The sequence below is a fragment of the Eumetopias jubatus genome, unplaced genomic scaffold (genome assembly GCF_037043125.1).
Source record: "Eumetopias jubatus isolate StellerSeaLion01/CBP00866 unplaced genomic scaffold, mEumJub1_p1.0 scaffold_3, whole genome shotgun sequence".
Taxonomy (NCBI): domain Eukaryota; kingdom Metazoa; phylum Chordata; class Mammalia; order Carnivora; family Otariidae; genus Eumetopias; species Eumetopias jubatus.
This window is the reverse complement of record NW_028274809.1, coordinates 18,832-89,264: the sequence shown is the minus strand read 5'-3', so window position 1 is coordinate 89,264 and position 70,433 is coordinate 18,832. Positions and strand designations below refer to the sequence as shown.

The window sequence follows — 70,433 nt, the reverse complement described above, 5'->3', positions numbered from 1 at the left end:
TCCTGGAAAATGTGCAGCAAAGCCTGGTTTGTGATGATATCACAGGAAAGAGGGACAGGTGCACCACTCTGCCTGACCGCAGGAGTATTCCGGACGTCAATCCCAGGTGGTTGGTGCAGGGAGGAGAGATGTCTGTTTCCCAGGACCTTGGCCAGAGGGAGAGTTGGATCCTGGGATGGGTCTCTGCTCAGCTTTCTCAGATGAGCACCTCAGGCAAGGAGAGGAAGTGTGAGTGCTCACCTGTAATTGAGGAAGGTGTCTGGCTTCAGGTCTCATGGGCAGGTGGATTCCTCATGTGGCTCATTTTCCTGATAGTGTTCAGGGTGCAGTCGATGGACCCCTGGTCCTTGGCATCCTGGCTGTGCAAGAGCCCTGGGGCACCTTTTCCCCTGGGGCTTTGGACCAGGAAATCGGAGGGAGTCAGTGGTGAAAGCGTCAGTGTAGGCCTTCGTTTCTGCCCTGCCGAGACGGACTGGTGACTGTGATAACTGCTACGGAAATACGGAGCAGGAGACGGGGCTGGGGTGCTGTAGGGGAGGTAAGGGTGGTGCTTGCTATTCACATAGAGCCAGGTGGGACTTCACTAGGAAGGTGATCCTTGAGTCAAGATCTAAAGAAGGTGAGTGATATCACATCAAGAGCATTCTAAACGGAAGGAAAGCATGTGCAAAAGTCCTGAGGCAGGAGCATACCAGGTATGTCCAGAAGTAGCAGGAAGGCCCTGTGGCCATGGGAGACAGCCTAGGACATGACCTCAGGGAGGTGACAAAGGGAGACAGAAAGCCATTGCAGTGCTGTGACCCCATGGGACCCTGTTTCACTGGGCCATCCTGGCTACAGTGTTGAGAATAGATGACAGAGGATTGAGGATGGGTAGGGGAGGTCCATGATGAAGCTTTTCCAGGAACTCAGGCAAGAGATGGCCTTTAGTGTGGACCAGACAGGTGGCCTTGGAAGCAGTGGTCAGTCCTATTCTGAGTACGTTTAAGATGGAGCTTACCAGATTTGCTGATGGGTTAGATACTGGGAATGGGAGAAAGGAGGAATTGGGGTAACTCCCAGCTGTGGCTGGTTGTCCTGAGCGAGGGGAAGGAGGAGGTTTCTGGGGGTAGGAGGTCGTCTGTGTTCCGCATGCTCAGGAAGGTGCCTTTCACGGTGGATCTGCTGATGTGCGTGTCCAGGAGAACATTTAACATCTACTCCCTCAGCAACTTTCAAGTACAAGTATCCCCCAATTTTTAAAAGTTCACGGTACACATGGCTTTTTTTTTTTTTTTTAAAGACCTATGTCATTACCCGGCTTCATTACCCAGAATCCTGAAGAGGATTTTGCTCTTATGAAAAAAGTCGAAAAGTGAGCATTGCGTTCATCATCTGTTTTGCGGGGAGCCACTGCAGGGGCAGCGTGCACCTCAACCAGGTCTTTCCTGGGAACCGCTCTCCGCGTCCAGCCCCCAGCACTTTGAAATGTGTCTGTGAGCATCTGCTCTGCTTCATCTCTATTTATTTTGGGCATCTGTTAGGAAGTTGTGTCCCGAGGCCTAGGAAAAGCCAAAGAGAAGTCGTTTTTGGAGTCTGAGTACGCTATTTTTTTCTGTATAAATGAGTGGTAATTCTTCCTTTGGTCTACACCATTCTTGCTGTGAAAGGTTTCCTTCCTAGGAAGGAAGGAAACTACTTTCAAATAGCGGGGGAATCTGTACCCTGTCCTGCAGGGTTAGCTTTAGTCTCCATGCTGCACAGAACGTTCCATGACTTATGCATTTTATCACTCAAACATTGTGCCTTTTTTTTTAAAGATTTTATTTATTTATTTGAGAGAGTGAGAGAATGAGAGATAGAGAGCATGAGAGGGAAGAGGGTCAGAGGGAGAAGCAGACTCCCCGCTGAGCAGGGAGCCCAATGTGGGACTCGATCCTGGGACTCCAGGATCATGACCTGAGCCGAAGGCAGTCGCTTAACCAACTCAGCCACCCAGGCGCCCAAACATTGTGCCTTTACCACCTTCCCCCATTCCTCCCCCATCCCTGGATCTGGCAACCAGCAATCTTTTCTCAGTATCTGTGCATTCAGTATTTTTTTTTTTCCATGTGGAACGTCCATGAACATCTGGTATTTGTCTTTCTGTGTCTGAGTTACTTAGCATAATGCTCCCAAGGTCTCTGTTTCTATGTCTGGCTACTGTGAAGAATGCTGCAGTGAACATGGGAGTGCATCTATCTTTTTGAGGTAGTGTTTTTGTGTTCTCCAAATAAATCCACCCAGAGCAATCACTGGGTCATGTGGTAGTTGTATTCATTTTTCCAGGAACCTCCATACTCTTTGTCACAGGTGCTGCACCAATGTACATTCCCACCAACAGTGCACAGGGTCCCCTTTTCTGCATACCCTTGACCACACCTGGCACCTGGTGTCTGTCTCTGGGACAAATGCCATCCCAACAGTTGTGAGGAGATAGCAGATTACGGGTTTGACTTATGTTTCCCTGACGATGATTAGTGATGTTGAACAACTTTTTCTGTGTCTTTTGGCCACCTGGGTGCCATCTTTGGAAAGTATCTATTCACATATTCTCCCTATTTTTTATACAGATTTTTTTGTCTGTTTTGATTTGTATGAGTGTTTTGTATATTTTGGATATTTGCCTCTTCTCACACATATGATTTGCAGATTTTTTTTTCTCATTGGGTAGGTCTCCTTTTAAGTTTTGATGGTTTCTTTTGCCATGTAGAAATTTCAGTTTGATGTTGTTCCACTTGTTTATTTTTGCATTTGTTGCCTTTGCCTTTGGTGTCCGATCTAAAAGACTCTTTGCCAAAACCAATGTCGAGAAACTCACTACCTGTGTTTTGTTCTCGGAGGTTTATGGATTCCGGTCTTATATTCAAGTCATTCATCCATTTAAAATTTTTGTGTGTGCTGTAAGAAAGCGATCCAGCTCCATTCTTCTGCATGTAGTGTGCGGTTTTCCAGGACCGTTCACTGAAGAGGCAGTCCTTTCCCCGTTGCATATTTTCTGCTCCTGTGTCGTAAGTTAAGGCCATACATGTGTGGGTTAGTTTCTCAGGTTTCTTCTTCTTCTTCTTCTCCTCCTTCTTCATTTTTTTGTTTTACAGTTTATTTTTTGGGAAAGTATTTTTCCTGTTGGAATATATGCAGTGTGGACTTTATTGATTACATGTTCATACTATTTGTTAGGACATTTCTCTGACGTGTGTTTTGTAAATGACTTGCCGGATTTATAGCTTTCAACAGGTTTAACATTTGGGCAGAACTACTCAGAACTACTCTATATTCTTCCATCAGATCAGAGATTGTGTCTGATTGTCTTTTGTGATGCTGTCAGTTGTGATGATTGATATCTCTGTTTCTTTTCCCTGATAGGTTTATTAAAGTGATTTTAATATTTATTAAAAACGTGGATTCTAAATCACTCTTATTTAATAATATGTGTTTATATAAAACAAGTTTAAATAAATGCATTTATTGGAATCAGCTGTTGAAACAGGACATAAATATTAATTCCCGTTCAGAGTTAATAATAATTATATCAGAGCTAAGTCTAAATATACCTTTAATGTACTGACTCTAATGAGTAAACTTTGCCAAACGTGCTATGATTATCATTTCCTGAGCTTTCTATTCGGTTCCATTGACCTGTGTGTCTGTTTCTATGTCAGCACCATACAGTTTTGATGAGCACAGCTTTGTAATCTAGCTTGAAATCCGGGCGTGTGGTGACTCCTGCTCTCTTCTTTCTCCAGATTGCTCTGGGTATTTGGTGTCTTCTGTGATTCCATACGAATTTTAGGACTCTCTTCTATTTCTTTGAATAATGGCACTGGAATTCAGGTAGGGATTTCATCACATCTGTAGATTGTTTTGGTTGCTATGGACATGTTAACATGATTAACTCTTCCGGTTAATGAGCAGGACAAATGCTTCCATTTATTTGTGTCATCCTCTGTTTCTTTGACCCATATACGCCCCCTCAACGTACATGTGTTTTTCCTTACTTTTCCAACATGTGTGCAGTGTACCAGGTCTTTCTCATTCTTGGTTACTTTTCTCCTAGGTTTTTTTTTTCTTGATGCAATTGTAAATGGCATTGCTTTCTTATTTTCTCTTTGTGAAGGTTTGTCATTAGTACACAGAAATGCAACAAGTTGGGACACCTGTGTGGCTCAGTTGGTTAAGCATCTGTCTTTGGCTCAGGTCACCATCCCGGGGTGCTGTCATCGAGACCTGCATCGGACTTCCTGCTCAGTGGGGAGTCTGCATCTCCCTCTCCCTCTGCTGCTCACCCTGCTTGTGCTGTCTCTCTCTGTCAAATAAAGTCTTTAAAAAAAGAAATGCAACAGGTCTCTGTATGTTGACTTTGTATCCTGCAGCTTTACTGAATTTGTTTATTCTAACAGTTTTGTTGGAATCTTTATGGAATTCTATATATAGTATCATGTCATTTGCAAACACTGACAGTTTTCCTATTTGGATTTCATCTTTTCTTTCTTTCTTTTTTTCTTTTTGTCTGAATGCTTTGGCTAGGGCTTTCAATACTATGTTGAATGAAAGTGATGAGAGTGGGCATCTTTGTCTTGGTTTTTTGTTTTTTTGTCTTTTTTATTTTTTTTTATAATATGTTATATATTTATTCATGAGAGTCAGAGAGAGAGAGGCAGAGGCAGAGAGAGAAGCAGGCTCCCCGCCTAGCAGGAAGCCCGATGCAGGACTCGATCCCAGGACCCTGGGATTGTGACCCGAGCCGAAGGCAGACGCTTAACCATCTGAGCCACACAGGCGCCCTCTTTGTCTTGTTTTTGATCTTAGTGGAAATGTTTTCAGCTTTTCCCCCTTGGGTATGATGTCAGCTGTGAGCTTTTCATATATGGACTTTGTTATCTGGAGGTATGTTCCCTCTATACCCAGATGGTTTAGAGTTTTTATCATAAATGCATATTGAACTGTCAAGTGTTCTTGTTGAGGTACAGCGGAATGTGGGGGTTTGCTGGGATAGGCGTGCAGATTTCTCCAGGTCAGAGACCTTTCTGTAGTTCCAAATGACGCAGGATCCTTCTCGGTGGCAGCCTGAGTTCTCTCCTATTATTGAGGTGTCCCCAGTGCCCAGAGCTTTGTAGCCAGTACTCTGGGGAAAAACCCATCAGAACCCAAGCCAGGGTTAGGGTTTGGGACTACGGGCATGACAGGCCCGATCTGCTAGCACTGTGGCAGGCTTTCCAGGGGACTGAGTTGAGGGCGTGGATCAGGATGAATGTCATGTCAGGGATTTTGGCCAGGGGGCCGCTGAAAGTGGGGGTTCGCTAGGATGGGCATCCGGAGTTCCCAATGGCGAGGTTTCCTTCTGTGTGTCAGTCAGAGTCCTCTGGTATTGCTCAGTTGTCCTCAATCCCTGGAGTTTAGAGGAAGGCCTCTGAGGACAGACCCTTCAGAAGCCAAAATAGGGTTAAGGTTAGGGCTTATGTGCATGGCAGGCCCGATCTACCAACACAGTGGTGAGCTTCCCGGGGAGCTGAGTTGTGGGCATGGGTCAGGGTGAGTGCCAGGCCCAGGATTTTAGGCCCGACCACTGAATGTGGGAGACTGATGGGGTGGACATGCAGGTTTCTCTTGCCCTGAATGCTTTCTGGAGTCCAAACGGTGAGGTTTCCTTCTGGGTGTAGGCTGAGTCTTCTGGTACTTCTCAGGTGTCCCATTTCCTGGGACTTTGGAGCCAGGCCTCTGGGGACAGATCCCTTAGAAGCCAACCTAGGGTTAGGATAATGGCCTAGGGTTATTTCAGCCACATCTGCCAACACTGTGTCATGCTTCCCAGGGCTCTGAGTTGGGGGATGGGTCAGAGTGAGTGTCAGGCTCAGGGTATGCCACCAGGGGACCCCTGAATGTGGGGTTTTGCTGGGATGGGCAAGTAGGGTTCTCCTGCTCTGAATGCTTTCCAGGTTTCCAAATGGCACAGTTTCCTTCTGGGTGGCAGGCTGAGTTCTTTGGTATTTCCCATGTGTCATCAATCTCTGGGGCTTTATTGCCAGGCCTCTGGAGACAGAGCCCACAGAAGCAAACCCTGAGTAAGGGTTAGGGCCTGTGGGTGTGGCAGGCCCAATCAGCTTGCGCCATGGAATGCTTCCCAGGGGCATGAGTTGACCACATGGGTCACAGTGAGATTAAGGTGAGGGTTTGCAGCCACTGAAAGTAGGGGTATGCTGGGATGGGCGTGCAGAGTTTTCCTACTCTGAATGCTTTCTTGAGTTCCAAATAGTGTGTTTTCCATCTGGGTGGCAGGTTGAGTCCTCTCGTATTGCACTGGTGTCCCGAATCCCTGAGGCTTTGGAGCCAGGTCTCTGGGGAAAGAAACCTCAGAAGCCTACCTAGGATTAGGGTTAGGCCATAGGGGCATGGCTGTCGATGTGCCAGCACTGTGGCAAGCTGGGGTCTGAGTTGAAGGCGTGAATCAGGGTGAGTGTCAAGCTCAGGGTTGTTGGCCAGGTGTGCTCTGAATGTTGAGGTTCGCTGGAATTGGCGTGCAAACATCTCCTGCTGCGAATGCTTTCTGGGGTTCCAATTGGCATGGTTTCCTTCAGGGTGGCTGGCTGTGTCCTCTTGTATTGCTCAGATGTCCCCATCTATAGTGCTTAGGAGCCAGGCCTCTGGAGACACAACCCTAAGAAACCAACCTGTGTTTATAAGGCCTAGGGTCAGGGCGAACTGTACGTGTCCACACTGGGGAGAGCTTCCCAGAGGTCTGTGTTGATGGCATTGTTCAGGGTGAGTGGCAGGGTCAGGGTCTGCTGCCAGGGGGCCAATAGATGTGGGTTATGACTGGGATGAGCATGCTGAGGTCTCCTGCTCTGAATCCTTTCCATAGTTCCAAATGGTGGATTTTCCTTCTGGGTGGCAGTGTGACTCCATTGAAATGGTTCAGGTGTCCTGAATCCTTGGGGCTTTGGACCCAGGTTCTGGGGACAGACCACTCAGAAGCCAACCTAGGGTTAGTCTTTGGGCTTAGGGCCATAACAGGCCTGATCTGCCGGGGCTGTGATGAGCTTCCTGGGGACTGATCTGAGGCCATGTGTCGGGAAGCGTCAGGCTCAGGGATTGTGGCCTGGGCACATTGCACTTGGGGTTCGTTGGGATGGACCAGCACAGTTCTGCGCTGAATGGTTTCTGGAGTTCCCAATGGCACGTTTTCCGTTTTAGTGGCAGGCTGAGTCCACTTGTACGGGTCAGGTGTCCTAAATCCCTGGGAACTGAGCCAGGCCTCTGGGGACAGACCCCTCAGAAGTCTCCATAGGATCATGGTTAGGACATGGGGGCATGACAGGCCCGAAGTGCCGACGCTGTGGCAAGGTACGGGTGTTTTGACTTAAGGGCGTTCATCAGGATGAGTGTCAGGCTCATGGATTGCGGCCAAGGGGCCGATGAACCTGGGGCATCCCTGGGATGGGCATGCAGTGTACTCCTTCTCTGAACGCTGTCCTGAGTTCCACATGGCGTGTTTTCCTTCTGGGTGAGAGGCTGAGTCTTCTGGTCTTGCTGGAGCCAGCCTTCGTGGACAGATCCCTCAGATGCCTCCGTAGGCTGACGGTTAGGACCTGGGGGCACGGCAGACCTGACATGCAAGCTCTGTAGCCTGCTCAGTGGGGTTTGTCTAGAGGGTGTGGGTCAGGGTGAGTGTCAGGCTCAGGGTTGGCCGCCAGAGGGCGCCAAATTTGTACGTTGGCTGGGATGGGCATTCCGAGTTCTCGTGTTCTGAAAGCTCTCCGGAGTTGCAAGTAGTGTGTTTGAATTCTTTTCGGCAAGCTGAGTCCTCTGGTGTCGCTCAGGTATTGCCATTCCGGGGGCTTTGGAGCCAGGCTTCTGGGGACAGAAACTTAGAAGCCAACCTAGGGATAGACTTACGGCCTAGGGTCATTTCATCCCTGATCTGCCCACGCTGGGGCAAGCTTCGGGGGGCGGGCGATCTGAGTTGGGGGCATGGGATTAGGGTGAGTGTAAAGCTCAGGGTTTGCGGGCAAGGGCCTTTGAAAGTGGCATTTCGCTGGGATGGGCACGCAGAGTTCTCCTACTCGGAAAGCTTTGCCCTGAGTTCCCAATGGTGCGGTTCCTTTCTGGGAGACAGGCTGAATCCGCTGGTATTGCTCAGGTGCCCCGAATCCCTGTGGCTTTAGAGCCAGGCCTCTGGGGCCAGAGCCCTCAGAGGCCCGCAGGGGATAGGGTTAGGGCCTAGGGGCATGGCAGGCCGGACATGGCAGCATCGGGGGTTTGTCTTGAGGGCGTGGGTCAGGTTGAGTGTCAGGCTCGGGGTTTGCCGCCATAGGATGCAAAATTTGTGCATTCCTTAGGATGGGCATTCAGAGTTCTCCTGCTCTGAATGCTTTCCGGAGTTCCAAATGCTGCGTTTTCCTTTTGGGTGGCAGCCTGAGTCGCTCGATATTGCACTGGTATCCCGAATCTGTGGGGCTTTGGAGCCAGGCTCTGGGGACTGACCCCTCAGAAGCCAACCGAGGGTGACGGTTAGGACATAGGGGCACGGGAGACCTGACCTCCCAGCACTGCGTCGAGGTTCCCGGGGTGAGGGTTGAAGGCATGGGTCAGCGTGAGTGTCTTGCTCTTCTTTTCGGCCGGGGGACCGCTGAAAGGGTGGGTGCGCTGGGTGGGCATGCAGCGTTCTCCTGCTGTGAATCCTTTCCGGAGTTCCAGATGGTGGGGTTTCTCACTGGGTGGCAAGCTTAGTCCTCTGGTATTGCTCAGGTGTCCCTTGCCTTTGGGGCTCTGGAGCAAGATCTCTGGGAACAAAGCATTCAGGAGCCAATCTAGGCTTGGGGTTAGGGCCTAGGGGCACGGCATGCAGAGTTCTCCTGCTCCCGGTGCTTTCAGAAGTGCCAAATGGCGCATTTTGCTTTGTGGTGTCAGGCTGAGTCCTCTGGTATTGCTCAGGTGGCCCAAATCCCCGGGGCATGGAGCGAGGGACCTAGGGAGAGTGCTCTCCGAAGCCAAGTGAGGGTTAGGGTTAAGGCCCAGGTGCACGGCACTCCTGGTCTGCGGGAACTGTGGCGAGCTTGGGATGGGCTCTATGTCTTGAGGGTGGGGGTCAGGTTGAGTGTCAGGCTCAGGGTTTGCCGCGAGGGGGTGCAGAAAGTGTAGTTTCGCTGGGATGGGCATTCAGAGTTCTGCTCTGAGTGCTTTCCAGAGTCCCAGTGGCGGGGTTTCCGTCTGGGTGGCAACCTGAGTCCCTTGATACTGCTCGGGTGTCCTGAATCCTTGGGGCTTTGGAGCCAGTCTCTGGGGACAGATCACTCAGAAGCCAACCTAGGGTTAGTCTTTGGGCTTAGGGCCATGACACGCCTGATGTGCCGGCGCTGTGATGAGCTTCCCGAGGTCTGGGTTGAGGCTGTGGGTTGGGGGAGCATCAGGCTCAGGGATTGCAGACTGGGCACATTGAACTTGGGGTTCGTTGGGATGGACCGGCACGGTTCTCCTGCTCTGAATGCTTACCGGAGTTCCCAATGGCACGTTTTCCTTTTTAGTGGCAGGCAGAATCTTCTGGTCCTGGTCAGGTGTCCCAAAGCCCTGGGGCTTTGGAGCCAGGCTCTAGGGACAGAGTGCTTAGAAGCCAACCTAGGGTTAGGCTTAGGGGCATGAGAGGCCTGATGTGCCGGCTCTGTGATGAGATTCCTGGGGTCAGAGTTGAAGCCATGGGTCAGGGCGGAATGTCAGGCTCAGGAATTGCAGCCTGGGCATATTGAACTTGGGGTTCGTTGGGATGGATGGGCACAGTTCTCCTGCTCGGAATGCTTACTGGAGTTCCCAATGGCACGTTTTCCTTTTTAGTGGCAGGCTGAGTCCTCTGGCACTGGTCAGGTGTCCCAGATCCCTGGGGCTTTGGAGCCAGGCTCTGGGGACAGAGCGCTCAGAAGCCAACCTAGGGTTAGGCTTACGGCTTAGGGGCATGACAGGCGCTTCCCTGGGTCTGAGTTGAGGCCGTGGGTCAGGTTGAGTGTCAGGCTCAGGTTGGCCGCCAGAGGGCACCAAATTTGTGCGGTGGCTGGGATGGGCATTCAGAGTTCTCGAGTTCTGAATGCTCTCCGGAATTCCAAGTAGTGTTTTTGAATTCTTTTTGGCAAGCTGAGCCCTCTGGTGTCGCTTAGCTATTGCCATCCCGGGGGCTTTGGAGCCAGGCTTCTTGGGACAGACGCTCAGAAGCTAACCTAGGGATAGGGTTATGGCCTAGGGTCATTTCAGCCCTGATCTGCCCACTCTGGGGCAAGCTTTGGGGGGCAGGGGATATGAGTTGGGGCGTGGGTGAGGGTGAGAGTCAGGTCGGGGTTTGCAGGCAGGGGGCCGTTGAAAGTGGCATTTCGCTGGGATGGGCATGCAGAGTTCTACTCGGAAACCTTTGCCGCAGGTTCCCAATGGTGCAGTTTCCTTCTGGGATACAGGGTGAATCCTCTGGTATTGCTAAGGTGACCCCTATCCCCGTGGCTTTAGAGCCAGGCCTCTGGGGCCAGAGCCCTCAGAAGCCAGCGAGGGATAGGGTTAGGGCCTAGGGGCACGGCAGGCCCGACGTACCAGCACTGTGGCCTGCTTCCCCGGGATTTGTCTTGAGGGCCTGGGTGAGGTTGAATGTCAGGCTCAGGGTTTGCCGCTAGAGGGCGCAAAAATTGTGCATTCCTTGGGATGGGCATTCAGAGTCCTCCTGCTCTGATTGCTTTCAGGAGTGCAAATGGTGCCTTTACTTTCTGGGTGGCAGCCTGAGTCCCTCGATACTGCTCGGGTGTCCCGAATCTTTGGGGCTTTGTAGCCAGGTTCTGGGGACTGACCCCTCAGAAGCCAACCTAGGCTGAGTGTTAGGACATAGGGACACGAGAGGCCTGATGTGCCAGCGCTGCGTCGAGGTTCCTGGCGGTGGGGGTCAAGGGCGTGGGTCAGCGTGAGTGTCTTGCTCTTCTTTTTGGCCAGGGAACCGCTGAAAGTGTGGGTTCTCTGGAATGGGCATTCCTCATTCTCCTGCTGTGAATCCTTTCTGGAGTTCCAAACAGTGGGCTTTCTTTCTGGGTGGAAGGTGAGTCCTCTGGTATTGCTCTGGAGCGAGCCCTAGGGAACAAAGCACTCAGGAGCCAACCTAGGGTTGGGGTTAGGGCCTAGGGGTTAAGGCCTAGGGGTTAGAGCATGGGGGTTAGGGTGTAGGGGTTAGGGCCTAGGGGTTAGAGCGTAGCGGTTAGGGCATAGGGGTTAGGGTGTAGGGCCTAGGGTTAAGGTTAGGGTTAAGGCCTAGGGTTAGGGCCTAGGGTTAGGGTGTAGGGTTAGGGTTAGGGGTTAGGGGTAAGGGTATGGGTTAGGGTTAGGGTATGGGTTAGGGTTAGGGTTCGGGTTAGGGTTAGGGTACGGGTTAGGGTATGGGTTAGGGTTAGGGTATGCGTTAGGGTTAGGGTACAGGTTAGGGTATGGGTTAGGGTTAGGGTACGGGTTAGGGTTAGGGTATGGGTTAGGGTTAGGGTACGGGTTAGGGTACGGGTGCTCTGGGTTCTGCTGACACTCTTCACAGTGTCCACAGGAGAAGGGTGGCCCATGTGAGTGCTCACTGGCTCTTTGTAGCAGATCATGCTAGAGCAGAGGGGCAGCTTGGGCAGGGAGTCTCAAACTCTGCATTGTTTGTGTTCTAGTCTTCCAGCAAATACACCATACGCTCTTGCACCCACCAGGTAAGACATGGCTCTGCCTTCTAGGAGCGGGCAACCTGGAAAGTGGATGAGATTAAGACAAAGTACACAGCATAGTGATCTCCTGAAAATCGTTTTTGAGTGGCTGAAGGCCAGAGGGAGGATGGGTCTATTTGGTGTCTCCCTGTGCTACCCTTCTGGTCTCAGTTAAGGGTAGACAGAGGGATGTATGTATTCAGTGCCACATTAGATGACTGGGGACTTCCTTTGGGCCTAGGAGGACCACCGCTCAGAAGGTAGGGTCAATGCTGTGCCAGAAGCCCAGGACTTTTAAAGGCAGGTGAAGCTGGGTATGAACTGGTGAGCTGGGCCTGAGCAGGTGTGAGCCAGGAGTAAGCAGGGCAGGGCAGAACTCCTGGGCCTCCACCTGTCCTGGGGTTAGGACCTCCCGTCCCTGGAGACCTCCCCTTGATGGCCCTCCAACAGCCCTGAGAACAAGCCCTATAGGGAGGGTAGTCTACCTCAGGAGACTGCGGTCCTGGGGCCCGCAGTGTTGAGCATCCCCTTCCTCTTGCCATCTCTGGGCTCAGATATGCAAGCCTCACCTGTGATACAGGTCTTGACTTTCCCATGGCTCTTTCCTCAGGGGTCCCCCTGACAGTTGGTGTTTGCCCTTGGTGCAGGGTCCTGAAACACTCTGTGGACGCCACCTGTGAGGAGCAGGGCCCAAGCCCTGGGTACCGCATGGAGCTGTCCATCTTCTTTGTGGTCTACTTCATGGTCTTCCCCTTCTTCTTCATCAACAACTTTGTGGCCTTGATCATCATCACCTTCCAGGAGCAGGGGGACAAGGTGATGTCTGAATGCAGCCTGGAGAAGAACAAGGTGGGTGCCTCTCTCTTCTGCCCCATGTGCACGTGTGCATTGGATGCTCTGCTGGGCTCCCCTGATGGGCAGAACCACTGGACTTCCCTTCCACATGGGACTCGCTCATCACCGCATAGCTGGTGGCCAGCACAGGGGCAGGGAGGGACCAAGTGTGGCTGGTCAGGGCTGCCTGCGAGGATGGAATAGACAGGTGTGGGGTGCAGTGGGTGCTGCAGTGTGGGGTTCCCCCCAACCCCACCATGTTCTCAGTGCTCCTTTGTCCCTGGGCAGAGGGCTTGCATCGACTTCGCCATCAGCACCAAGCCCCTGACGCGGTACATGCCCCAGGACAAGCAGTCATTCCAGTACAAGACATGGACATTTGTGGTCTCGCCTCCCTTCAAGTACTTCATCATGGCCATGATCGCCCTCAACACAGTGGTGCTAATGATGAAGGTATGTTGGCCCAGCACGGGGGACAGTGGGTGCCAGCTGAGGTGAGAGAGAGAGAGAGAGAGAGAGCCATCGTTGCAGCTGATCACGTCCTGGTCAGCATGGGATGCCTATAGAAGCCCAGTGCCCTGGGTTCTCTGTGGGCTGAGATGGTGAGAGTGTCCTGGGAGGAAACAGGGAGAGCAGGGACAGGTATCCCTACCCTGGGCAGGCGTGCAGTTCTCTCTGCTCTGGCAGGAGGTCAAGGCTGGGGTGTCTTGGGGCAGCCGAACCTGCAGCCAATGGCACTTATTCCCCGTGCAGTTCTATGACGCACCATATAAATATGAGCTAATGTTGAAATGCCTGAACATTGTGTTCACATCCATGTTCTCCATGGAATGCGTGCTGAAGATCATCGCTTTTGGGGTGCTGGTAGGTGCCTTGGCTCCCTCTTGGCCTTTTGGTGGTCTGCATTCTGGCTCCCTCTCTGTAGGGGGGATCTTCAGGGACTTGTAGCTTAGAGCTGGGAATTCCCCAAGCCCCCAGAGCAAATGTGACATTGCGGGGGCTCCTCAGGAAGGGGCTGCTCCAATACCCTGAGCTGCCTGAGCTCTGCCCCGAGCCCAGTTCCTGGAGACAGGCGGGGCCAGGCTCCTCCTCTTTGGACACACAGCTCTCAGTTCTGCACCTGCCCAGACCCACAGGGGTTTGCTTACCCAGCTGTGGTGTCCCCCCTGGGTGGCCCATCTGTCCCTTTGCTCCTTTCTTGATCAGGGGTACTTCCTGCAACTCCTTGCCTGGCAGAACGCTTACCAGCCTCTAGCAGTAACTGCTCTTTTTTCTCTCCAGAACTATTTCAGAGATGCCTGGAATGTCTTTGACTTTGTCACTGTGTTGGGAAGTATTACTGATATTTTAGTAACAGAGATTGCGGTAAGTAGTGTTTCCTGTCCTTCCTGCAGGGCCCCAGAATGGTTTCCTTCTAGGCAGTGCTCCTCAGTGCGCCTCCAGGTCCTGAGTGTTAGCCCCTTCTCTCTTGCCAGAGTTCCCCAGGAGCCCCTGGAAAGAAGGAGGCTCCTCTCCAGAGGTGGAGTTGGGGATTGGGTATTGTCTTGGGAAATGCTTTCTCTTGGAGAAGAAAGTGGTTTCCAAAAGGTCTTCTAGGCTTGTGGTCTGAGAGTCACCTGGGAGCTTCATTGTAACAACTGACCAGGAAGACAAGAATCTTTTAAATCTGTGTGTGTCTGACAAATCTAACAACTTGGCTCCAAAGTACATGAACTAAAACCAACAAGAATTTAGAATATTTTAGAATATTAGGTTTGTTTTACGTGTGTGTGTGTGTAAATAAAATGAGATACTCATTCATATCAAACATACACAGATTATATGTAAAAACTGACCAAGTGCTAAAATATGAAATTGTCTCAACAAATTTCAAGGAATCTGAATCATAAAGCAGTGTTCTTTGAGTACAATGCACTATGTCAAAATTAAATGGCAAAAAATCTCATCTCAGTCCTAAATGACTTCTCTAGGAGCAGACACTTAAGGTGGGGTTCTTGTACAAGTCATTTCTTAGGAAGCACTCCCGGGCAAGACCATGAGAGGGAAGTTTGGGGAAATGGACGGCTAAGAGAAGGGGGATCAGAAATGGATCTGGAGCCAAGTGCCGGGGTGCATCTGGGTCATCCCCAACGGGGGCTTGGAGACAGGGTGGTCACCCCTCAGAGCTGCAGAGCTCATGCCTCTGTACGGATTAGTCCACCACTAAGGGCTGCACCTGGGGGCTGCAGTTGTCAGATACCTCCAGCCCTTCTGAGTGCACACCAAGTGCAGGCAAAGCAGGCTCTGGCACCACTGGGGAGGAAGGAATATCAGACTCCTTGGTAACAGGACTGCACTGGAGTGCACGAGTGTCTGCTGTTACCCTGGCCCCACTCAGCTCTGCCCACGTCTCACACTGGGTTCACTTCCCTCCTTCTTCAGGATGATGCTGGTCACAATGTGTGGGAGAAGAGGGTTGGTAACCAGCTAGAGCTAGTCTGGGTTAAGTTGATGTTCATTAACTTATTCTTCCTAACCCCTTTTGGGGTCCCCTTACTGGTGGCCAGCCTTCTGCCGCTCTAGTTGCTGGACGGGATGAGGCAGCCCACACTGTCACCCTATGAAGCCCAAGTCCCTGCTTGTCACACCCTTGTGTGGTTCTGGCTGCCATAGTAGTCCAGTCGTAATTAAGACTGGTCATAGAGCACTAGAAAGGCCCTAGTGAACCCCCTGATTTCCAGATAGACTTCTTCCTACCCTATGTAATGGTAGCTCTGCCCTTCTCCATTCCCAGCATCCAGTACCCTGGCCAGCCTAGAAACTCTGCTCTGCCTGCTGATCTTACGGCATGAGGAGCACAAGTGACAGGGGCCCACCATGACTTTGGTGATCCACAGTGGAAGCCTTCCCTACCCCTTGAGCCAGGACCTCTAGATTTGCCAAACCTAAACTTATGGAGATGATGAGAACAAAGTCTGACCTGGGTTGCTAGAGGATAGTGAGAGGGGCCACCCCTACTTCCACCACTTGCTTTCTGGATCTGTGTGACAGTTGGACACCCAGTACCATCTCTTGTTTGTCAGTTCATCTTGAAGGACAATATCCCAACCCTGTGAGGTACATCACCAAGCCAGCATTTAATCTGTGTCTTTAAGAGGCTTTTTCAGTGTTTTATGAGGTTTCCACCTCCTGAATGATGTTGAATATTATATGCCTGTGGATCCCGAGTCACCTGTTCCTTTTGTACCTGCTTCTGCTTGCTCAGTTTAGAGTCGATGTTATGTGGAATCCAATATAGGTAAATCCCTGGTACTGGTGTGGGCCAGGGTATTCCATGGGCAAAGACAAACCCACACCCAGAGTATGAGTGATCCCAGTAGAGACACATCACTGCCATTTCCAGGTGAAAGGATTCTCATGGAAGCAAATTACCACCAAGTGGCTGGCTGACAGCCTAAAGCATGGTGCATTGTAGAGGCCTCGTTGACTTCTCATAGTGGGCTGGGTGTTTAGTAGTGGTCATGGCTGGATCAGCCCAGCCATGGGCTCAGGCACGGCCTTCATCTCAGCCATCATGGTCACTCCATTCATGGATCTACTATGTGAACACTGGGGCTGGTGAGAATAGAGGCTGGCTGTCATCTGTTGGGTAAACCATCTCAAGGCCTGGTTTTTAGTGCCGCTACAGCTGTGGATGCTCTGTGGTGGACACTGATGTGTAATACAAGGACCTGCATGTCGCATCCATTCCCTAGGCCCATCTGGATGCCTTTCCCCAACCTTTGTTCCCTCTGGAGCCCTGGCCAAGCTTTAGCTCTTGCGTAAGGTCCTGTAATCCATACCACAGGCAACTTCTTTCTCCATCCGTGCCATGGCTGCTAGATTCACCACCTAGAACTCTGCCTCACCACTGTCTTCCAGCTCGTCTCTGTGTGGGGTTCTAGTGACACCAATGTATTGAGCCAACGGCTTCATGTAACAGGCTTGAGTTTTTCCTCCTGGCTTTAGTGATCATCCCATGATATGTTGGGGGTAGGAGTGAGCTAAGGAAGACAGATGCAGCAAAGGTGCAAGGCCTGGGGCACTGGGCCACCTGTCATGAGACTGCATCCTCTATTTTGAGTGAGGTAGGAAGAGGAGTGACATAATCTGGCTTTTCAGACCAAACCTCTGGCTGAGAATAGAGTGCAGGGCACAGGCAGAAGCAGCTAGGCAAGTTAGGGCTTAGTTGGGTTATCCCAGAAACAGACCCCAAGACAGGAGTTCAATGCAAGTCATTTATTTGGGAGGTGATCCCTGGAATACTAGGGGAACAAGGAAGTGGGCCAGGGAGGGGGGCAGCCAGTACATGGTCCTATGAAGCCGGGTACCACTGTGGGTCCTCACTGGGAGCCCTGAGCCTCCATTATCCCAGCAAGGGGCGGGATGACTGGGGTGTTTTTCAGCAAGTGCTGTTAGCTACTAGTTGAAGCCTGCTGGGGAGAGGGGGCCAGAGAATGTTAATTCTCATGTCCTGGCCTGGGAAAATTCTCAAGGAAAAGTGATGTGGATGCTGACAATTGAGTATTGGGCCTGTGAGGATGGGAGTGCCACCGAATGCCACAGCAGGGAGCCCGGCAGAGGGTCTAAGGTGAGAGACCATCATTCCGGATGTAGTTTCCAGTAGAGCTGCAGATGGACCACATGTCTCTGTGAAAGTTGAGCAAGAATGGCATCAAAGTCTGAGCACTTGGGAACGTGGATTATCATTAATTGAAATGGGAAAGACTGTGGGTGGAACAGGTTTGTTGTGGACTGTTTGTACATGTGGACTGGATGCAGTTTGTACATGTTAGATTTGAGTTGCCTGTTGGCCTCCCTGAAGGAATCATCCAACAGGCCATTGGACAGATGGGCCTAGAGTTTGGAGAAGAGATTCATGCCAGTGTCATAGGATTGGGAACCATGAGCATATGAGATGATATCAGATCCATGAGACTGAATGAGATCAATAAAGGAGAGAAAAGAATGAGCTACTGAGTTCTATGATGCACCAACATTTAGTGACAAAGGCGTGGCCGGAGGGCAGAGAGGTTATCCAAACCATTAGCAAAGATTAGTGTGCAGAATGTGCAAGGCTCTTCTGTGAATCATTAAGACAAACAAAAGCAACCGAATGGAAAAATGAACTGAAGGCATAATTGGGCATTTTACTAAAAGAATAAGAAACAGAAATGACCAATTAACATAGGAAAAGCTGCTCACCCTTATTTGTAATTAAATGTAAAGTGAAATGACATTGAGATGCCATTTCACACCCTCTGGTTTGTCAAACGTCAAACAGGAATTCCAGCCATGGCAATGGTTAGCAAGTGGGACAGCCAGAACCTCCACGCTACTGCTGGGGGGTGTTCGTTGGACAACCTTTTCGGAAGAGTGTGGCAGTCCCTGGAAAGCTGGACATATGCATGCCTACAGCGACTTAGACACATAAGCCAGAGGGTGTCTGGGCAGGTGACCTGGAGACACTTTCACACAGAGGGTCATGGCTACCTTGTTCACAGTAGCAGCGGAATGCACTGATTGTTAGGGGACATGAACGTAGTAAAGTGCCACACGCACTGGAGGGTGGTGGTCTCCACATCAAGAGGGATGCTTTTCAGAAGCAGAGTTTGCTTGCCGTCAGCACAAGTTTGCCCAAGTCCGCGAAGGCTGCATACGGTAGCATCCCATTGAAAAGGCTAAGAAAAGTCAAGTATAATGCATTTTAAGAGTTTGTCATAAGACAGTAAAGAAAAACAATTATTAACAAGAATTAAGGGTAGCTACTACATCTGGGGAGGAGAAAGGGAGACAGGACAGGCTTCAAAAGTAATGGTAACATTCTGTTTTCTTTAAGCTGGGTGATGAATATATGGACATTTTATGATTTTTCTTTGAAAATGTGCATCCGTACACATATTTATACATATTCTTTTGTGTATGTGGTATGTTTTATGGTTTTAAAAAATTAGTAATCCAAATAATGCGGGGAAAGTTCTGAGCTGCCATTTTCACACAAAAACCAAGGATGTTCTGTCACACCAACCATTGGCATTGTGGCATTGCCCAAGTGCTTCTCATCCAGAAATAGTTCGTACCAGTGTGGTTTCTGGAAGGAGCAAGCTGGCTGCTGATCCTTACGGGCCCCGTCCTTGGACACAGGCATCTTTGTTCCCTGGATAAAGGGATCCAGACATTGCGCTCCTGTCTGCAAGGGCACAGCTCTGGGGGTTTCCTCATGTGTGTGCCTCCTCGCCCAAGAGGGCGGACTGATGAGCAGGCATCAAGGGTGGGGGTGGCCAGAGATGCAGAGAGCACGACGCCCAGCTGTCTTGCAGGGAAACCTCCACCTCCAGAGAGGCCCGCACACAAGGCAGAGACCTTCTGTGGCGCAGGTGGCTGGAGTAGCCCAGTGTCTGTCCCTCAGCTGTTGGACGCGCAAGGCCAAGGGGGCTTGTGGTTGTATCAGACCTTGCCTCAAATAAGCCCTCCATGGCCGCTGCCGTCGGCCCCCGATGCCTAGCAGGGCCGGTGGGAGGGCTGAGGAGCCGCTTGGCTTGGAAGCTCTGCTGTGCCCTGGCCGCTGGTGCTCTCGGAGCTCAGTCCTTCACCCAGTTCTGCTGAGAGGGGAAAAGATGAAAGGAAGTCGTCATGTGGATTAGTGGTGTCTTTATTTTTGTTCATTTGTAGTCACTTCAGATGTTACTTTGTGATGTACTTTTTTTTCCTTAGGCAAAAAGATGAGTGTCAGTTCCCACCACCAACTTAATCAAAATAGAGTAATAGTCTTAACGAGGGTCACGTAGAGACAGCATTCCCAAGCAAGCATAAAACTGACATTGATTTCTTTGCCTGGAAATAAAAAAATAAGTGTCTGTGAGTCATCTTTGGATTTGTATTACAAACAGGAATGCAAATGAATGCCACCCTGTCTGCATAACCTACAGATTTCAAAAATATGTTTTGATTTGGTGCATTTTAAGCCAAATATGCAAAGTTTACTAAAATCCTCAAATTTTCCAGTGAGGTATTCAAAGTTTGAGTTTTTGCTTGTGTTGATGACTCATTTTCTCTTTTGTTTTCTGTTTTTGTTCTTGATTTACCTTAACCTACCTGCTGACTCACGCCATCCAACCAACAGACAATGCAAAAACCATGTCTCCATCTGTATGTTGCGCACCTGCTGCTCAAACATCCCAATTTGTAAATAATATGCAAATATCCATCCATGAAAACGTCACATATAGGAAACGGTTGGTTTCATGAATTTCAACAGTTCTTAAAACTCCTTGCTTTGCTTGCTCTCCTTCTGTTCTTCCTTCCATTTCCTGTGGCCCCTCACCACTGCCTTCCAGAGGGGTGTGGTCAGAGACTGGCAGTACACCCATCCCCTCTGGCCTCTTCTTCTCGGCTCCTGGGGTCCAGCAGGGGCTTCTGAAGGCCCTCCCAGGAGCCACTGGATTCAGGAGCTGGCCTTGGGTCTAGAGAGGAGGTGTAGGGTCCCCTGAGTGAAGTGGCCAAGTGCCCAGTGTTTCTTGTCGGGATCGGGCTCAGAATTGGGGAGATTTGTGTAGGACATGAGTTTGGACCTGTTCCTACAGAGTCCATGGTTTCTCTTGCACCGTCTTCCTTCTGCTCCCTTCCCCACTGTACCAACATACAAGGCTGGTTCTCCCCGGTGGCCTCTGACGATGTCTCCTGTAACATTCTCCCTGGACATGCCCTTCCATAGGGAACCCTCTCTGGGTCTCAGGGCTGGAGGGGATTGGAGATTTTGTCTTCATGATTCAAAAAAGGGTGGTGTAAGGCCTGATGGAGTGGGAAGAGGGTCTGCCCCCAGAGACAGTGAAGCTCAGGGCTCTTGCACCCAGGCATCATTGGAAATTCACATAAAGTAGCAAATATTTGAGATTCCTGTTACAAAATGAACATTAATGATAAAGTGTTTCACAAGTGTAGCAGAAGATCTTGAGTTGTGAGAAAATGCCATTTGACGCCACAGAAATTTTCGACTCACTCAGGCCTTCTCGTGGCCTTTTCCCGTCCACTTGGGAAGAGCACCCCCCTCCCCCCGTGCCCTTCCTCATCCTCCAGAGCACACATCATCACCTGACATGCTGCGCATGTTGGGGTATACAGAGCTTTGCTTTTCTTCATCATTGTCCCATGAGAACAAAGCTGATTAGGAGAGCAGTTTGTTGCAGCATAGACTGTGGCCCCCAGCAGATGTGCACAGGTCACTTTGCTTGACCCTGACTGGAAACAGTGATGTACTTGGATGCAGGAGATGCTGATCCGGGTCTGAGGCCTGTTGATCCCCTTTGTGGGGGCCATGTTTCACAATGCCCGGCGTACCTTTAAATCCCTTAAATCTCGGACTCCTCACCGTCTGGGCACAATGTCCTAATGTCTCCATCTTGTGGATGAGGAAGCAAGGGGCTCAAAGGAGCCAGGGACCAGTGTACCCTCAAGGTGAATCAGCTACCACATTGAGAGGTGCGATGATGCATCTTTGGGGTGCTCTAGACCTTTCCTGATTCAGAGGCAGATGGCAATAAGGAAGGGTGTGGCTTTGAATTAGTGGGGGAAGTAGTAGGTGCTCTCTGGTGTGACAGAAACCACGGACTCTGGGAGGATGGGGCAAGCTATGTCCATCTCCAAGGGGTTGGCCGAGGCCAGAGGCGACTATGCATAGCCGTGGGAGGCTGCCGTGTGCTTGCTGCCCCCTGCTCTCCTGCATGCGCTCGCATGGCGTTGCCTGGCAGCTCCCGCCCTGGGCACAGCCACGGAGTGCTCTGCCTGCCACACTGTGCTCGGAGTATCTGTGGCTGCTGTCGCCATCTGTCCTCATGGCTCTCTAGGGCTGTCTGTCTGTTGCCACCCCCACCCCTCTCCCGAATGCCCACTGGAGCCCCGAGAAAAGACATCTGGGAGGAGGGGTGAGAACTCGTGTCTCAACAAAACGTAGCAGGTGACTTGCTGAGCTTTGCATTCATGCACTATGTGGATGGACAGTGCCTTCCCCTGCCTTGTCTTCCGTCCCTTCTTTCTCACCCAGAGCCTCGATTTTCCCCAATATCTCCAGGAAATCTTCTCGTCTGTGCCAGTGGCCTGAGCAGAGCGCTTTGGGCTGGGCAAATGATAACTGTGTTATCACAGTCTCGGCCCCTCCAGACCCAAGTGAGCAGGTGCTTTAGAGGCCGGGCCCTTGGAAGCTCCCTCCCGTTCCTCTGCTTTATTGTCTTGTACAAAGGATTTCCCAGCACTGTAGACAAAGTCTCCCTTCCATCTCTGTGCCCATCCTCCCAAGGTGACTGGCTCATTTGAGAACCTGGGGCCCACGGGGCAGGGGTGGATGTCTCTTGGCCATCCTGTACCACTGAGATTCTCTTTCCCCAGCACAAGCAGGTGAGGGAGCTCTAGGCAAACTGTGTGCCCTCCAGGGTCACACCTCAAGGTCCACTCCTGCCTTCTTGCTGATCTGGACCACAGTCAGCACCTCCTTGTGACTACCAGACCTCCCACCCCATGGCTCCGACATCTAGCCCTCCAGCAGAGACAGTCTAGTCTCCAGCCACCCCGGTGGGAACTGAAGAGGCAGACAAAGGCTGGGTTGGGGCCACTGTCCTTAGAAGTAAGAGTGAGACCTGCCTCTCCACCAAAGGCCTCAGCCCAGCCTAGAGCAGATGGGCAGCCCTGGAGGGAGGGCGGCCAGCTCTCCCCAGGCTCCCCATGCCTCCTGCACGTGCTCTCCTACTGCTGCTCTCATTCAACACGTCGTGTTCTTTTCTCTTCATCTGACCACTGAATCTGGCGATACGATGTGCCTAGGCCTGAGCTGCTTGCATATGTTAAAACACCAAAGTGGCAGGAAGCTGCTGTCAGGCTGCGTGCGGGCACCTGGTCTCCAAGCAGACAGAGGGTGGGAGACTGCCCAGGGCCACAAGCACCCCTACGTCGTGGAAACCGTCCAGAGCCGTGCTCCCAGAAAGGGATGTGCCAATAACTCAAGGCGCCCCTGGGCCAGGGTGGTAGCCTCCCTCCCAGGTAATCTGTGGAGTCCAGAGTTTATTGCTTCTTTTTTGCTTGATTTTGAACCTCCTGGATGAGGGAGCAGTGCTAGATACCCTGGGATCTCTGGAGTTGAGACCATTTGCAGATTTCATAAGTGGCTTCCGTGGTGTGGGCAGCAGGATCGCCAACACTTACCCTTCCTATGGTGACTTATCTGCAGGCACCAGGAGCAGCCCCAGAAGAGATGTTTGCCCCTCTGCCAGGTCCCAGATAGCAGGGGCTTTGCTAGCCGTATGGAGAAGCGAAGGGCCCTTCAGAGGCTCTCGGTGAAGAAGGAGCCCTGCCCGGCACTTGGATCGCTTGGCTGTGTCTTGCAAGAGGCGGTCAGTGTTAGAGGCCCATCCACAGTTCGTCTCCTGGCTCCACCTGGCAGCAAGGAGCTGCTTCTGAGAATTTTTCTCTCTCTCCCTCCCTGTTGGGTGCAGGGGAGCCTAAAGCGGAGGGGTTTCTTTGATTTGCTGCATGAGAAGTGATTTGCAATGACAAGCTTTACTTTTGGAAGGTTTTCTGGTGGCCGATTGCTGCTTATACCGTAGAGCAGTGACGTTTTGTTTTATCTCTCTTTGTATGCACTTTTCTTCGGGACCACAGCACACCAGGGAGAGGTGGGTGGGGAGCAGTACCTGAAGTTGCAGGAGGCTGGTCTCCACAGGTTAGAGAACAGCCTCTCTTCCCTACAGAACAATTTCATCAACCTCAGCTTTCTCCGCCTCTTCCGTGCTGCCCGGCTCATCAAGCTGCTGCGCCAAGGCTACACCATCCGCATCCTGCTGTGGACCTTCGTCCAGTCCTTCAAGGTGAAGCCCAGGCACGGCCCTCGTGCCCTGACCCTCCCCTGTGTGATGCACAGTGCTGTGGCCACCAGCTCCTCCTTGCCACCAGAGCAGACCCTCCTCGTGGAGGCTCCTTGTTGGCACCCGTTATCCTGTTGTGGTTTACAAAGACATTTTAAGTGATCCAGAGAGCATCTTGGTAATGCTCACTGACTCTGAGGTGGGTTCTATGACTGATTATAGACGAAGGAACTGAGGTGGTCTCTTGGTGGAGGGGCTTCATGGTCAGTGGGGGTGGATTTACGGTCACTGGGGTCTGGGTGGCCCCAGAGACCCGGCCACCGTCCACTCTGTAGACGAGGCCTGAGCAATGTAGCTGGGCAGCCCTCCCTGGAGCCGCCCTGTCCTCTGTATGTCTCCACAGGCCCTGCCCTACATGTGTCTGCTCATCACCATGCTGTTCTTCATCTACACCATCATGGCATGCAGGTGGGTGCGCCTGATGGGACAGGGAGCAGAAGGGGCCCTGTGCCCTGGGCCAAAAGGGCACTGATCATGGTCATCAAATGGTATCAATGACAGATTGGCACTTGGGGAACATTTCTATGTTTGAAGCACTTTATGAACTTAATTCTCGGAAAGGCTGTTCTACCGATAAGGACATGGAGGCTGGGCACCACGGGTTTGGGCCTGTCACCCAGAGTCCACTAGTGAGGCGTAGCTCCACCGTCTGTAGGAAAATGCTCTGCTGTGCTCCTGAGTGGAACCCCGTTGGGCTGTTAGGGTGTTGATGGGCATGTTTGATTCGGTGGTGGAGCTTTTGAGCACATCTGCCTGGTGCTGAGTGGCCTGCAAAGCACCAGCTGGTCATTCTGTTAGTCCAGAGAGTTGACCTGATCCTTTACAGGAAGTTATATATTACAGAAGAAAAAAGTCAACAGGATCACACCAGATCACTGTACTGTCAAGTTCAGCTTGGATAAGTTAGATTGCCTTTATTTTGCCAAAGAACCCTTTGTCAGCTACTTGGAAAAACATTTAAAAGACAAAGCAGTGTTCCAGTTTTAAATCTTTGGCATCTGGCCACTTTTCAACAGTAGGATGGGAGATGGATCCAAATGTTAAATTATAGTGGGAGAAGCCATTGTCTTAAAGGTTAGCTGAGAAGTGATTTTTAAACTCTACTTCAGGGATTGAAAAGGTTCTCTTCCTTTAAAATTTGCTGAGATCTGATGCTATTTAAAAATATATATATATTTGTGCCTGCTTTGGTTTTGGAATTTATAAGACCAGAAGGGTCACTGATCTTTGTTTTTGGTGAATATGTGATAGTTCATAAATTTTTCAGCCAGATTCCAGATTTTAAGCCAAGTACAGTTACTGACTTGTTTGCATTCCTAACCCTAAAAATAAATCAATTAAAATGGATAAAAAGCCCATTGTGATATTTGCACAGAAATTTAGAAAGAAACTTTCAAGTTGACCTCATAGCTATTACCAATGAAATTACTGCTTCGGAGTCATTGATGACAAGATGAAATTTCAAATGCTTCCTGTCTTATATATAGTGCAGCACATGTAAACTTAGCTCCAGGTGGCATTTTTACTCGGCATGCAGACTTGCAGGTGTAGACATGCGGAACTGGGCAGGGGGGCGGGCAGTGACGTGTTTGGCTGGAAGTGCTGACCCCTCCAGCCCCTGCCGCAGTGGTGGTGGCTAAGGGCAGCGTCCTGTGCCTTGTGGGTCCTCACGTGCACACATCCTCTTCTGCCTGGCCACAGCTCCTGAGGACCCAACAGTACCAGCCTGTAGCCTTCTTTCTCATTTCAGGTTTTTGGAAATATTGCCCTGGATGATGACACCAGCATCAACCGGCACAACAACTTCAGGACGTTTTTGCAAGCCTTGATGCTGTTGTTCAGGTGTGTTGTTTGGGGAGTCAGCGCAGGCTCAGAGGCTCCTCCGTTCAGGAGGGACAGGGCATGTGCCGACCCAGAGGGCCACCCCCTCCGACCCCCAGCTCGTGCTGGCTTCCCCTCAGTGGGCCTTCCCAGCTTCTTCTCCCCTCTTCCTCCTTCCTTCGCTAAGGGTTCCTGGGCCTCGGGACAGATGGAAGGGAAGTCCATGAGGGAGGTCAACCTGAGAGCCCCAGGTGAGGCTGGCCTTGACCACCTCAGCTCATCCCTGGGGGTGGCCAGAAGGCCTCTGCTGAAGCTGCAGCCAAGGGTCTGGGAGGACAGAAGGTGTCCAGCAGGGCCTTTTTCGGTGTGCTGGACATAGGCTTTGCATCTGCTCACCTTGTTGACTGCAGGGTCTGTGGGATCGGGGGCGGGGGCGGGGGCGGGGGCAGGGCAGGGGGACACAGAGTACGCTCCTCAGGGACCCAAGGAACTCAACTGGCCAGAGTGAGTGCCTCCAGTGCCCCATGGCTCACACGACTGCAATCCCCTAGGCTCCAGGCTCCAAGGCAGGCAGAGTAGCTTGTTTCTGGCTCAAGCACCTCCCTGTGTGCTCGACAGGGCTGCATGTCAGCTTCTGTTCCGAGACGTGACACACTCTCTGTGGCCCATCCTGGCGTGGGGGCTGTGGGGAGGGGGTGAATGTGTCTCACTGCCTCCGTGTCCCCTTCGTTAAGGCAAGCCCAGCACATGACCCTAGGAGGGAAGAAAGGAGCTCTTCGCAGGGACTTGTGGAGGAGGGGTGCTGACATAAAACCCTTCCTGAGGTGCCCACACGCGTGTTTGTTCATGCAGATGCACCAGGATGCTGTGAGGCCTGTGCTGGGAGATGCCCAGCGCGGTGAATCCCAGGCCGATGCATTCCAGGGCCCGTGGAGGTTCTTCTTTTTATGGAGGGAGATCAGACCGATCTGCTTAGCTAAGCTGCCTGGAGAGAGTTGTCTGACTCTTGTTTTTTAAATCAGATAGACAAGTATCCTTAGGCCTACACTTTCTCCAAATGACATCATTTCTCTGGACTTTAGCTATTACGTTCATTTCATCTCGTCATTAATTAACGTCCTGCCTCGTGCTGCAAGAGTTGAGGCAGGCCTATGAAACCAGCCTCAGTTTTAAGTCTTTGTTCTCAAAGATCTCTTTTCCTCCCTGGTCTCTGTGTCACGTGTGAGCACCAGTATCAGTCAGGCCTGGCATTGGACAGCTGCCCTGCAGGAAAAGCGCCCTACTCCTAGCCATTGTTAATGGGAAGTCGGCTCCACTTGTGCCGAGAGCTGGCCATGCAGGCACACCCAGTGTCGGGGGGGGGCCCAGGCCTCTGGTCTGCCTGCAAGTCTAGTGCACATCTGGCCCTCGTGCTGGCCACACACCCAGGGACAAAAGTCCATGGAAAAGGTCCTCCAGGGTGGCCACTCAGGCTGGTGGGGCTGTTCTTGGTGTGTTCAGGAAACAGCAGACGCTGGTGTGGCTGGAGTGGACTGAGCAGAGACCACGGGGAAAGAGCAGGCTGTGAGTTTCACAGAGCTGTGGGCAGTTGTGTGAATGTTGGCTTTGCAGTAAGTGAGGGGTCATTGAGAGGAAAAGTGACCTGATCTCACCTGTGTGTAGTGGACCCACTTGGCCATTGGGTGGGGCAGAGCAGGAAGATCCGTGAGGAAGCTATTGCAGCAGCTCAGGGGAGGTGGTTGTTGCTTAGCCCGGGGTGCTGAGAAGTGGTAAGAGTCTAGCTGGTTTTTGAAGGTAGATGAGCTGATGAAGCTGGTGAGAAGGAATGGAGGCAGGGATGCCTGCAGTATATTTGGCCTAAGAAACGGGATGGAGCCCCCATTTCTTGAATCAGGGAAGGCTGGGATGGCACATGCTGGGTGAGGGAGGCCAGGAAGGGCTGTGTTGGCTTCGAGGTGCCAGAGGTCCATGAAGGGGCGCTCACCATAGTGCTGACTTTTGGTGCAGTTCCTTGTTGTCAGTAACTAGTTCTTTCCGAGTTAATGATCAATTTGAAAACCTAATGCCAGAGGATTCTTTTTAAGAAGCAGGCATCTCTTACCTAGACCTTACATATGAGTGGGTTCTCTGTGGGAGGGAGCCCAGGGAGCGTATGCACTTGAGCCAGCTCTTCTGAGGTTTCTTCTCAGGCTGGCCTGGGCCTTCCTTTGTGGGTCTCATGGCTCTGCCCTTCTCAGGGGTGCCACTGGGGAGGCCTGGCATGAGATCATGCTGTCTTGTCTCAACAACCAGGCCTGTGAAGAGCACACCAATGCCAGTGAGTGTGGGAGCGACTTTGCCTACTTCTACTTCGTCTCCTTCATCTTCCTTTGCTCCTTTCTGGTAAGTCCTAGTCACTGTGCCCATGTGTCCACCTGTCTCAATCCATCCCAGGCCCCCCTTCCATCTCTCACTGATCCCTGATACTGATTCATGTCACATTACAAGCGGATTCTGTGTTGATGGTCTCGTTTCCCCAGAGACGATGACCTCTAAAAGGACCCACTCTGTCATGAGCTCCTGTGGGCCTTGCCTTTCCTTCTCAGAAAGGGTTTTAAGTTTCCACGGGACAACTGTCCTTTAGTCTTTAGCCTCTGCCATGGTGATGAGTTACAAAGAAGCAGCACTCCAGCTGGTGTGCCTGGGGCAGATGAGCCTCAGGAAACTGGTTGTTGGGGCGGTAAGTGGACTAGGTCCAAGTGAGCAGACACCTCTGGGAAACTTTGAGCAGGGGCATGGCACAATCTGGTTGATACTTTAAAACCTTGCTCTCGCCTCTGGTCAGGAGAGGCTGAAGAGTGGTCAGGAGGTGGCTGGAGGTGACAGTGCCTAGAGAAGGGTGAGGATGAAGGGGGTTGAGCTGCACTTTAAAGACAGAGCCAACATGACTGATGAGTAAGCACAGGCATGAGAGAAAAAGAGAAAGAAAGCCGCACCTGCCGTTTGCTGGGGTGCTGGAGAAACAGGCGCTCGTTCACGCCAGTGAGAATGTGACGAGGTGCAGCAGCTGTGGAAGACAGTATGGTAGCTCCTCAGTAAACTGAAACTAGAATGGCAGTATAATCCAGCAACTCCACTTCTGGGCATATGCCAGAATTGAAGACAGGGACTTGAATAAATATTTGTACACATATGTTCATAGCAGCATTATTCACAATGGCCAGGAGGTAAAAGCAACCAAAGTGCCCACCAACAAGTGATTGGTACACAAAATGTGACATGAACATACAAGGGACTATCATTCAGCCTTAACAAGAGAGGCAGTTCTGGCCCATGCTTCAATATGAATGAATCGTGAAGTCATTATGCCAAGTGAAATAAACCAGTGACAAAAGGAAAAATAACTGTATGGTTTCACCTATCTGAGGCCCTCGAGTGAAGTTCACAGAGACAGAGTAGGATGTAGGATGGCGGGTGCCAGGGACTGGGGGAGGGGTGGGAGTTAGGGTTTAATGGGGTCAGGGTTTCAGTTGGGGAGGATGGAAGAATTCTGGAGATGGACTGTGGGGATGATTGCACAACAGTGTCAGTGTGCTTGATGCCGCTGCACTGTGCACCTAAAAGTGGTTAAATTGGTAAGCTTTTTGCTATGTATGTTTTACCACAATTTAGAAAATGGTATTAAAAAAGAATTAACATAAATCCTATCCAAACTCTTTTTATTTTTTTAGAGGGGGGAGGGAAAGAGGGAGAGAGAGAATCTCAAGCAGACTCCATGCTGATTGTGGAGCCCGACGTGGGACTCCATCTCATGACCCTGAGATCATGACCTGAGCTGAAATCAAGACTCGAACGCTTAACGGACTGAGCCAACCAAGTGCCCCCTATTCAGATTCTTTCAAAAAGTAGAAGAGCAAACACCTCCTGACACATCCTGTGATGCTGCCATTGTCCAAATACCAAAGGCAGGCAAAGATGCCACAAAAAAAGAAAACTACGACCAATGTCCCTGATAAATATATAGTAAGAATCCTGAACAAGATACTAACAGACTAGTTCCAACAACACATTAAAAGGATTATACACCATGATCAAATGGGATTTATCCCAGGAATGCACGGATGCATTGTCAACATACAAAGATTAAGCAATGTGATGAGGAAAAAACCCACATGATTATCTCATTGGTGCGGAAAAGCATTGGACAAAATTTAACACCCTTTCATGACAAAAACACTTAGCAAACTTGGAGTAGAAGGGAACATCCATAACATGATGAAGGACATGTATGAAAAACTACAGTTAACATTATACTCAGTGGTGAAAGACTACAAACTTTTCCCCCAAACAGCAGGAATTAGACAAGGATGCCCACTTTTTTTTTAATTATGTTAATCACCATACATTACATCATTAGTTTTTGATGTAGTGTTCCATGATTCACTGTTTGCATATAACACCCAGTGCTCCACGCAGAACGTGCCCTCTTTAATACCCATCACCAAGGATGCCCACTTTTTATCACTTCTCAACATCGTGCTGGATGTCCTAGCTAGAGCAGTTAGGCAAGAAAAAGACATAAAAAGCATCCAAATTGGAAAGGAAGAAGTAAAGTTATCTCTATTTGCAGATGATACTATTCTATATGTAGAACATGCTGAAGAACACACACACACACACACACACACACACACACACACTAATAATAATAATGAGTTAATCAAAGTGTCAGGGTATAAAATCAACACATAGTAAACAACCAGAAAAGGAAATTAAGGCAATAATTCTATTTCCGGTGGCACCCAAAAGGATAAAATACCTAGGAATAAATAAATACCCATGGAAATGAAAACTTGTACAGTGAAAACTGCAAAATATCACTAAAATGAGTTAAAGAAGACCTAATTAAATGGAAAGACATGCATGTCCATGGATCAGAAGACTTAATATTGGTAAGGTGGTAATGTCCCCACAAAGTGAGCTCTAGATTCAGTGTGATCCCTGTCAGAGCTCCAGTGGCCTTTTTACAGGAATGAAAAAGCTGATCCTCAAATTCATATGGAATGGCAAGGAGCCCCAAATAACAAAAAATCTTGAGAATTAAAGACCAAGTGAGAGAACTAATATTTCCCTATTTCAAAACTTACTATAAAGGTACCATGAGTAAAAACAATGTGGCTGAAGAGATACTTTTCCAAAGAAGACATACAGGTAACCAACAGGTACATGTAAAGGTGCTCAGCATCACTGATCATCAGGGAAATGCAAATCAAAATCCTGAGAGCCAAGATATGGAAACAACCTAAGTGTTCATCAACAGATGAATTAGATAAGGAAGATTTGGTGTGTGTGTACACACGCACACACGCCCACATTTTTCAGCAATGGGAAAGGAGGAAATCCTTCTGTCATTTGTGACAACACGGATGGATCTTGAGGGCATTATGCTAGGTGAAAAAGGCCAGACAGGGGAAGACGCGTACTACATGTATAACTTATATGTGGAACTTTTTTTAGAGGTCAAACCGTAGGAACAGAGAGTAAAAGAGTTGTTGCCAGGGACTAGAGAGTTGGGGAAATAGGGAGACGTTGGTAAAAGGGTACACACTTTCAGCTATAATATGAATAATGTCTGAGGATGTAAAGTAAAACATGGTGACTATAGTTGATAATACTGTATTGTATAATTGAATTTTTCTGAGAGTAGAACAAAAGTGTTCTACCAAAAAAAATAGGTGATGGATGTGTTAATTAGATGGTAGGAATGATTTCACAATGTTTATGTATGTATATATACCACAATATGCACTTTAAGTCTCTTATAATTATGTCAGTTATATATATCTTAATAAGGATGATACCGGGGCAGTATGGTATTGGCATAAGGATAGACCAGTGGAGTGGGATGGAGATTCCGGAAATAAATCCAAATATCTATGGACAGTTGATTTTTGACAAGGATGCCAAAGTTGTTCAGTATGGAAAGAATAGTTTCTCTAAGACATGGTGAAGAGACAACTGGATGTCCACATGCAAAAAAATAAAGATGGACCCCTACCTCAGCCCATATACAAAAAGGAACCCAGAATTGATGAAAGAGCTAACACTACAAAACTCTTAGAAGAAAGCATAGGGGGCAGAACTTCATGATCTCGGATTTGTCAGAGGATTCTTAGATTCAACACCAAAATCACAAGCAACAAAAGAAAAAAATAAATTAGACTACTCAAAATTAAACACTTTTGTGTGTCAAAGGGGAGTATAAAAGATGTGAAAATACAATTTAAGGAATGGGAGAAAATACTAATCCATATATTTTATGAGGGGATAATATCCAAAATACATAAAGAACTCTTAGAACGGTACTACAAAAGACAACCATATAAAAAATGGGCAAAAAATCAGAATACACATTTTAGCCAAGAAGATATACAAAGTGGCCAACAAGCACATGAAGACATTCATCACCTTTGGGCATTGAGGAAACTCAAAACCACACACTTCCTTCACACTCACTAGGATGGCTATAATGATAATTTTTTTGGGGGGGTGGCTGCATACTAACACAACTTGGTAGTTTTTATTGTCTAGGACAATGGTCACAGACCACAAAGACTCGGGAAGACCCAATGCTTGGGCCCAACAAGAGACAATACTCTCCCTCGCAGTTCAGAGTCCCCTGGGCTGTAAGGGGACAGGCTTTTTCTTACGTGGCTCTGGTAGAAGGTCCATGACTGTACTCAGTACAAGAAGAGCCACAGCTGAGTCTACTTATGTGGGGGTGGGTGGATAAGGTGGCCATCCTCATTTCCATTACTCGGGTGCAACCCTGAAGACCCGGATGTGGATGGCCGAGTTGTTGCGGATGCGGGTCAGCGGCTCTCGTGTATCAGTCTCTGGTTCCAGCTCATCGACAAGCTCCACGGTGGAGGTATTGGCAGCCACCTGCAAGGACCCGAAGCTGCCTGCCTGAAGCTGTAGGGCAATGCTGATGACATGGTTGATGGTCAGGCCCAAGCCATGAATGTAGATCTCACTGCATGAATTCTGACCCCGAGCCCCTCCGTCCAGAAGCTTTTGGCAGCAGGCCAACTGGGCCTTAAAGTCAGTGTTCATGTTGACATAAATGTCATTGGTCCTCCAGGGCAGGTGGTGGGGGAGCCGCTTCCGAAGGGTATACTCCACCGGGTCCAGCTCAGCCTCGACGGCCCCGCGGGGCTCTCGGTTTTCTGCCATGCTGTGTGCCACTCTCCAGTCCACAGTCCCCTTCCCGAGCACGCGGCCCGCTCCGGGCCAAGCCACTCAAGCGCTGCGCCCACCCGCTCGGACTGAGCGCGCGGTGCCGGACACGCAGGACCGAGGAAGAGAAGAAAAGCCGCGCGCCGGAGGATCGCGAGTCTGTGGCCGCCCTTACGGCTCAGGGATCCTGAAAGATAATAATTTTTTAATGGAAAATAACCAGCATTGGCAAGGACATGGAGAAATAGTAACTCTTGCACATTGTGATAGGAATGTAAAATGTAGCAACTTTTGTGGAAAACAGTTCAGCCCAAAGTTGTAAACAACCCAAATATCCATCAATGGATGAATAGATAAACAAACTTGTATATACCTACCATGGAATATTATTCAGCCTTAAAAAGCAATGAAGTTCTGACCCAAATGAATGGCTGAGCCTCAAAAAATCACGCTAAGTGAAAGAAGTCAGGCACAAAAGGCCCTATATGGTTCTGTATTGTAGGATTCCTTTTATGTGAAGTACCCCAAATAGACAAGCCAATAGATGCAGAACAGAGATTGCTAGGGAACGGGAGAAAGGGGAAATAAGTGAGTGACTGCTTACTGTAGGAGGCATTTTCTGGGGTGATAAAGAATTTTTGAGGGGCACCTGAGTGGCTCAGTCATCAAGCGTCTGCCTTCGGCTCAGGTCACGATCCCAGGGTCCTGGGATCGAGTCCCGCATCGGGCTTCCTGCTCCGCGGGAAGCCTGCTTCTCCCTCTCCCACTCCCCCTGCTTGTGTTCCCTCTCTCGCTGTGTCTCTCTGTCAAATAAATAAATAAAATCTTTAAAAAAAAAAAAGAATTTTTGAAACTAGAGAGGTGGTTGCATCATATTGTGAATACACTAAAGCCCCCGAGTTGTACTCTTCAAAATGATTAAATGTATGTTATGTGAATTTCAACTCAATTAAACAAAAAAGAAGCTGAGCTTTTGGCCTCTGGAGTCCAAAGTACTAACTCCAAAGTCACTGTTTTCCTTGAAGGCTGGCTAGGTGGGGAAGAGGGTGGTGATGGGAGGTGGGGCGGGAGGGGTGCCAACATGAATTAGGGTAGGGCAGCAGAAGCAGGGAGTGGGAGGGACCTGGGTTAGTTTGCGGCACCCAGAACCCCGGGGTAGGAGGCTGGCTGCTGCAGGGGCTGGTGGTGGTGGTGGTGGTGCAGGGGAGGCCCAGAGGCTGGGGGGAGCAGGGCTGGATGGGCTCTGGCTGAGTCAGACTGGCCTCCGCTGCCATGATGGTTTCGCACACACTTTGGCTGGAGGGTAAGGGCTAGCGTAGAGGGCGGGCTGAGGTCTCTCTACGTCACCCCTTCTCCTTCCTGTCCTGCAGATGTTGAACCCCTTTGTGGCCGTGATCATGGACAATTTTGAGTACCTTACACGGGACTCTTCCATCCTAGGGCCTCACCCCCTGGACGAGTTCATCCGGGTCTGGGCTGAGTACGACCCGGCCGCATGGTGAGTGGCCCCCGTGTTCTGTGGTCCTCAGGGTGGTCTGTGCCACGGATCTCGGGACAGGGCTGGGTGGCTTCAGACCTGTGTCATGTGGCACATGTTTTGTCAAACCCCTTCAGGTTTTGGCAGGGTCTGCAGAGGGTGGTGCCAGGTCCCCTTCTAGGTGGCACGCTCCTTCTCATGCCCACAGTGCTCTTACACAGCTCCCTGGGCTGAGAAATGCTCTGTGAGACCCTTAGTCCAGGCTTAGGAGGTTCCAAGGGGTCTGTGAGGCTCAAGTCTCTTACCAAATGGGAGTGTACTGTCTCCTCACAGGTCTGTCACATGAGGGGCATGGAGGGCTCAAGGGAGAGGGTGTGGACACAGCAGGAGGGCCTTCCCTTGGGGCCTCACCATCCTCATGAAGCTTGGAGGCCTTCATGGCAGAAATGACATTCTTCCCGCCCATGGGCTCAGGCCTCTCCCTCTCTGCCATCTCTTGGGAACAGGAGCCAACATGCACCTGTGTCCCCAGCCCAGGCTGCAAATAGCGGGCGCTTGGTGAACTTTCACTGAAATTAAAGGAGCTACCAGGAAGGGTCTAGTATGTTGAAGACCCTTTGGTCATGGTGGGAAAGGGTTACTGTGTTGCATTAAGTGAGGGGTAGTTTGTTTCCAGACAGAGCAAGTATGTCATGAGGGGACTGGCTTGCATTAGAAGGGTGTTCCGTGATCCATGGGAGAGTCCTGCACACCCAGGACACATACTCTTATCCTCGGGGCTAGCAAAGCAGCATGGACTCACCATCTGCCCATTTGTCTGTTCCTTCATCACTCGCTTCTTCATTTGCTTATTCATTCATTCATTCATTCTCTCAAGCAGATACTTGAGTAGTTATTCAGGGCATGCTCTCTGCAAGGCCAACACAGGACATGGAAGGGCCAAGACACCTGGCTGCTGGGGAAGGCACAGGCTGGCTCATCGCCTCGCTCATGGTGAGCGCTCAGCAGACATGAATGTGAATGAACCAAGTGCATCAGTAAACGGATGGGCATCCGTCCCTTCCCACGCTCGAAGGGAATGAGAAGACTGTGAAGATGGGGTGTAGCCACTTCCCACTTCCTCTCTCCAAGGCTCCCAGCCTGCCCGTGTCCCCCTCGCACAGCTCTGTGTTTGGTCACCCCTTGCGTGGTAGAGGCCTGGAGGAGATGGTCAGTGTCGTCGTGGTGAGGACCCTACTGCCCACAGTTTTTCCCTAAATTGGAGCTCAGCAAGGGGATTGCTCCAGAGCTCTCTGACCCTCAAGCCCCTGGGAGCTTGGCTGGGCTCCCCCACCCTCCTCTCATCCAGCCTTCCCGGAGCCCCTACCCCATCATGTGAGGATCCAGAAGAGGCTGTATGAGACCCTTCCCAGGCTGGGCAAGTCCTGAAACCACTGGTAGCACCAGCAACCCTAGGGCATTTCCATTCCTGTAGTGTCTCTGGGTGTTTTCCATTGTAGTGAAAACTGAATAATTTTCACGCAGTGCAGAACAAGCATGGATTTATTTATGTTTCATGGTGTAGGTGACCGGTTTTGTGGCCTCGGAGAGTCCTGTCATTTTGCTGATGCGTCAGCACATCGGTCCTGCAGTGCCCAGTGTCATTCTGGGTCAGGGGTAGGTGTGGGTTCTCTGGTCAGGAGGGCCCAGTCAGGTCAGAGAGCAGGAGAGACTCCAAGTGAGGCAGGCTTGAGGCTCATTCTAGGAGAGTCATCTGCACCGTGGTCTCAAGAGATGCTGCTGTTTCTGGGCACATTGTTTCCAGTATATGTGCTGCCAAAGGGAGGACCGGGCACGTTGTTTCTAAAGGGTGTGTTGCAGGGAAGCAGAGATGCTGTATGGGCAGTATGTTCATAGGTGCACGACAAAGGCAAGTCAGTGCAGGCCTGTGAGAGGGGAGGACTTCCCCCCAATCTTTATGAACTGTAGACCCAGGGCTACCCCTAGTCCAGCCACAGGTGGAGCAGAATTTGGACATACAGGGAATGGACTTGGGCCAGACTGTGGTTTTGTGATGGTGCACAGGGGGCTCAGACTGTTTCCCAAATCCAGAGTTCTGAAAATGGGGCCTCTGGAAGGCAGGGGCCATTGGGAGTGGGGTAAAGAAAGTGCTGTGGAAGAGTAGACAGCAAATATAAGCGTCACCCCAGAGGTGGCATCTGTGAAATAGCACACAAGACCATGGTCCAAAAGTAGCATAAATGTGACCCGCAACTAACACTCAGACTTGCTGCTCCCAAGTGGCCTGGGCTGAAAACATAGCCTGCCTCCAGATGGCAGGGGATAGGGGAAGGCCCAGCAGAGGCAGCTGAGGAGACTGAGTCCTGGGCACAGGAGCGAGGGTGCTTTGAGCCCTTCCTAGCCTCCGTGGCCGATGTAGGGATGTGGTCCGCTTTATATCCCAGGTGGCCACTCTGCTGTCTCCTCGTTCTTGGAGAGACTTAAAGAACAACAAAACTTTGTGAAATTTCCCAAGCTTTCATATGTGTGTACGGCTCTGTGGGTGTGTGCACAAGTGTACACATGTGTGCGTGTTGCATATGTGCACGGGTGTGTTTCTGTGCACATGTGGCATGCGTACATGCACGTGTGCAGCAGACATACATGTGTGCATGTGCGCACACGCACATGGTTTGTGTGTACACGTACGAGTGTGCACACGTGATTGTGCAAATGTGTGAGTGCGGGGCATGTGTGCACGCGTGTGTGCATGGGTGTACATGCACATGGTTTGTGTGTACGCGTATGAGCGTGCACACGTGTGTGCAAATGTGAGTGCAGTGCATATGTGCACGTGTGTGTGCTTGTGTGCACGTGTGTGAATATGCAGCAGACATATATGTGTACATGTGCGCACACGCACATGGTTTGTATATATGCGTACGCGCGTGCACACGTGATTGTGTGCAGATGTGTGCAGTGCATGTGTGCACGTGTGTGTGAATGCACGTGTGCATGGGTATACACGGGCGTGCATGCTTGTGTGTGCACATGTGTGTGAGTGCAGGTGTGCATGGGTATGCATGTGCACATGTGCGTGCACACATGCCTGCGGTGGGGAGATGAAGAAGGCGTGGGGTTGTTGCTTTATGGTGCCGCCTTCTCCCATCTTCCCCGTTGCCTCACTTGGTGAAGGGTAGAGAGTCGAGAGGAGAATCACAATCACACCTGTAAGCGATCTGTCTACTCATCTTTGTGTTCATCCATCTGCCCAGTCATCATTCCTGAGCATCCGCCGTGTGCTGGGGACCAGGGGTGTGTAGGTGAAGCAAGCACGTGCTCTCGGGATGCTGAGTCCAACGGGACTGTGGGAGAACAGAGGAGCCATAGTGTGAGCCCGGGGTGTTCGAGGAGGGAGAAACCCCATCTGGCCGGTGAGTCAGAGGAGGTGGCATTTGAGCCAAACTGAAGAGGGCGGGATGGATTGAGCTCTAGAGACGAGGTTGGGGCCGGGGCTGAAGGGAAGGGGCTGTGATTGTGTCTGATGGAGAAGAGAACGCATTGCAAAGGGGCTGGAAGGGCGGCTGGGACAGGTTGAGAAGGTCTTGAAATTTGGGATAAACAAGGAGCTTTGACTTTGCTTTACAGACAGCGAGGACAGTTTTTTGCATTGCAGTGACAGTATGGTGCCCCCACTTTCCATCTGCTGCCGTGTGAGGGATTCGATGGTGGAAGAGAGAAGATGAGCCAGAGAACAGGCTGTGAATTGGGTTGGGTGATTATTGGGGCTGGGGGCTTCACCATGCTTCCAGACCCTTCGTCATGATCCTTTAGGTCCAGTGAGGTAGCAAGCACCTTGGGTGAGGCCAAAGTGGGGCTTCCTCTTTCTTCCCTCTTTTGCAGAAATGACTTGGAGCTGACTGGACAGGAAAGAGAAACGTCGGTGTTGGCCAGGGTGCCCACCCTGGGACTAGGGGGTCCTTAGCCGGGCCAGCAGACTCCAGGAGATGCAGGAGGTAGAGACGGTCAGGAGAGCCAGGCGTGGGGTCTCCAGAACTCAGGGAGCGAGAGCAGGGGCTGCCAGAGAGGGTGGGCGAACAAGACCCGGGGGGAGGCGGACCAGTGGTTGCAGTGCGTGCACAGTGGGGGCTTGCGACAGGGGCCAGCACTGGTTCTGTATGGTGTGCCTCCTGCCCGCGTCAGGCTCTGGAAATGGTCTTGGGATTGCCCTGCCTCCCGGGGCTTTCTGAGCCCCAGGATTCCCTGCAGGGAGCTGCCTGTCCAGCCGCCCGGCTCCTCTTCCTGTCGCAGGCTGGGCGGGCGGGCGGGACGGGCTCATCGTGCCTTGGTTGCCATAACCTGTGACATTTCCTTTCCACTTGCCGGGTTCATTGTAAGGATATGTACAGTTTGTTGCGTTGTATTGCGCCACCCGTCGGCTTAGGGAAGAACTGCCCTTGTAGGTTGGCCTACAAGGTTTGCAACTCAGAGCCTCCATGGGACATACCCTTCCCTGCCCGAAATGCAAACACAGCGCACACTCCCTGCCTGGTTTGGGAATGAGGACACCTCACCTCTCTTTCCTCCTGCCCTGCCCCGCCCCGCACTCCAACCTCCTGGACGCTCTGGTGCCCCCTCTGATCTCCCGACCCCTCCCGCTGGCTGGGGAGAGGCCGCCTTCTGAGGCGGTGCACACGAAGCTTGCTGGCTGGGCCTGGAGGGCAGGGGTCGGCTGCTGGGTGGGAGCTGGGGGCCAGGCCCTGCCTATGCCCGAGGAAGCAGCTGTCTTTCCCGGCTTTGCCTCCAGGCTCTGCAGGGTGGGCTAATGGTCAGACAGGCTGGAGGCCAAGGGCCCCAGAGGAGGAGCGCATGGGCACAAGCAGGCCAGGAGGAGCGGCCCCTCCCAGTCTGAAGAGCCTGACAACCGAGGGGCTTCTGGTCCCCGAGGGAGGCGAGGACAGAGGCAGTGGAGGCCCAAAGACGGGCCCTCCTGCTTCACCTCTGGATCGATCCACTCAGCCAAGGCTGGGAACCCTGGGAGGAGGGCCAGGCCCTGGGGCAGCTGTGCCTGCCAGGAAAAAGCTGTTGCCTTTCTCTCCTGGGTGGCCTGAACCCGACCTCGTCTCTGGGACCCCAAGCAGGTCCCATAGGCAGGTGTCCCCAGGGGTGGAGGTGAGGCTGCAGGCCTGGTGGCCTGTCTACCTCGGAAGACACAGTCATCGGCCCCCAGACACCTCCCTGGATCTGCAGCCTTGTCCCGTGTGTTGGGGCCAGCCCTGTCCCTGGTGTGGACAGGAGGGTGCAAGTGGCTCCAAGCCACACCCCACCCCAGCTGCCCACCACGCCCCTGCCCCCTCCACCCCCCCCATCTCCCATTTCCTGCCCAGCCCTGACTCCCAGCAGCAGCCCCGCCCTGGGCGGCCTCCGGTGTCTCTGGGCTTGGAGCAGGACTCAGCGGTCAAGTTTGTCTCTAGAGCCTCGGGGCTCCCCCAGCTCTAGTTTTCTGGCTTGTTGTAGAGTTTTCTCCACTTCTTTAGCCTCTAGGCTAACTTGGAAGCAAATTGAGCGTGACGGAAAGCTATGTTTCTGCCGTGGTTCTCGGGCCGGCCTCATTAGTCACGTAATTCTGTCTGCCGGCTCTCCCGGCATGGTGAAACAGCTCTTCTGATTTGGCATTATCTGTGGTTTCTAAAAGTGTAAAATCAGAAGTTGACAACCCAAAGCCACCCCGATGCAGCCCTTCCTCATCCCTCCGTGTTCATTAGCTCAGATGTCACCCCTGCCCGCTGCCCTGCGTGGGGCTGGAGTGTGGAGGTGAGGCTGGGAGGGGCAAGGAGGGGATCGGGTCAAGCAGAGAAGTCCCTCATTTTACGTATTTTGACTTTTGGCGTGTAATCGGACGCTGGTTAACTGGATCTGTTTTCTCGTCTGCTTCCTCCCCCCACCCCCTCCCGCCGCACCCCTTCCTGTGGACCCCACCCTGCCTCTGCCTCTCTGGGCCGGGTGTCCAGTGGGCGCATCAGTTACAATGACATGTTTGAGATGCTGAAACACATGTCCCCACCCCTAGGGCTGGGGGAGAAATGCCGTGCCCGAGTTGCATACAAGGTAGACCCCGACCCTGCACCCCGAGGCTGGCTGTGCTGGGGCTGGTCTCCCGTCTCCTCTCGGGGCTTGTCCGTCTGTCTGTCTGCCGCTCTGCTGTCTCACTGTTTCTTCCTTTTCTCTGCTCCAACCATGTCCTCTACCTTCCCAGACAGAGGGACACAGATACCATGATGGTGTCTGCACCTGCCCCTTGTGCCCGCAGGTGTGCCCCCTTGAGAGCCCCTGAGAGGCTCAGGAAGACGGAGCCAGAGCCCTCCACCTGCCTTTTTTCCTTTCCTTCTCTTTCCCAGAAATGAGGGGACAGACCACCTTTCAGACAGAAGCTGTTTTTGTTCCGGGCTCAGGACCGCACTCAGCTTCTCTGTCCCATAAGCACCTGATGAGGGTGGAGGTATCCAGCCCTTTGGGTCTGAACCTGGGGTAATAGGGGCCTGCAGGGCCTCTGGCACTTCTGAGGAACCCCCACTCAGCTCCGCACATGCAGAACTTCCCCAGGTCTGGGCTGCTGTCAGCCTGGGGAGGCAGCATCCCCAGGGCTTTGTAAGTTCCACAGCGGGAAGGAGGCGCTGTGGCATTAAGAAGGAAAGGATGCCAGGGAGAGGCATTCTGCTGTAATTCCTGGGGCTTCAGAGACTGCTGCAGGGTAAGGACAGGTAGTCCCATGCCCCCTCCCTCCATCGCTGAGGAGCCCAGGAGGCTGAGCGGCAAGGAGGTGGTAAACTGAAGGACATCTCCAGGCCTCCCTCCTTGGGGGGCGGGCAGGTCACATGGCCCAGCCCCAAGCCTGCTCCCACCTGCCCCATGTGCCCTTTGGTGTGTAGGCACCTCCCATCCCTCCAGCACCACCCCCCACTCGTCGCCCCGCACAGAGAGCCCTGCTGCAGCTCCCATTGCTCCCAGAAAACAGAGCCAGCCCGAGTCGTGCGGCTCCACCAGCATGTGTCTGGAGCCTCTCTGCCACCGCCCTCTCTCTGAGCGAGCTTCCCAGCAGAGCTTTCCTCTCTCTGGTTCTGTCCGTGCTGTCTGTCTCTGTGCTCTCAATCTGGGCCTCCCTCTGTCACCTGGCTCAGCACAGCCTTTGGAAGCTAAGTGGCTCCTTCAGGCCATCGGCAGATGCCTCTGCTGTCCTCCTCAGCCCTCCCCTGCCTGGCATGCATGTTGCGCCTGCCTGAGGCCTGCATGCAAGACTGTAGCTTTGTTCCCAAGGAGGAGAGTTCTGTCCACACTGATACCTGGGGCCAGGCTGGGCATGCAGGGCTCTGATGGGCTAGCCTTTAGGGCCCCTCCCCAGCTGTGCTGGCCAGTTCCAAGGTTCTGGTCATGAATAGACCAGGGGAGGCCTCAGGGTGGGTAGGAATGGATGGGCTTGGGGAGCTGGGTAGGGTCCAGGAGATGCTCAGAGTGCTATGACCAGGAGGTCCTAGGCCCAGGGCAGAGATGCCTGTCTGTTTACCCTGGCCTTGTCCTTCTGCCACTTCCAGAGATCCCTGCCCTTCTAGGGCCTGGACAGGCAGAGGAGAGCCTCTGGTGAAGGTGCCCTGGACAGAGCTCTCTTCTTTTGGAAATCACCTGCTTGCCCACCCTTCAGGCTGGGACCGGACTCCCTGACTTCCCTAGAGAGGAATCCCTCTGCCTCTCCTCCTGCCATCGGTGCTGGTCTACAGGGACCCTGTGCTCTGGAAAGCCGATTTTCCTGGTGTGCATCACAAAGGTGATGTGTGAGGTCCTGGGACCACGATTCGATGTGCCAGGTGGGGCTTTGCCAGCATTCAGGGGGGCAGAGTCTGGGCTCGTGTCTCTAGCCACCTGGTCTCTACTAGGCCGAGGATTGGATCTAGGGCCCAGACACTGGGGGCAGGGCTGGGGGCCGGGCTGGGGGCCCCCCCTAGAGGGGAAGAGAGGCTGCTCTGTCATGGGATGTGGGCTTGGCAGAGGACAGGCACAACCCGGGGAGTGGTCCTGTGCCCCCTTCTCTAGCTCTGTCTTATGGTAGACGACAAGAGAGTGGTGAGAGAAGACAGGTGGGTCACGGTGCCCCTAGGGCTCTACCTGGTCAGCTAGGTGACCTCCCAGGCTGAGACCATGCCAGACACACCAAGGGTACTTTTCTTCCTGGACACCACCTAAGTTCTCAGAGCCTCAGGCTCTGGGCAGCTGCTGGCTATACCCGGAGGTCTGTGGTACAGACACACATCTGTCTCCCGCTCTTCTGTCCTTGAAAAATGAGGAGAGAAAAGGGGCTGTTCACCTGATGCGGAAACAGGGAGCAAAGCAGCAGGGCACTGCTCCCAGTCTGGTCCGAAGTACTTTTACTCCTGTGCAATGGCCCTGAGCCTCTCCCTACCAGCCTCCACGCTGGCCCTGTGCAGTACCATCTGTTCTGGGTCCTTCTGACTGGAAGGTGCTGGTTGCCTCTTCCAGGCCCCCTGGCTGGGTGGTGAGAGGCAGAAGCCTTCCTGGGGTGAAGGGATGCCTCACTGGGAGTGGGAGCTCAGAGCTGTGCTCTTGGCTAACCCGCCCCTTGTCCAGTGCTCCAGGCTGCCGGTGGAGGAGATGACGTTGGGCAGAGCTGTAAGGACAGGGGTCTTCCCTCCTGTCTGTGGGCCATCCCAGGGTGCCTCGCCTCTGTTCTGCAGCCCAGATCCCTCCCTCTTCAGCCCAGGCCCCACGCCCCTTATTCCAGCCTTGGGCAGGGGTCCTTCTGGCTAAGCATGTGCCTGTTCTTTCAGAGGGATCCAGGCTTCTGGCTTGGTGCTATGCTACAGTCTTTACCTGGACTTCTATTTTTCCGCAGCTAGGAGAAGGAGGGACTGCTCCAATGGGGGGGTGGTCCAAGGGTGAGTGTGAATGCTGGCAAAACTCCCAGCCACCCAACTTTGCCTGGGCGCCTGCAGAAGCCACCCCCAGGAGGTGAAGCCCAGCCTCTAGGGGCCTCCAGCACCTTGTAGTCCTGTGGTGGAGGGACTCTGGTAGGCCTGGCCCTGACCTGCTCCCCTTGTGTCTAGCTCCTGGTTCGCATGAACATGCCCATCTCCAATGAGGACATGACCGTCCACTTCACGTCCACGCTGATGGCCCTCATTCGGACTGCACTGGAGATCGAGTTGGCTCCAGGTGAGCAAGGCAGCATCTGCGGAGGGCACCAAGCCAGGACCGGGCGGTCTCCCTCCAGAGCCACCCCCAGGTGGGTGTGCAGGGAAGGGGGGTGAGGAGGCTTGTCTGGAGATGACCAAGGACAGCTGCTCATGGCGCCTCTGTTGGGCACTGACCTCATCCCCTGATAACCGCCCTGCCTTTGAGCCTTGTAATGATCCCATTTTCATGTGCGGGAGCTGAGGTGCAGGTTAGATGACCTGTCCAGTTTACCCAGAGCATGTGACGGCAGAGCATAGGTTCACATGAGGTAGCACCCTTCCAGGGTGCAGCGTCTGTGTGCCTTCTGTCCGCTCCCCGTAGTGACCCCGGGCCCTGTCAGGTCCTCTCCTGAGCTGACTGATAGGACTGCATAGCCTGTGCCAAATCTAGGAGAGAATAAACCTCCAGTGTATCCTTTCCACCTTCACCCTCCTGTGAAAATTAGAAAAATTAGAGCCACCAGAGGGGATCTGCACTGTCTCTGCCCCCACACCACCCTCCTGGCTGCACTCGAGCCCTTGAGCTCAGCCGTTTCATTTGTAGCGGATGAGTCAAGGCCAGTTCCGTACCCTGCCCCCCTTGCCCTCTAGGTCCCGTTCTCATCATCTACCCACAGATGTCATGCCAGAAATTCTGCACCCTGCTTCTTGCCCTGTCAGTTTTTCCTCCCTATTGGATTCTTTGTATCAACATATAAACAAGCTATGATCTCTCCCATCTTTAAAAGGTTTTCTGCTCCCTCCATTGGCTTCCCTATGTTTATTCTTCCCCTCCTCGCGACCAACTCCTCGAGAGACTGGTCTGTATTGTCTGTCTGGTCTCTCTTGTTCGGTCTGCAGGTGGGTTTCCACTGCAATGCTGCTGGAGCCACTCTTGCTGAGCTGTTCGGCAACCTCCGTGTGCTCGGTCCTCATTTTACCTAATCCACAGCTCAGCCTTTCCTCCGTGGCCGCGTCCGCCCGCGGCTCGGCCCTTCCTCCGTGGTCGTGTAGTTCTTCTTGAATCCCTTTGATGTTTCCTGTTCTGTTTTCTCATGTCTCCCATCCTCTGAATGTCACGGTGCCCCTCAGACTGTTCCCTTTGCCACGTTCATCATTCCACCTATTTTCATGGCTCTAAATACTGGGAATTCCAACTTTGTGTTTTTAGTGCAGGCCTCCTCCTGAACTCCAGACCTGCATTCTGCATTCTCATGTGAATTTTTACTGTCTCCACTGGGAGGCCCAGGAAGCATTCCAAAGTTCACTTGCCCAAACTTGATCGCCACGTGTTCCCCATGATCTTTCCCGTCTCCATCAGTGGAAACTCTGTTCTTCCAGTTAGTCACTCAAGACAAAAACCTCTGGAGTCATTCTTACCTCCTCTTTCTTTCTTTCTTTTTTTTAAAATCCTTTTCCCAGTTTTGATCCATATATGATCTCCTGTCATATCTCTTGACTCCACCTTCATAATATACCAGAATATGATCACTTCTATGTCCTCTCCCACTGCTAGCTCCTGGTCCAAGCCCCTCTCTCACGTCTTGACTCGATTCTTAGAGTAGCTTCAGACTGGTCTGCCTCTGTTCTTGTCTGCCTGCAACAGAACAGCTAGAATGATCATGTTAAAAACCAAAGCAATAAAATTAATAAACCTCTGGCTAGACCAATCAAGAAAAAGAGATAGAAATAACCAATATAAGGAATGAAAGAGAGAACACCACTACAGGTCCTGCTGCCATTAAATGGATAACAAGGAAATTTTATGAACAACTTTCTGTCAATAACTTCAACAACTTAAATGAAATGGAAAAATTCCTTGACACCAAATATCAAGCTCATTCAAGAATGGATAACCTGAGTGGGTTAAAATAAAGGAAGAGAGAATCTGAGTAGCACTATAGTTATTAAAGAAATTAAATTATAGTTAAAAGCCTTCCAACAAAGAAAATCCCCGGCCCAGTTAGCTCCATAGGTGAGGTCCACCAAACATTTAAGGGGGAGATAATATCAGCTCTATATAAACTCTTCCAGAAAATAGAGAAAAAGAGGACATTTCTCAACTTACCATATTGTGCTGACATTGCTCCTACACCAAGATGAGACAAAGACATTATAGGAAAAGAAAGTGACAGATCAGTATCCCTCATGACTGTAGACACAAAAATATTCCACCCAGTTTTCTCAAACTGAGTCTGGCTGTATATATATCTATTTGCTTGATGACAAAAGTAGGGTTTATCCCAGGAATGCAAGTTGAGTTCAAGTATAAAAAATCAATCAATATAATTTAATATATCAAAGAAGTAGAACTATATGATCATCTCAATAGATGCAGAAAAAGCATTTCACAAGAATTCAGTATCCATGATTTTAAAAATTCTGCATAGAGTAGAAACTGAAGGAAGCCCCCTCAATCTGATCAAGGATATCTATGAAAAACCTTCAGCGAATGACACACTTAACAAAGAAAGACTAACCCCTTTTTCCCTAAGATCAAGAACAAAGGAAGGATGTCTGCTGTCACCATTCTTGTTCAACACCATACGTTAGGTCCTAGCCATTGTAATGAATTAAGAAAAAGAAATAGGCATACCAATTGGAAAGGAAGAAATAAAACTGCCTGTATTCACAACTGACATGATTATCTATGGAGAAAATCTGAAAGACTCTAAGAAAAAGTGAATAAAATGGAGGCATCTACGGGCCAAGGAATGCCAAGGATGGCTGGGAGCCACCAACATCTAGAAACGGGCAAGGAAGAATTCTTCACTAGAACATTTGGAGGAGGCACGGTCATGCTGGACACCTTGATTTTGAGCTTCTGGCCTCCAGAACTGAGATAATAAATTTCTGTTGTTTTAAGCCATTAAAAAAAGTAACTAAAACCATCCCCAAGTATAGAGCAAGGTCACAGGATACAAGGTCAGTGTGCAAGAAGCAAATGTATTTCTATATATTAGCAATTAACAATTGAAATGGGAAAAAGTTCCATTAAAATCACACCAAAAACATGAAGTACTTCTTTGTTGTTGGATAACTCTAAAAAGTATATATGTGAGATCTCTATGTTACAAATTTCAAAACATTGAAAGAAGCAAAGAAGATCTAAAAATTAAGCACTGCATCATCTTCATGCATTGGAAGATTCCATATTGTCATGATGTCAATTCTTCCCACATTCATCAATAGAATAAATGTTCACCCAATCAAAATCCCAACAGGTTTTTAGGTAGAAATGTACAAACAAATTCTAAAATGTATCTAGAAAAGCAAAAGAACTTGAATAACAAACAGTTTTGAAAAGAGAACAAAGAAAACTTACTCTACCTGAATCAAAGACTTTCTATAAAGCACGTCAATTGAGGTGTATCGTGTTGGTGACAGGACAGAGACATGGGTCAGTGGAACACAATAGAGACTCATACTTACATTGCCAATGGATTTTTGATGAAGTTGTAAAGGCAATTAATGAAGAAAAGATAATTTTTTCAACAAATGGTACTTGAAAAATTTAGACAACTATCCAGAAAAGGGAAAAATCTTGACATTTAGTGTCTTAGTCGGCTAGGGCTGCCAATAACAAAGAACCACAACTGAGTGGCTTAAACACAGAAATTTATTTCTCACAGTCTGGAGGCTGAAAGTCCAAATCAAGGTGCCAGGAAGGTAAGTTTCATTCCTGGGCCTGTTCTCTTGGTTTGTAGGGTGGTCACCTTCTCACTGTGTGCTCACATGGTCTTTCCCTGAGTGCATACAGAGAGTGAATGAATTTTCTGGTGTCTCTTCTCATAAGGACACTAACTCTCTGGGTCAGGGTCCCACCCTTCTGACCTCATTTCACCTCATTGCCTCCTTCTCGGTCTTATACAGTCACAATGAGGGTTCCGGCTTCAGCATGTGAACGGGGGCAGCACACAATTCAGTCCATAGCACATACCTTTTACCTCCTACAAAAATTAACTTGAAATTGATCATAGACATAAATGTAAAATGTAAAATTATAAAACCTCTAGAAGGAAACACAGGAGAGAGATTTTGGCAATTTTGAGTTTGGCAAAGATTTTTGAAGACACAAAAGGCATGAGCCATAAAAGAAAAATTGAGAAATTGAACTTTATCAACATTAAAAACTTTTGCTCTTCAAAAAGACATTTAAGAAAATGAAAAGACAAAGCTAAAGCATTGGTGAAGATATTTTTGAACCACGTATCTGATATAGGATCAGTTTCCAGAATAGATAAAGGTCTGTCACAACTCAGTAATAAGAAAATAAACAACCTAATAAAAATGGGTAAAGGATTCGAATAGACATGTCACCAAAAAATATATATGGAAGGCAAATGAACACCTATAAAGATGCTCAATATCATTAATCATTAGAGAAATCCAAAATGAAGTCTACGGCCATACCACCCTGAACGCGCCCGATCTCGTCTGATCTCGGAAGCTAAGCAGGGTCGGGCCTGGTTCGTACTTGGATGGGAGAAATCCAAAATGAAGCCATAGTAAGATAACACTATATGGTTATTAATATGACTAAAGTACTTTTCTAAATGACAATATTAAGTCCTGGTGAGAATGCATAATATGGAATTCTTGTGATCCTAGTTTGGCAGTTCCTTACCGTACGGCCCAGCCAGCCCACTCCCAAGTGGGAAGAAAAGAAAACATACATCTGCACAAAAACCTATATGCAAATGTTCACAGCTTTATTTCATAATCTCCTCAAAATGTAAGCAACTCAAATGCTCACAACTGGTGAATGGATAAACAAATTGGGGTCTATCCATACCACAAGGTAGTACTCCGCAATCAAAAGAAACAGGCTACTTATACACTCAACAACGTGGACTGAATCTCAAAGGCACCACGCTGAGTGGAGAAGTCCTACTCAAAAGCCAATACACCCGATGACGTTGTTTGTGTGGCATTCTGGAGAAGGCAAAACAGACCGAGACAGAAAACACACTAGGGATGGGACGGGGTGAGAGGAGGCCAAGGGGTCAGCTACAAAGGGAGCACAGAGGGACTTTGGCAGTGGGGCCATATACCATGACTCGATTGTGGGGTGGATGTGCGGCTTTATGGATTTACCAAAGTTCATAGAATGGGATAACTGAAAAGGGTGGATTTCATTGTAGGTACATTGTGCCATAGTAAACCTGATGCTAAAAAAAGATCAATCAGAGTATTTTATCCCTCTGCTTATCACGCTCTGCTGCTTCCTATCTCAACATCTGCTCCCTGCAACCCCTCACCCCCACACCCTGCTCAGTGAGCCTTGCCTTCCTGGCTGGTTGTGTGACACACCAAGGCCTTTGCACCCCCTGGTCCTTTTCTGCCTTCGGGGTCTTACACACACACCACCTTCTCATGAGACCTTTCCTGACTACCCTGTCCAAAATTTCAGCCCTCCTAATATTTCTCATCCCTCCCTACTTAAGCTTTTCCTGCACCCAACACACTAGGTTTTGAACTTACTGCCACTTTATTGTTGAGTCAAGCCACATGGTGCCACAAAGGTGGCTCCTTTGCTTTTGTTCCATCACCTAGAATAGTCCTTGGCATGGGAGGGTGCTCTCTTGATAGTTTTGAATGGCTGGACGAACAGCTGGACCGCCACCATATCCCTTCTCCACTCCCAGGGCCCACGCACACAGGCCTCTGTCTCTGCACGTGCCCATCAGGGACGCTCCGACAGACGCCGTGGCCGTGCTTCTCTCCGCTCTGCCCTTTCTCCTGGCACAGTCCTTGTCCCATTTCCCCTCACACCACACCTCTCTGTGCCGGCTCCCCCAGGGGGCCCATGAGACAGCTCCTAACATTTCTCTTCCCCTCCACACCCTTGTCCTGCCCCAGCCGGCACCAAGCAGCATCAGTGGGAGGCAGAGATGAGGAAGGAGATTTCCTCTGTGTGGGCCAATCTGCCCCAGAAGACCCTGGAGTTACTGGTGCCACCCCATAAACGTAAGTGAGGGCAAGAAATTCTCCTTGTTCACCCCCCTTTTGTGTCCCACCCAGAGGCAGAGCCAGGAGGTCTGGGCCAGGGTGACCTCGTCAATAGTCTAGACTTAGTTTCCACCTGCAGGGAGAACGGTCTTACCAGTGGGTGCACAGGGACTGTGGGAAGGGATTCCCTGGGCGTTATTCTGTTGACCACAGTCACCCACGTTCCTGGTGGGGGTGTATACTTAAAAAATCCAGAGAACAGCAGGGAGACTCCTACAGTTAGAGATGAGGTGCTTAAAGATTAAACCCCACATCCACTTCACTGGGAGGAGATGGAGGGCCCTGTGGAGAGTCAGTACAGCTCCAGAGGACACGTGCTCAGTGTCCACAGATGCAACTTCGGCCAAGCCCTGTGCCCTTCCCTGAGCATGTCCAGGAGTCCCTGTGGTGGAGGCTGTTCCCTTGCCCCCCACCTCCCCTTCCTCCTCCACACCCCACCCTCTGTTTTCTCTCCCTCCAGCCGATGAGATGACCGTAGGAAAGGTGTTCGCAGCTCTGATGATATTTGACTTCTACAAACAGAGCAAGACCCCCAGAGCCCAGATTCACCAGGCCACGGGAGGCCTGTCCCAGGTACCGAGTTCCAGGATTTCCAAGAAGTAAACCTCAGAGTCTGGCACCCCACATTGGCAAGGACCAGAGAGAATCAAACTGATGGGTCCATGGTCATGATTTCTTCCACTCATGACTCTGACTGGGCTGGTTTGGGGCCCCATCTTCCTGACGTCATCCTTCAAAGATAACAACTTTCCCACACATGCAGCCAAACCATCAGTGACCATACGTAGACTCTGTCTAGAAATTTGCCTGGTTTGGAGCTTACAGGGACATTCACCCATCGTGGGATGGGAAGTATCTGATGCCCACACCACATCCCCCGTTCCCCTGTCTGTTGCAGACACCCATTAGTGCCCCCCCACCACCCCCCGAGCCCTGAAATGTCCTTAGAATTCTGCTCAGTCCGGGCTCATGCAGCCTCTACCCATCAATCCAAGTTGATGATGAGATGAAACCTTTTACCATTTTTAATTGGATGAGGTCCCCAGATTTTGTAGGTAGGGATACTGAAGCTCCAAGAAGTGAAATGACTTTCCTGATGTCACTCACAGGCCAGGTTGGGAGTAAGCCCCCGCCTACCTCCTGTGTAGGGCTGGGGCAGGGCAGAAGGAGCACCAACCCATGCTGTGGGGTCAGGCCAGCTTTCTGGCACACCTGTCTGTGCCCTTAGAGCTCTTCCTCTCCCTGCGTCCCTTCTACAGATGGGCCCTGTGTCCCTGTTCCACCCTCTGAAGGCCACGCTGGAGCAGACACAGCCGGCTGTGCTCCGAGGAGCCCGGGTTTTCCTTCGGCAGAAGAGCTCTGCGTCCCTCAGCAACGGCGGGGCCGTGTGAGTACCTGGCCAGGGTGCGAGGTGCACGGAGGAGGCAGGACTCCTGGTTTCTCCCCCTCCCAGAGGGGCTCCCTGTAGGCTGTGCTGCAGGACATGGAGCCCTCAGGTCCCATCACCACTTTGGGAGACTGGCCTCTCTGTTCCACCCCGTGCCCACCTCCCCCCGAATGGTTCCCCGCAGATGCTGCCTGAAAGCTAGTCCAGGCGGGCTGCTGGAGCGGTCCATGGTGGACTCCAAAGCTAATTCCCAAAACGTTACATGGGTGCCTCTGATGGCACTGAGGTCAGTGGATTTAGACAGTCGGTGGTTCCCACTGTCACCTCCCATTGTGCGTGCCCATTTCCCTTTCCAGTGAGGGGCCTCTGCCTCTGCTTCCTCACTGCCCGTTGAAAATGATTTGTTTTGACCCCATTCTGTTGAGGCCCTGTGTGTGTCTAGTCTTCCTAACTCCTCTAAGACATTTTTCCTCAGATCTCCACTCCAGTAGTGATTTCTGAAGCAATCGTATTTTGTAGACAAATTGGTAACGTCCTTGTTACCTAACCCCTAACTCTTGCCACAATAATTCTTGGTAATGAACCACCCAAAACCAAGTGTTGCGAACTAACAGTCACCTACCTGTCTTGCACCGTGTGTCGCTGGGGGGTGGTAGCAGGCAGGCTCCTCTCAGCCACCCCCTCAGGGCCAGCAGGGTCCCAGGTCTGCTAACACCCTTATTGGCTAAAGGAAATCATTGGCTGAGCCCAAAGAGGGGGGCCTGTGCTCTGCCTCATACAGCAAGGGCTAAGGTGTGGGGCCTGGTACCAGGCTGGGCACAGCCTGCATGTTTAGGGCTCCTGATTTCCTCCTCATCTGTACATGTTTGGACGTTCTTTTCTGCAGCCTGGTTGTGGGTCTTGGACTGTTAATCAGGTAGGTTTCCCTGAGTACTACACTGCCCCTAACGTAGTGCTCAGGGCCTGCTGTGCACCAGTGTAGACAGGATGTCCGCCCTCTGCGTCATGCATGCTGTGCACATGTGGCCTCCCACTACTCCTGGGAGGCCCTGTCTAGGGCCGAGGAACCTGCCGGGTGTCCCTAGACCAGCAAGCGGTGGGCCCAGACCTCCCTCGGACTCATGTCCGGGGGCCCTCTCTGCCCATCTGCTCTGAGCCCTGGTACTGGGTCCACATCCCTTGCTGTGTGGCCACTTGAGAGCTTGTACTTGAAGGGCCTCATGCGTCTGGGCTGCTTCTAACCCAGAGTAGAAGGGGCCAGTATAGGTTCCTGGCAGGTTGGAGCCAGGTCCTTGGTGGGCCTTCCAAGGCCCACAGACCTCTGAGCCAACAGCACAATCCTCTCTTCTCTACAGACAAACCCAGGAGAGTGGCATCAAGGAGTCTGTTTCCTGGGGTACTCAGAGGACCCAGGAGGTACCCTATGAGGCAAGGACACCCCTGGAGCGTGGCCACTCTACAGAGATCCCAGTGGTGCAGCCAGGAAACCCGGGGAGGGCTCCCAGGGCTGGGGAGCCAGGCTGGGGATGGGGGATGAGATAAGGATTGGGGTGAGACAGGGATGGTGGGAGATGGCAGGAGTGTGGCGGGGAGCCCAGGATGGGGGGGAAGGTGAGAGTGGGGTGGGGGCCGGTGTGACTGCGGGCTGCTGTGTGCCCAGGCTGTGGACGTCCAGATGCAGAGCATGGCCCTGAGCGGTCCTGATGGGGAGCCCCAACCCGGACTGGAGAGCCAGGGACGCGCGGCCTCCATGCCTCGCCCGGCTGCAGAGACTCAGGTGGGTGGTCTGGGAGGGCCAGGGTCATGGGAGGGTGGGGGCGTGGGGGATGAGGAGCCCTGGCTTGGGGAGGGCTTGTGTCCCACGTGAGGGCTCCCTACCTGCACTGCGGCCTGGACACTGTCAGCCCCGTTGGGAGCTCCCAGGACGATGGTCTCAAGAGGTGCAGCCAGAGTCCTCGGAGGCCTGCCAGGAATCCCCACCACCCACCGGTGCTCAGCCTCCTGCTGTGGCCCTGGGGCTTCCGTCTCCCAGCCCAGTGTCCCTGACCCAGACTCTCCCTCTCTCTAGGACACCCCTCTCCCACGCCAGCCTGCATTGCCCCCCCGGCCCCCCCGCCATGCACACGGTGCCTCACAGCTTGGTCCTCCCTTTCCCCCATGGATGCTCTGGGGAGGACCTGCCCTGTTCTTTTTTTCTTTTAAAGATTTTATTTATTTTATTTGAGAGAGAGAGAGCACATGAGAGGGGGGAGGGTCAGAGGGAGAAGCAGACTCCCTGCTGAGCCTAATGCGGGACTCGATCCTGGAACTCCAGGGTCATGACCTGAGCCGAAGGCAGTCGCTTAACCAACTGAGCCACCCAGGCGCCCGACCTGCCCTGTTCTCTCTCTGGACTCTGGAGGTGGCACCACCTCCATCCCCTGCTCCTTCGGGGATGCTTTGAGTACCGAGCAGGAAGCTCCAGGGCAAGGGGGCTGTGGGCCCATTCACAAGGACTCAGAGAGGGGCCTGCAGACCTGAGGTTGTGTCAGGGGGCCCTGCTTTCACTTCCTGGGATGGTGAGGGGCTTTAGAGGGGCATGTCCTCCAGCCGGGGACCTTCAGTGTTTGCCTGCGGCTGGCTCTGTCCCTGCCTCCTTTTGTGGTTCCTGGTTCTGCACATTCCAAATGACTTCATTCTCTAAACTTGTCTCTGCCTCCCATTGGTGGTGGCTCCCGCCCTCTTCCCCTGCCTGAGCCTGGCCTGCTGGGCGGCCAGCTTGAGGATGCCGAGTGGAGGCTGTGGGTCAGCTCCCCTTGGAGGGCCCCTTTCCGCAGGTCCCGATTTCAGCCCAGGGCAGGAGCCCCATGGCCCTGGCCCAGCAGAGCCATCACACGCAGCCACCCCTCAGGGTTCTCCCAGCCAGGCCCGCAGCCTCCCTCTTCCTGGCATCCTCCCTGTCCCCCAGGGACACTGAGGCCAACAGCTCTCTGGGCCCCGCTGGCAGAGACGGACAGCACCTTGTGCAGCGTGCTCTGGGAGAAAGGGTGGGCCTGGGTGGGGAAGAGCTTTCTGGGGAGAGGGAGGGGCCTGGTGGTTCCTGAACCCCAGGCCTGCAGTGCCGCCCTGGAGCCTGCCCCAGGCCCCTCTTTCAGACTGTGTGCCAACCCACATCCCACCCGCAGCCGGCCCCCAACGCCAGCCCCAAGAAGTGCTCCGTCTCCACACTGGCGCCCCAGCGTCCCCACGTGGCTCATCTCTGCAGCGCTGCCCTGGACTGTGCCCCAGCCAGCCAGGCTCTGCTCCATCACCACCACCGCTGCCATCGCCGCAGGGACAGGAAGCAGAAGTCCTTGGAGAAGGGGCCCAGCCTGTCCGCAGACACAGATGGCAGTGCATGCGGGGGTCCCTCCTATGGCCAGGGCCTGAGGCATTCCTTTCTGTGCCTCCACCATCCAAACGGCCCTGAGTAGGGGGCTGTGAGGCCCAGGTCTGGGAACCAGGCAGGATCACCCACGCACCTCAGCTCTCCCCCTGGGTCCCCCTGCTGGCCCTGGGGACTGGGTCTGGGCTGGGGGTCTGTCTCCCCACCTGGCTCGCTGTGCTGACTTCCCCTCTTCCTGGCCAGCACCCAGCAGTGCTGCAGGGCCAGGCCCACCCCTGCGAGAGGGGCCCACAGGCTGCCGGACGGAGCGCAGACAGGAGCGGGGCCGGTCCCAAGAGCGGAGGCAGCCCTCTTCCTCTTCCTCGGAGAAGCAGTGTTTCTACTCCTGTGACCGCTTTGGGGGCCGGGAGCCCTCGCAGCCCAAACCCTCCCTCAGCAGCCACCCCACGTCACCAACAGCTGGGCAGGAGCCAGGACCCCCAAGACCGGTAAGACAGGACCCCCTCACTGCCCCTCCTTATGAGCCCCCCCCACCATGCTCCGAATCCTCCTTCATGTCCTGGTTCCCAGGCCCGAGTCTGCGCTCCCCCCCCTCCTTGCTCCGTTCCTCCCGCACCAGCCCGATCCTCCCCTCCCAACTGCCCTGGACTGGCCTCTGGTCTCCCTTCTCCCTGAGCTGTGCCTGTCCCTTTGTTCCCCACTGTTCCCCAACCACCTCCCCAGGCCTACCGGCACCAGCGGCTTTCCCCCCTCCACCACACACCCTACGAGTCCCCTCCCAGGGTGCCTGCCTCTCTCCATGCCTCACCCCCCACCTCCATGGTTCTCACCTGCATTGGCCTCTGGTCTGGGACTTTGATTTTTTTTTTCTCTGTTCTATTTTCTTGTTGGGTGGTGGTTCAGTGAATGGGAGCCCCTTGTTGCCAACATCCGGTGCTAGCACCCCTGGCCGTGGTGGGCGGAGGCAGCTCCCCCAGACTTCGCTGACCCCCCTTCCCAGTGTCACCTACAAGATGGCCAATCTTCGCTTGTCCACTTTGCTGGGGCACAGACCAGCCTCCCCACCTTTTCCCCGGGCCGGCTTAGCCGTGGCCTTTCCGAACACAACGCTGTGCTCCAGAGAGACCCCCACAGCCAGCCCCTGGCCACCGGCTCTAGGATCGGCTCTGACCCTTACTTGGGGCAGCGTCTGGACAGTGAGGACACTGCCCGCACCCAGCCCGAGGACACGCTTACCTTCGAGGAGGCTGTGGCCACCAACTCAGGCCGCTCCTCCCAGACTTCCTATGTGTCCTCTCTGACCTCCCAGTCGCACCCCCTCCGCCGCGTGCCCAACGGCTACCACTGCACTCTGGGGCTCAGCTCGGGTGGCCGGGTTCGGCATAGCTACCACCACCCCGACCAAGACCACTGGTGCTAGCCGCACCTCTGCCACGCGCCTCCTCAGTGGGCGCGTTCCAGCCGATGAGTTTTATCATCCACGCTGGACTCCCAGGGATGTGCAGGGGCACCGAGGCAGGGGCAGCAGCCCCTGGGAGGAGGGGCCGCACCTTTGGGGCCAGCTGGGGGGAGGCCCCATGGTTCCCCCCACCCCTCCGCCCCCACCTTCTCTTTCACGCTGGACCAATTCCTAAAGCCCTTTCGGAGAGGGACGTGGCTCTCTCTGTCCCCTTGTATGCTGCCTGCCTGGGTCTTGTACCACAGACCCTACACGGGAAGTCGCTGCATGTGCTGAGTGGGACCCTGTCAGTCTGAATCCTGTGTGATGGCTCCCAGCGTCTGGGGGGTGTGCCCGGGGCCACTTTTAGGAGGTCTGGATCTGGTAGAGACCATCCTTTATCCACGTGTGTGGCACGGAGCCAGGCATGTTTACAAGCCTGGCCAGATAAGACAGAGTTGATGGTCAACAGCAGTAGCCTCGGGAGCCCAGCCTGTGGCTCTGTGCATTCTTGTCGGTGCCCACAAACACAAACACATCCGGCGTGGCTCTTTGTACCTGAAACAGCAGATGGACACCAGAAATACACTCACACATTCTCTGTCCTCTCCCAGATGCTGTCAACCTTGACAGGGACCAAATCTGGAAAACATTCTTGCTGTTGGTTTTGGTTTTTAATCGAAATACCCTTCCCTCTTTTGTCAATTCCATACACTTGATCTAGAAAGAAGAGAAAAACAAAAATGGGGAAGGAAATAGTAACAGAACTTAAAAAAAAATCCAACCTGTAGGAAGCTCTCAGCTCTTTGGTTGTGTGTGTGTGTGTGTGTGTGTGTGTGTGTGTGTGTGAGTGTGTGTGTGGCTTGTGCGAGGAGATGCTCTTGCGTCCAGCCTAGGTGCCCCCCCCAGCTCCCCTGGCTTCTGCTGCTCTCGACCAAGTGCCTGACTTCTGAGCCCTCTCGTGCCAGGCTCCTGGGGGCGGTGACGTGAAGCCTGTGTGAAGCGTGGGTGAGTCCTTGGAACTGTTTCCAGTTCCAAATATCAACCAAATAGAAAGCTGGTGTCCATGGAGAACACTCATATAACATCCAGTGGGACGGTTGTAGTTGGAAATGAAGCGACCATTTCCCTGTTTTCCTCCCACGAGTGGAAGGGTTTCCTGGGAAGCCACAGAGCAGTGTAGAGCCTGTCCTTGTATGGGGTGTTTTCAGTCTGTTCTACATCTGAATCTCAGGGACTGGATGCCTGCCAAAGAGGGCGTGGTATCTGTTGTGAAAGTTTCTTTTCAGATAAGGCCAGAGAGAGGGAGAGGTCGTGGGAAGAGGGAGAGGTGGGGGAGTGGAGATGGACCCGGCGGGCAGGAGGGAGGGCCTGTGTCTGTGCAGGTGCGGGCACTTGGGACGGCCCGACTGAAATGAGGCCAAAACTCGGAGGAAGCGATGGGGCAAGAAGCTTGGCGGCTGAGGCTCAGGTAGGAGCCATCTGAAGCCCAGCACTGTGGCACAAGACACGGGAAAGCAGGAAGCGAAAGGGAAATCCAACCTCATGGCCACTGTCAAAAGGGAAACACCGTAGGTAGGAGGCTGTGCATAAAATGCCGGGAGACCCTTTGTTTCATGAACAAAAGGAATATTTAGATGAGTAGATTTTGGTGCATCCTCCGTGTTTGGAAATGTCAGATGATCTCTTCGCTGGATCATTTGAGTGTTCCCATTGGCTGTTGCCCCGTGACTCACCTTAAAGAAACCTGGCCTGTGACGTGTGTGTGCGTTTCTCTGTGTGGAGGTGTGTCCCAGTGAGTGGATGTCTTAACCCATAGGGCTATGCAACAAAAGACACACATTCAATAGAAATAAATCACGTAAGACCACCACCTGTTCTAGGGTTTCAGCATGATTGTGACCAAACCATTTTATAGAATCTCCTTACTGGAAGGCACAATACTCTGAAACTTTAAGATTACAGAGTATTTTACTGCAATAGGAAATAATAACTGGAATGGTATCTCAGACTCTGCATGAGATAGCTCTGTTCCTGTTGCAAAGCAGAAGGATGTGTATTTTGATACTGATGTTTCATCTCTGGCCCACGTTATTGTGAATGTATCCATTCTGTGCAGAACCGCAGCTGCTTCCCAGGCCATGTTGGGTGGAGAATCACTGTTCTAGCCCCACACGGCCTCACCAGTCTGTCTGGATTCTTCTAGACACTGGAATTGGTGAAAACTACAGGGAGTGGGGGAAGAGATACTGTGTCTTGTTTTCCTGACTTTGGGTTTTGTTTCTGTATCCTCTCTTCTCAGCTATCATATGTTTCCACTGAGATCTCATAGTGAGTTGCCAAATTTGAAATGCATTAACCAGTTGTCTGCATCTGGACCAGTCAAGCAGTGGCCGTAGTTTGAATAAGTTATGTGTGCATGTAAAATATATACATATATACATATATACAAGTATGTGCATGAAATGTATATCTTCGTACTTTTTGATACAGTATACTCATTTGTTAATTTTTATTATATTTGACATAAGTCAAAGGTTTGTTGCAAAGCTTTATATTTAAGAACAGTGTTAAAAAAAAAACCCAAAAAGAAGTCCCAACCATGCAACACAACTGGGACCTGCTTTAAAACAATTCTGTGATTGACGAGTTTGCTGCCTGAGTAATATTGATCACCCAGACTTTGGATTCTGCTATTGTTTCTACAATGACATTTGGTATGAATCAAAGTCCTTGGATTAAAATAAAACTTAGCAAAAAATCAAAACAAACCCACCATGCTGCTGGGTGATGTATGCAAGAGGTGTGGGAGTCAGCAACCTGTGCGTCCTCAGGAGGCAGGGCCACCTCCATGGGCGTGTGGGCAGGAGTGCAGAGCTGAGCAGCTCTCTGGAGAAAATAACCCCCTAAAGCTGATTTGGGCCTGTTCATGATGCAAGTGTGGATCAGCCTGAGAATCTGGGTGGGGTTGGGGTGAGGGTCATGGGTTGGGGTCAGGGCCAGGGTCTGGATCGGGGTTAGGTTTAAGCATAATTGGCTTTCTTCCCCCTCCTCCAACTCCCTGGGCCTCCAGGGTAGACAGGACTCACCCAGGGTCACACAAGAGTCAGAGGTGAGCTGGAGCATTGGTTTTCAGCCCTTCACTCCTGGGCTCAGACAGAAGAAAAGTGAAATGTCCACCTGATTCCTGACAGTTTGAGATCCAACTCATCCCCAGTCAGGGGTTATAGGGGGACTCAGAGGTTATACAGGGTTCTTCCGCCCTCCCACCTGGGAAGGGTGCTGCTGGCCCCACTCTGCCTGGGCAGCCGCAAGTTCCAGCACGGCCCCACCCCACGAGGGCACTCTGTAGACACGAATGGATTCATATAGGACTGACTGCCGTGGCCTGCCCGCCCCCATGTACAGCCTTCTTTGGGCTGTTGGGGGGCCCCCCCCTGGCGCTGGCTAGATCCTTCATCCCATCTGAGTGATCGGCAGGAAACAGGCAGTAGACAGGACAGCCCTTGGCCTCTGACCATCCAGGGAGGCATCTGTGGCCCTCCAGCTCAGGCCAGAAAGGGTCCTGACAACCCCCACAGCCATTACTGAGCTGACTGTGCTCCTGGCAGTGTAACAGGCCCATGGGCAGTGTAGACAGCCCCACAGGATGTTTCCATTCCCAACGTCTGTGTGGTTGAGACAAAGGCTTCCTCCTTCACAGTCTCTTAACCCTCCAAATGTTGGATGTGGCCCTGTCCACAGCAGCCATACAGCCATACAGCAGACTGACCCTGCAGTCCTTTGGCCTCCCGATTGTGATGTAAACCTTTGACATACGTATTTGTTAAGAATTAAGGTTATGGGAGTAACTGTGCCTCCCAGCAGGCAGTTTCTCAGTGAGGCTGCCTGGTTTCAGAGAGTCACATGCATGATTCAGGGACTGTGGCCCCCAGAAAGTCTGCCATGTGTGGATTTGTGGTGTGGAATAATCCTTGAGCCTCCCACTGTTTCAATGAGCGATACTTTCCTTATCATCCTCACATTCGCTCTCTGTTCTTCATAAAGGAGAGAGAAGAGACTGGAGAATGAGCCAGTTTGTTCTTTGGGGAGGAGCGATTAATGTGGGGGGCAGGTGTGACTCCGGGGCTCCTTCCTCCCAGGGAGAAGAGTGAGGTCTGTGTGCCTTCCAGTCTCTGAGATGTGAGGACCCAATATCCAAGGCAGGAGCCTCGAGTTTCCTACCAACAGCAAAGTTGCTTTTTCAGCAAGTAGGAGAGCGCCTTGCCGTCATGGGAAAATAGCAAGAGCACTGGATGGGCGGCTGCAGCCCATGACCCTAACGAAGTGACCCCTTCCTTCCTTGGGCTTCAGATTCCAAAGCCGTGCAGTCAGTCACCAGTGATGCGGAATCTGCTGCTTTCCCAGCCTGGCATCTCTTCTCACGTCCAAGTCCAGCATCTCAGCTAACCTTTGGGAACCCCATGTCACCTGCCTACCATCCAGACAGTTCCAGAGGGCAGACCCCACTTTCCACCCACTTCAGAGATGGGTGTATGATCCAAGTCTACCCAACCCCTTGCTCTATTTTCTGGGTGCTCTGATGGCTTCAAGGATGAGAGTGTGACCCAAGCCGGGCCAAAGACAGTTAAAGCCATGACTTTTCATGGAACCCAAGGGAAAGAGAAACCCTTCCCAGTAGAATGGATGGTGAGTGGGTGTCAGCCTGGAGTCGTGGGAGGCCCCAGATGCAGTGAGAGAGACTGTGCCTATGAATGGGGCCACCCCAGAGCACTTAGCAGGATGGAGGGTTGGAGAGGGTCTAGGTCACACTGTGAGAGTGTGAGCCTTTGGGCCTGCCAGGTCCAAACCCACTCTTGTCTCTTGCAAGTATTAAGGTATTTCTACCATTAAAAAATATTAACTTCTTTTACTTTAGTAAGTGTGTCCAGTCCCTTGCCATCCAAAAAGAACTGGGTGACACATCAGGATCCACAATCCCTGAGACTCCCCGTGCACAGTGTCCTCGCTGAGCAGGGTATGGCTGGGGGAGAGGAAGACAGTGAGTGGGGTCGGGTCTAAGGGCAGCTCCAGAACAGTTCTGTCCCTGTTCCTTTTCTGTCCTAGGAGAGGAAAACCCCAGAACAGTGAGAGGAGAACCAGCAGTAAGATGAGGCCCTGGATGGCTCATTGGTCTGCCTGTTCTTTCCTTATTTTAGCGTCCATTTTATTATTGTGCATTTTTATTAGGAAATCACCCATTTCCTCTAGGCTTCCAGTCCGATGCAATAGGTTTCCCTTATTTGACCTTTAATGTCTGTTTTTTTTTTTATAAAGATCTTATTTATTTATTTGACTGCGAGCGAGCGAGAGAGAGAGCACAAGCAGGGTGAGCAGCAAGGGAGAGGGAGAAGCAGCCTCCCGCGGAGCAGGGGGCCCGACGTGGGGCTCAATCCCAGGACCCCGGGATCATGACCTGAGCCGAAGGCGGATGCTTAACTGACTGAGCCACCCAGGTGCCCCTAATTTCTCCTCTTTTTCTAGTTTTCTACAGAATATTCACAATTAGTGAACAGATATTGATATGTTGTTTTTAGCGGGAGCCCGTATTTTATTCAGGTTCCCTCTGTTCTACCTTTTCTCGCTCCAGGATCCCATGCAGGGCACCACGTGACATGTGCTCATCATGTGTCTTTAGGCTCTCCTTGGCTGTGACACTTTCTCAGTCTTGCTTTGTTTCAGTGACCTTGGCAGTGTTGAGGAGGACCGGTCAGGCATTTTGTAGAAAGTCCCCCATTGGGATTTACTTGTTTTCCTCCTGATTAGACTGGGGTTATGGGTTTTGAGGAAGCAGATCAGGGAGGTAAAGTGCTTTGTCGTTACTTTACAACAAGGGAACACTTGTCACTGTCCATGTTAACGCTGGTCACCTGGCTGAGGCAGCATTGGTCAGGCTTCCCCACCAGGAAGTTACTCTTTCCCATGTGCAGGAAGACAACTGCCCTGAGCCCCCACTTTAGGAGAGGAGAGTTAGCTCCATTTACTTGATGAATGGTTATCTACATCTATTAGTTGGAATTCTTATAGGAGAGGTCTATGCAATCCCGCTTATAAAAAGCTATGTAATTTGTTAATAAAAAGGCAACAAAGTAATTTAAAAGATCCCAGTCCCATTGGCTTCATTGAACAATTCATGAAACAGGCAGCATCCCATTTAGCAAAAAGAAAGGGGCTCCTTTGAGCTGCAGGGAGGGGAAGGATTTTAAAGGCAGAGAGGGCATTGAAAAAAAGAAATTACTAGAAAAGGATGCACTATTTTAGGCAATGTCCCCCCCCTAAGGGGAACAGAAGGGGCCATTCAGTTCATTTTCCAGGTTGACTGGTTAAAGTTTACGTGGAGGTGAGGGTGTGTGGAACTGCAGTTAGGTCAGGTAGTAAGTCTTGGTTTGCTGGCTTGGGTCTCCTGACGTAAGTGACTCCATTTTGGCCCTGTGGTTTCTTTTTAAAAAATCGTCTATTTGGGGGCACCTGGGTGCCTCAGTCAGTTAAGTGTTTACCTTCAGCTCAGGTCATGATCTCAGAGTCCTGGGATCGAGCCCCACGTCGGGCTCCCTGCTCAGTGGGGGGTCTGCTTCTCCCTCTCCCTCTGTCTCTCCCCTCTGCTTATGCACTCTCTCTCCCTCTCAAATAAATAAGTAAAATCTTAAAAAGAATCATTTATTTTTACCAGCACGGACACCAGGGTAGGTTATGTTCCAGCACCTCAGTGTTTGGTCGCTGGCTCATTCCTCCTTTGGTGATGGAGAGCACTTTCCATTGGCTCCTGCTTTCCATTGACATCATTCCATCTCTGTGGCTCTTTTCTTGGTACTTCCTTACTTTCTGATACGTCAAGATTATCCTGGCTCCTATACTTACTGTCCAAGTTCTAGCATCAGCAAGTTATTTAAGGAGCTCTGGGTAGTAGAGAACGTTATTAAAGTCTTACACGGGGGAGCTAAATGTCCATGCTCAGCGGACAATGCAAGGCAATATATGCCTGTATTCCCACCTATGTCGACACACCTAATGATAAAGATTTCTGTGTGGAACCGTCTGCGTCCATATTAAGCTAAGGATGAGTTTATACTGATGTCTCCAACCTGGTCCGCCACCACATGGAGATTGTGATCTACTCCCTTTGCTGATCTGTAACTTCCTACTCTAACAGTGACAAACCTGGCTCTCACCACCGGCCCTTTATTTAATTCATTGCTCCATTCCAGATTACAGATGTGGTGTTTTCAGAACTGTTAGCTACCACTCTGATGGCAGAGAACTTTATCAAATGGAGTCCACTGTGTACGTACAGTACATTTTTTCTTTAATCTACAGATTCCATTCATTTCCAAAGTTACTTAGGTCAGCACCTTTTGTCATACAACCTACAGTGAGGGTTTTTTCCCCCCATATGTTTCTAATACAGTTAGATTATGTGTCACGTTCTGTAGTCCATTGAAGGGGAGGAAGAAATTTTCCTTGGTCCAAGGTTCTTACTGCGGGATGAAGAAAGAAATTGACGTGAAACAGATAAATAGGAGAAAAAAACCTAAAGTGCAATAATGTGCACATGGAGACCCAATAATGAACCTGAGGTCTAAAGAAATGACCAAGGAAGCCAGGTTTTATACTTTTTGGGCAAAGAGTAACTACACCTGTGAAGAAATCGCAGGACAAAGAAAACTTAACCTTGGGAGCTTCGATTAGTAAGGAATTCTAAACAAAATTTGGGCTGGGGTCGTAAATTAGTAAAAAGTAACAAGGGTTGTTTATACAGCCTTATGGGCTCCAAATCTCCCATCTCTGGTGATGTCAAAATCTCTTTACCTCCTGGTATAGGGACACCTTCACATGGGAGATTGATTTCCTTTCCAGGGGGACAGAGGAGGGTCTAAGTGTCCTCATTGCATAGGCTGTCTCTTAAGTAACTTTTATTTAAAATGATCTGTATGTCAAAGTGGCAGATTTGGGGCAGCCTGCCCTTGGCCCCCACACCATCCTGTGACACTCCCACATCCTAAACAACTTACTTTCTGTAGATTATTATTTACTCTTTGGGATGTAGAAATGTTTGTATTTTTTAAAGATTTTATTTTTAAGTAATCTCCACACCCAACATGGGGCCCGAATTCACAACCCCAAGATCAAGAGTTGCACGCTCCACCAAATGAGCCAGCCAGGTGCCCCAAAAGGTTTGGGTTTTGTCAAATGCTTAATGGCAGGTATAAATCATGAAAATATCATGGAATTCACTCCCAGATCCTTATATCATCTCTAGTTTTGCCTTTTCCAGAATCTCCTACAAATCGGGTCACTCAGTGTGCAGCCTTTTCAGACTGGATTCTTTCACTTAGAAAAATACATGTAAAGTTCATCCATGTGATTGTATGGGGTGATGGTTCATTTCTTTTTATTGCTGAATAGATTACCAGGAGAAAAACAAGTCAAAGTTTAATATCATGCATATGTCCTGTATTCATGGGAGATACCCAGGAAAATGGTGTAATTCCTTGAAGTGGCCCAGCCCTCACCCTAAATGCTATCTTCAGCTAAAGACCAAAAGATTTTGGGTGGTGGGAAGGCCAGTTAAGGGATGTTCTCAGGTGAGCACAGTAAACGAGGGTATGGTTGTTACACAGCTTTAAGTCTGTGCCTTCTCTTTTGGTAAGAGTTTCTTGAGATTTAGTAATTCTGTTCCTGATACAGAGGGAGACAGGCTTACAAATGGGGCGTTCCTTTATAAGTGTACATTTCACTCACCAAATGGCAACTTTTACCCAGTTTTCAGAGATTCTCCCATGTCTGGCGTTTCTTAAAATTAATCAGCCCAAATATCCCTTGTGCCAAAGAGGTATATTTTGCATGGCATATTCTGCTTCCTTCACATGGATGCACTTAGTTTGCTTATGGATTCATTAATGGAAGGACATCCTGGTTTCTTTAAGTTTGTAACCATTATGAATGGAGCTACCGTGCATAACTGCATGTGAGTTTTTGTTCAGAAATAGTTTTTCAAAGCAGTTGCTAAATACTAGAAGTGCAATTGTTGGATCTTAACATGAGACTAACTTAGGTTTGGAAAAAATGGCCAAAATGTCTTCTGAAGGGACAGTTGCTGCCATTCCTCACCTTCCAGCAATTGGTGTTCTTGTTTTTGGAGTTTAGTATTTGTGATAGGTGTGCAGTGCTGTCTCACTGTTGTTTAAATTTGTACTTTCCTAATGATGATGTCAAACATAATTTTGTATGCTTATTTTGTATCTGAATATCTTCTTTGTCCAGGCATCTGTTCAGATCCTTACCCATTATCAATTAGGATGTTTGTTTCCTTATCATTGAGTTCTGATAGTCTTTTGTATTTTTTGAATACAAATCTTTTACCAGATTTGCGCTTTGCAAATATTTCCTCCCAGTTCGTGGCTTGTCTTTTAGTTTTCTGAGCAAGGTCTTTCACAGAGCAAAAGTTTTTTTTTTTTTTAAAGATTTTATTTATTTATTTGACAGAGAGAGACACAGCGAGAGAGGGAACACAAGCAGGGGGAGTGGGAGAGGGAACACAAGCAGGGGGAGTGGGAGAGGGAGAAGCGGGCTCCCCGCTGAGCAGGGAGCCCGATGTAGGGCTCGATCCCAGGACCCTGAGATCATGACCTGAGCCGAAGGCAGACGCTTAACGACTGAACCACCCAGGCGCCCCGCAAAAGTTTTAATTTTAGGAAGTTCATGTTATCAATTTTTTTCATTTGTGGATTGGCTTTTGGTGTTGTGTGTTAAAGCTCATCACTGAACCCAAGACCATGTGGATTTTCTTTTTTTTTACTTTTTGTTTTTTGTTTTTTGAAAGATTTTATTTATTTATTTGACAGAGAGAGAGAGAGAGAGCAAGCACAAGCAGGGGGAAGAGCAGGCAGGGGAGAAGCAGGCTCCCTGCTGAGCAAGGAGCCCGACGGAGGGTTGATTCCAGGACCCTGGGATCACGACCTGAGCCGCAGGCAGCCGCTTCACCGACTGAGCCACCCAGGAGCCCCCTTTATTTTGCTAGTTTTACATTTTAAATTTATCTACAATTTTAAATGAATTTTGGTGTAAGTTGTAACGCCTGTGTCTGCATTTCACTTAATTCCGTACGGTTTCTAATTAATAGTTTCTATTTCTGGAGAAGTCAGAGGATAATTGGACTCCATTTCAGTTCGAATTTCCCAAATGTAATGGATTCAGCTGGACCCCAGAAGGGACAGGTGCCTCCACGGAACTGAGTGCACCGCATCCTGCACTGCCCCCACCTCCCGCCGGGAGGCGCCCGAGTCCCGCCCCGCGACCCGTGCGGGGCATGCGCGCTCAGCCCTCCTCCTCCGGGGCGAGGACAGGTGTTCCAAGGACCCCCGCCGCGGCGCTCGCGCTCCCCGGGCCTCGGCCCTGCGGGTCCTCCCCGCGGCCGCACCGTCGGGGTCGGGGCGGGGCTCCGCCTGCGGCACGAACGTCGGCGGCTCGGCTTCTCGGGGCCGCGCGGACGTGGCGGTTTGAAGAGGAGCCGACTCTGCGGGAAACCCGCCCGCGCAGCGCAGCCCCTCCCTCTCCGCACTCAGACCCCAGCCGCGTGTCCTCGCCGCCCGCGGGGTGCCTCAGGGCGTGTTACCCCCGACGGGGCGCCGTCCCGCGGACCCGCCACCGAGCCCTCAGAACGTGTCCGGTGCGCAGTTCCCGGCCGTAGCTGGGGTCCCGCGGGGGCACGTCGTTCTCCAGAACTTCTTCCTTCTCCCCGCGGGCGGCTCTGTCTGCGGGGGACGCCAGCTCCCCGTCCCCTTCCCCTCGGCCCCGGCAGCCACGTTGTACTGTGTGTCTCGGGACACTTCCGGTAAGTGGGACCACAGGGCGTCTGTCCTTCTGTGACTGGCCGATGTCGCTCAGCGTGATGACTTCCCGCTTCGTGCGTGGTGTCGCCTGTGTCGGAGCCCCCTTCGTTTTTAAGGCTGAATCGTGCTCCGTGGTGTGTACACCGCGTTTCGTTTATCCATTCGGCTGTCAGTGGACACTTGGGTTGCTTCCCCCTTTTGGCTGCGGTGACAAATGCTGCGCTGAATAAGGGTACTTCTCCTTTCAATTTTGGGGTATGTATCTGGGAGTATAATTGTTGAACCATACGGTCGTTCTACTTTGATCTATTTGCCTAAATGCCAAAATATTTTATACGTAGACTGCACCATTTGTCACAAGCAAGGTGTAAGGGTTTCCGTTTCTCAACATCCTTTCCAAAATTTGTTATTTTAGTTTCCTTGATTATAGAGATTCTCTTGTGTGTAAAAGGACATCTAACTGGTTTAAACCTTCATTTCCATAAAGACTAAGGATGTTTAACATCTACTCATGTGCTATTCACCATTTGTATGATTTCTTTGGAGAAAGGTCTATCCAAGTCTTTTGTCTATTTTAAGAAATGGGTCGTCTTTTTGCTGAGGAGTTGTAAACGCTCTTTACATGTTCTGGGCAACAGACTCTTAGTAGATACGTAATGTACAAATATTTTCTTCCATTCGGCGGGCTATCTGTTCACTTTCCAGATAGTATCTTACAATGTACAAAGATTTTTAATTTTTTTTTTTTTTTACATTTCTTTTTTAAGAGTGAGTGAGTGTGCGAGTGGTCAGGGGCAGAGGGAGAAGGAGAGAGAACCTTAAGCAGGCCCCACACTCAGTGTGGAGCCTGACGTGGGCTCTGACCCCGAGATCATGATCTGAGTCAAAATTAAGAGTCGGACGCTTAACCAACTGAGCCACCCAGGCACCCAGAACAGATTTTTAATTTTGAGGATATTATTTTATCTATTTTTTTCTTTGCTTTCTTACGCTTTGGTGTCAGATCTAATAGCATTGCTAGATCCAAGGTTATGAAGATTTATCCCCACTTATTTCTTCTAGAGTTTATAGTTTTACCTCTTACATTTAAGCCTTTAATGTATTTTGAGTTAATGTTTATATGTGGTGTGAGGTAAGGGTCCAGTTTCATTCCTCTGTACATGGATAGCCAATTGTCTAGCACCCTTTGTTGAAAAGACCCTTCTCTCTCCCAGTGTAATGTTGTCCACCCTTGTCAAAATTCAGTGGACCATAGATGAAGGGGTTTATTTCTGGGCTCTCAGTTAAATCCCACTGATGTGTATGCATATCTTTTTTAAAAAAATGATTTATTTTTAAAAATGTTTTAAATTTAAATTCAATTAACATATAATGTATTATTTGTTTCAGGGTGAATGCATACCTTTATGACAGTATCAAAATGTTTTATTTACTGTTGCTTTGTATTAATATTTGAACTTTGGAAGAACTTTGATTTTCTTTTTCAAGATTGTTTTGGCTATTTTGTGGTCCCTTGAAATTCCATATGACTCTTAGGATTAGCTTGTGCAGTTCTTTCCAAAGGCCTTTGTGAATTTTCTTGGGAACACATTGAATTTCCACATTGCATTGTGCACTATTGCCATCTTATCAATAGTATGTCTTTTCATCACCGTGGGGTCCTCAGATTTATTTAGGTTTCCCTTTCTTTCAGCAATGTTTTGTAATTTTCAGCGTACAAGACTTGCACCTTGATTACATCTATTCCTAAGTATTTTGTCAATGATAACGTTCCCTAAAATGGAATTGTTTTCTTAAATTATTTTTTGGATGATTCATGGCTAATGTATACAAATAAGAGAGATTCTTGTGTATTGATATTAACTGGCTGTAATCATTTGTGGATTGTTTAGGAAGCTCTGTCTATAAGATGATGTCATCTCTGGTCTCTGAATAGACCTAGTTCTACTGTTTTCTTCCACATGTGGATTTCTTGCCTTATCATTCTGGGTAGAACTTTCAGTACGATACTGAGCAATGAGTGAAAGCCAGCATGATGGACTTGTGTTTGATTTCAGAGTAGAGCTGTCAGTCCTCAAAATTGAGCATGATGTTTGATTAGAGTTAGGGTTGGGGTTAGGGTTAGGGGCTAGGGTTAAGGGTTAGGGTTAGGGTAGGTGACCCTGTGACCCATGAAGCCCGACAGTCAGCATGCTAGAGCCAGGAACACTCCCCCTGTGCTGAGCTCCCCGGCAAACCCTGCACGTCCCCTCCCCTGGCTGACCCCCTGCAGGTTCTGTCCCCACCTGCCATGAGTTGAGCACCTTTGGGCACAGCCCTTGTTTCTATGGCCTACAGACTGGGTAGAATCAGCTGCACGGGTTTCTAGCCTCTAAGCCTCAGGCTCCCCTTTGTAAGATGGGGTCCTGATGGCTCCCATCTCTGGGAGCCGAAGGTAGGGAGGCCCCACCAGCAGACGCGCTCAGGCCAGGCCAGGAGGGTGGCTGTTGCTTAAAGCAGCCCAGGGCCTGCTCCCCTTGAAGAAAGTGCACACGTTCACGGCCCAAGTTTTGGGGTCCTGCCGCCAGCCTCTGGCAGTGACCCTCCTCCAGCCCTGTCCCCTGTCCCTGTGGATACATGGTCTTCCTGGAGATGTTCCTGCAGAGAGTTGAGAAGCAGTTCATGGTGGGACACAGGGTCACCTACTACGCATACTACGTCTTCACCAATCAGTTGCCCGCCGGGCCCCATGTGCCCCTCCGGGAAGGCCGGAGGGTGGTGGTGCTCGAGGTTCCCGGCACCCCGCGCTGGGAGGACGTGTCCATGCAGAGCACGTGATGATCCGCCACTTCTGTAAGCAGCTCTTCCCGTCATCGCGCACTGAAATAAAGTTCTCAGACACCAATCTGAGCGGCCATGCAGGGCTGCCTCTGCAAGTAGGGCAGCAGCAGCTGGGTTCTGCACATCGCTTTTACGTCATTTTTTATCAGAAAAGCAAAGGCAGACGCCTCAAAGCGTGGGAAAGGAGGACAAAGGTATGGCAAGTATCCTGAAGCTGTGAAGCAGGCCTGCACCCTCCTCTACGCGCAGGCACGCAGGGAGGCTGTCATGGGATCAGGGAAGAGTGGGATGTTTGTGCTAGCAAACGCCAGGTGCAGGAAGGGGGGCACGGAGGGTTACATTCTTTCCTGGCTCCTAACCTTTGCCCTGCCCCTGGGGATCATGGGATCCTGCTCCTACCGGGCCATTTTGGTCAGTAGCCTGAGAACAGGAATGCTGCTGATGTTTCAGCTGCTTCCACAATCACTCCTTAGGGCTGACAATATATTTTCTAAGATTAACTCCACAATTCCTCTGTGAGGTGGACTACCTGGTGTGCACAGAGGTGGACATGAAGTTCCGCGACCACGTGAGTATGGAGACCCTCTTCGGCACCCTGCGCCCCGGTTTCTACCAGGCGGCCCACAAGGACTTCAGCTACGAGCATTGGCCACAGCCCCAGGTGCACATTTCCCAGGGGCAAGGGCTACTTTGACTACAAGGGGGCCTTTTCTGGGGGGTCGGTGGTAGAGGTTCACCAACTGACCTTGGCCTGTCACCAGACAATGGGGGTCAACCTGGCCAATGGGATCGAGGCTGTGTGGCACGACGAGAGCCACCTGAACAGGTACCTGCTTGGCCATAAGCCCATTAAGGTGTTGTCCCCAGAGGACCTGTGGGACCCACAGCTGCTGGGCTGCCCTCCATCGTGAAGAAGCTGAGATTCATGGCTGTGCCCAAGAATCACCAGGACGGCAGCAGTGGTTAGTACTTGAGGAGTCGTTTTGGTGCCCACCGGGTCTTTCACTCGAGTTAACAGATGAGTCAGAAGGAAGGACGTCATCAGTTAGGAAGTATAGACGAAGGTCAGAGTGGAGGTGGGCAAAGGCCTCTTTCAGAGAGCGGGGAAGCTCTGAGCTGCTTCTATACACCTTGCCTTGCTCATCGCTTCTGGCTGCCTGGCCCTGAGTTCTGTCCTTTCAATGAATTGGTCATCTAGTAAGTAACATGTTTCTCTGAGTTCCATGAGCCACTGGAGTAGATTATTCAAACCTGAACAGGTTGTGGGGACCTCCAATCTGTAGCCCATAGCTCGGAAACAGGGGTGACTTCTCTGCCCAGCCACTGGCTGACCACTAAGTTAACAGCACAGGGATTCA

At 51.2% G+C, this 70,433-nt stretch overlaps 2 protein-coding genes across 2 annotated transcripts; one reads left to right on the top strand and one right to left on the bottom strand.

Moving 5' to 3' along the window:
* Positions 1-10,886: 10,886 nt before the first annotated feature.
* On the top strand, positions 10,887-55,369 carry LOC148164645 (voltage-dependent N-type calcium channel subunit alpha-1B-like). The gene is given in 23 exon segments (XM_088021939.1): positions 10,887-10,942; positions 11,520-11,582; positions 12,356-12,557; positions 12,831-12,995; positions 13,296-13,406; positions 13,824-13,907; positions 23,297-23,413; positions 23,814-23,882; positions 25,221-25,312; positions 27,529-27,673; positions 33,880-34,007; positions 39,977-40,073; positions 43,079-43,187; positions 49,049-49,156; positions 49,659-49,771; positions 50,458-50,585; positions 51,941-52,058; positions 52,179-52,196; positions 52,246-52,362; positions 53,750-53,957; positions 54,193-54,433; positions 54,839-54,969; positions 54,972-55,369. Coding segments are annotated over 23 exon segments (3,018 nt in total).
* On the bottom strand, positions 32,084-32,506 carry LOC148164646 (ribonuclease P protein subunit p20-like). Its single transcript, XM_088021987.1, has one exon. The coding sequence runs from the start codon at positions 32,504-32,506 to the stop codon at positions 32,084-32,086; it is 423 nt and encodes a 140-aa protein (XP_087878113.1).
* Positions 55,370-70,433: the final 15,064 nt, after the last annotated feature.

Coding starts and splice junctions, on each gene's coding strand:
- LOC148164646 (XM_088021987.1), bottom strand. CDS start 32,506: ATGGCAGAAAACCGAGAGCCCCGCGGGGCCGTCGAGGCTGAGCTGGAC.